At 37.5% G+C, this 72,089-nt stretch overlaps 3 protein-coding genes across 4 annotated transcripts; 1 reads left to right on the plus strand and 2 right to left on the minus strand.

Moving 5' to 3' along the window:
* Nucleotides 1–31,146: 31,146 nt before the first annotated feature.
* On the minus strand, nt 31,147–44,089 carry LOC125236887. The gene is made up of 4 exons (XM_048143805.1): nt 44,013–44,089; nt 33,275–33,450; nt 32,607–32,711; nt 31,147–31,509 (listed from the first exon to the last, which is right to left on the minus strand). Exons 3-4 carry the CDS (start codon nt 32,704–32,706, stop codon nt 31,178–31,180), a joined length of 432 nt encoding a protein of 143 aa, XP_047999762.1. The 5' UTR covers nt 32,707–32,711; nt 33,275–33,450; nt 44,013–44,089; the 3' UTR covers nt 31,147–31,177.
* A 9,949-nt stretch (nt 44,090–54,038) lies between these two features.
* On the minus strand, nt 54,039–60,864 carry LOC125236881 (glutathione S-transferase-like). The gene is made up of 4 exons (XM_048143794.1): nt 60,692–60,864; nt 59,631–59,798; nt 58,149–58,288; nt 54,039–54,259 (listed from the first exon to the last, which is right to left on the minus strand). Exons 1-4 carry the CDS (start codon nt 60,825–60,827, stop codon nt 54,092–54,094), a joined length of 612 nt encoding a protein of 203 aa, XP_047999751.1. The 5' UTR covers nt 60,828–60,864; the 3' UTR covers nt 54,039–54,091.
* On the plus strand, nt 58,295–59,442 carry LOC125236893. Of its 2 annotated transcripts, none has more exons than XM_048143814.1 (2): nt 58,295–58,915; nt 59,095–59,442. In XM_048143814.1, exons 1-2 carry the CDS (start codon nt 58,853–58,855, stop codon nt 59,359–59,361), a joined length of 330 nt encoding a protein of 109 aa, XP_047999771.1. In that variant the 5' UTR covers nt 58,295–58,852; the 3' UTR covers nt 59,362–59,442. The 2 variants fall into 2 exon arrangements, with proteins under 2 accessions (XP_047999771.1, XP_047999776.1); XM_048143819.1 differs by having other exon boundaries at nt 58,295–58,901; nt 59,081–59,442.
* Nucleotides 60,865–72,089: the final 11,225 nt, after the last annotated feature.

A 72,089-nucleotide genomic window follows, 5' to 3' on the forward strand; every position in this document is an offset into this window, starting at 1 on the left:
TATTTCACAAAAAATTCAGCAGTGAATTTTTACCAAATTTATTCTGTGCTATATTTTTTATTTTGTTTATTCCGGGAATATATTATTTAAGAGTCCTCTCACTAACCTAAATTCCACGCGCGTCGCGGCATGATTGGATGACTCGCATTTTTCCCCACTGTCGCTCGGCATGCTCCAATTTTGCCACATTTCCCCTGTTCGATGGGAGGAAAAACATGTGCTGCTGAACTGGCAGAAAATAATAACAATAACTGTTACCTTATTTTTCTGTTTGTGTGATAATTGAATTTATATGAAGTGGGAAACATAATGAAATGTACATACGTGTGTGGCTGGTGGCTCTGTGCGTTGCAAGCCTCGCTTTATGTTAATGATGATCTTAATGAGCGCCGTCCGTCCGTCCGCGGATAATCTCAGTGAGCGTTAGCACTAGGAAGCTGAAATTTGGTTCCAATATGTGCAGGTGTGTCCTCACGTTATGTCGAAAATGTATCGTAGTCGAATTGTCTTGATTAATGGAATTTAAGTGAAAACACATTTTATGATAGACGTGGCCCGACACGCTCTTGGTCGGTTTTTTATATGTATCTTTAGAAGGCTTTGGAATTAATACAAAATTATTAAGTCTATAATCTAAGTTAAGACAAAAATTGTGTCAATACCTCGTCAGAACGTGGCGGCGTAAAACACATGCTTTAAGTTCTAGTTTTATTTGGTTCTAGTCTTACCTTTAAAGTCATATATTTTGATAGTAAGTTCATGAATAGTTCCTCGAACAGTTATATTTTTAACGACGCAATCTGGCCTAGTAAAGCTATGTAAGTCAAGCACTTGGCTTAAAAAAATAAAAGTGGAACTCGCCGGCGGAGCTACTACGCTGGTGTTGAATGTAGCCGATAACTTTAAGGACCCATTAGAGAACAGGATCTGAACAGAGTTCCCGTAGTATACTGTTTTAGTGGGTCTAAGATGGTGGGGTATTTGTTATATAAGGATGCCTAGCCAGGACCTCAACCGCTTGCACTGTTTTGAATGTAGCGCCAATGAGAGATAATTAGTGCTGCATCATAAATTCTTGAAAAAAAATTTTTTTTTTAATATTGTTTCTATTTCTGATTCATTAAAATGTTTCTTGTTGACTCGTATGGTGACGGGTTAGGATTTATACCACCAAATGTCCTCCTGTAAAAGTTTCACAGACCAACCCCTATAGACATCTATTACAAGACGACTCGCTGTGGCCAGCCTTCCTAGTATTTGCACTGATATAAGCGCGGGCGCTCGCCGTGCCCGATCAGTATCGACCAAGTAACAGACCCGAAAGCAGCGCGTGTTTTTCGCACAAAAAAATTGGAAAAGGGTATTTTGATGCCTTAAAGATGTCCACCTGTAGTGTGAAATGGTGTGGAAAGGTAACAAGAAGCTCAAATTTAAAAACAGACGGCATTACATTCCACAAATAAGTCATATTTATAATTTATTCAGAGCCGGCATAGGTCAACTTACATTGGCCACTTACGCGTCAGTAGAGGGACAGTCATACTTCTGTCCCTTTTCATCTGGCGCGACTGCCCGCCGTCCTTGAAACGGCCAATCACAGCGCGCTTAACACATTCCCCGCCCGCTCCTCGCACCCCAAACACTGGTGACTCGTATCGCGAACCAAATATACAAGACTGCCACTCTATAGGAGGTTCTCTGTGAAAAGTTTATTCTGGGATATTGGTTCAGTTGGGCGTTAGAAACCGTAGTTATTTTTCTTTCAACCTCTTAATTTGATAAAGGTGGTACTTAAAGTTTAGCATTTTACATGTCACTGTGCTCTCCTTATTCCTTTTGGGAATACAGGCGTGAGTTTGTATATGTGTTGTTTTCTGCAAAAGCTATTAAAATAATATTATTTATTTTCATGACAAATTATAAATCGGAAGGCGCAAAAAATTTCCTCTATTTTATTTTTAAAGTACCCGCCTAAAGGCAGCTCATGAGCAAACAAGCTCGCAAGGGTTTCCGTCCACCTTTTCATTACGGAACCCTAAAAAAGGGCGCACTTCTGGTGATAATCACGCCCCGGGCCAGCCGATAACCCTTACGCCGCCGGGCGTTCGGAAATCTTATGAGCACGGTTGCTTGGACCCCGGAGAGCGCTCAGGCACGTGAATAAGTTATAAGGGGCAGCGGGAGCGTTAATTGAATCATGTTGTTTTTCCTGTTCTGCGACACGCAATAACATTTCCTGTTTTTAATTAAATGATTTATGAGTTGGGTCCAAATCAGGAAATTTATTTTGAAGCTAAAAGGTAAATTTCAGAGGTTTTACAAGTAATGTCCATTAATACAGGTAACCATCACTTAATTGTGACTGAGTGTCGAAGGATTTTATGAGGCTTATGCATAAAAGATACGTTTTGATTTATGATGAGGACAGGTACAGGTGGATGACACATTTTTATTTTTCATTTTGATGTCATAGCGCGGCACGTCGATGCTGCAACATTAGGTGAGTATTAAAACGGCAGCATGGACTTTTTTGTAACGACTTGGTAGAGAAGAATTAAACAAAGAGAAGTTAAGAGAGTGGAAGAGAAAAGTTAAGTAGATAGTCTACTAGCGCGGCAACTATATTGTTTCTGTATTGGCGCAAACATGTTATAGTCTCCAGTAGGTATAAATATAACTAGCAACAAATAAATAGCAAAAGCGTAAAATTTACCCAAATCCTAAATTCGATCTCACAAAGTCTTCCAAGCAGTTTATCACTTGCGCCGGTATAGGAAGCTAGCGGCTTCGACCGACTCGCCCGGTTTTATAGTCTTCCGAGGAAGTTTATATTCATGGTACCTTTTGAATTTTTTAACGGCGACTCGACCCAGTGCGGTCGTGCGAGGAAGGGGCGATTCTGTAAATTTCAAGATTTCTAAGTTTCTGAAGTGATACTTCGTGCGACTTCCAACTGACAGCGTTAAACGTGTAACGCTCAGTGTTGCCATTTCCAACTGACAGCGTTATACGTTAAACGCTCAGTGAAGCCAACTCAAATTTTGAAAACTATTACGAAGTTTCACGCACTATTTTTTTAAACGGAATTCTGGAACGGAACGGTGGAGCCAAGGAGTGGAATGCCCTGCCTGAGTCGGTGTTTCCGCATGAGTACAATCCAGGTCTCTTTAAAGCAAGAGTAAATAGGTACCTCATAGGTAGGCGTGCTCCATCTTAGACCGCATCAACACTTACCATCAGGTGTGATCGTGGTCAAACGTCTACCCAAACAAAAGTTCTTTCTACTTGTGTACTGTTGAATGGATGGCAAAGTGTGTTGTAGTGTTACTTGGTTGAATTCTCAACTAAGCTTCATATTTCTATACCTATCACAAATTAACCTGAGCTTAGCTCGTTTACAATTACTGTTCTGTATAATTAGTTAATTAAAATAGAAGTAAATTCTGCGATTTTGCTGTAAATAGCATGGCATGTATAAAACTACTTCACTGACCAATTATTGAATAACCCTCACTGTAAATTACTCTAAACAAATTCTGTGAAATGAAGATACATAATGAAAAATGTACTGTATCTATATTTTCAACAAGTTAATCAATTTCATACCATGTTATAATCGACTTTGAATTGTATTCACGCTATGTTACTCAAATGTTTTCTTTACTTACGTCTTTTGATATAAGTCTAAAGCTATAAAACCAAAGAGGCTCCCCTATGTAAACCGTAAACAGTAGGTAACTGTAACAGCCCCTGCCCGGTCTTTTGAATTTTTAACCGGTCGCTCTTTAAGCCATGAGTAAAATGAAAGTCTACTTGATTGCACAAAGAAACGGTCGGTACATTTGCGATGTTTGCGGATACCTGAGTGGCATTATAAATATTATAATACTGGGTGAAGAACTTAGATATTAACTAAAATAAAAAAGATATTGCCATACGACTAAATAAATTATAATACAGTGAATGTCTTTTCCACAAAGGTTTAATTATTCTTTAGATACTTCTACTGGCATTTAGATTACTTTTTTTGACGGTAACTTGGAACTACAAAATACACACATTAAACTCCCAAGACTTTTTATGACAATAATATAAATGAAAGATAATTTAAAGACATATTATATACGTTTCTGTGTAATTTGGTCCTACGAGTATAATAAAATTTATTCAGTATTGAGAGTTTAAACATTAAAAATACTTAAAGACTATAGTATCTAAACAGGCCTTAATGCTTATTTGTACTTATGGTGCATCATCGTCGTATCACAAGTTTGTTGGGGCATTGTCAGAAAAATATATATATATGTAGGTACAATAAAGTAAAATATCTTTCAGAAAATAATTTAATTTAGTTACACGTCACTCCCATAGTGTTTATGAAAACACGGTGTATGATAGTTGGTCAGGGATCGGTAAACGGTAAGGCAATATCCTATCATAACGTAGCCTGCAACGTAAGTTCGTTCACACTAAGAAAATCTGACAATGACCCCAATTACCTAAAAAAACATCTCGTTTCGGCTCCAATAACGTTGTTAGATTCCGACCTAACCTCGCCATGAAACCTGTTTTCTACAAAAGCTAAGCAAGATTTCCTTTTCGTCTGTCCTTTCTGATTTAAGACGTCCCTTTGTTTAGGGCTGAAACAATTGTTCCTGTCCTAATAAAGTAGATTTATCTGAGATAGAGTAGTAAACCTTGACGCTTACAGTGAAGAGGATGAAATTTCTCGTAAGGCAAGCGCTGGGAGGAGGCAAGGATTCCTTAATAAAAAGTTACAAAAATAACCCTTTGTGCGTTTTCACACTATCCGATCCGATATCGGATGTAGGACCGATATCCTATACATTGACGACGCCATCTTTGATTTTTGCCTTTGAAATCCTTCCGACATCCGATATCGGATCGGATAATGTGAAAACGCACTTATGTTAAATGACGATCCTTATTGGGAGAAACTATTCATTTTATTATTTTCAATTCATAATGTAATTTTTGACGATCATGATGAGAAGATAAACATAACTTTGGCATGTAACAAATTTATAGTGTAATTTTTATCATGAAATAAAGAAATCTAATCTAATCTATCTAATCTATGGTGCGAGTCTGTCCGTCTGTCTGTCAGTCGGTAGGATGCTTAGCAAAGACCACCCCCAATTTCGCCACTGATTTTAATCTTATGTTATACATCGTTGTTTGAGTACCCACAACACAAGCCTTCTTGAGCTTACCGTGGGACGCAGTCAATCTGTGCAAGAATGTCCTATAATGTTTATTTATTTATTTATATGGCCGCTTCTTCAAAAATGGGTCCAGGGTGGCTAGCCGAATGGCACAAACGCTCACGAAACGCTCACGAAACGAAGCGCTAGTAGATATCTATCTCTATCGCGCTTGCGTATTGGCGCGACAGAGCCAGCGGCGTATCGCTTTCGTTTGGCGTCGGAGAAATGCCATTCGGCTACGGGGCCAGTTCATTCCGCCTCCAATGGCGGGATCTGCCAGATCCTCCATTTCTTTTGAGCTCCCACTCTGTAGCGATTTAGTCCCAAAACTCATTCGGCATTCGTCAGACGTGACGTGACCGGCCCGGTCCTATACAAGGTGCTCGCGAGGAACCCATATAACTTTAACGGCATATTCTTGGTCACATTTTAAGACTAAAATGTCATATAAACTTTTTCTAGATTTCGTCTAGTTTCAGAGTTATTGCTTATTGCCAATTAAACAAAACATTTCTGTATTGTTACTCAGTAGAATAGGTCTTCTTAACGGCGCTGATGCGTAATTGTGGAGCATAGTCTCACAGTCGTCATTGATAGATGTCAAAATGTGACAAGAAAAACTTCCAAAAAAATTGGTTTTTAGAAAAATAAATTAAGGAACTCATTTTAATTCCCAACTTTATGGATAAAAAATACTTTTTATGTGAAAATACGTCCAAAACAGTAAAAAAAAAAAAAAATTTTTTTTCGCATAAAATTTTAAAATTCATTTAACATTTTTTCTTTCTTTTGGCCTCAGAAACGCGTGGTTCAAGTTATACGGGTTCCTCGCGAGCACCTATGCTTGAGTATGTTAAAAATACAGACTTTGTTCTTTTGGTTCCCCGAAGTTGTTCTTCCGAACTCATTGAAAATATGAAGGCTAGAACTTTCTAGCTAAAATTCTCTAATGCTCCATAAAAGCGAGTTAACAAATTGTTTTACTTAAAACTTCGGGAAAATTTTAATCAATGTCTAAATATACGATACAAGTGCGGAAAAGATAAATTAAAATAGGAGCTATGGGAGTGCTAAATCGATACGGGTCACGAATTATATTATATTGTACCTACAGTAGGCCACTGTAGAACTATGTATGTCACAGTGACGTTATAAATCAGATTGTAAGAAATCTCTTACTGCTTGTCATTTTGACATGGTTGTGGAGTGGCCTAGGGTTCCAAGGGTTGGTTGACTGTTTAGTCAACCAATTGGAACCCTAGGCCTCTGTAGAACTATGTCATAGTGACGTTATAAATTAGATTGTAAGAAATTTCTCTTACTACTTGTCACTTTGACATGGTTGTAGAGTGGTCTGGGGTTCGGTTGGCTACGTCGTTTTGAGTACATCTGGCCCTTTGAAATTTCGACATAGGTACACAGAAAAAGTACCACTTCTCGCACTAGTGGAATAAAGTGACATCATATGTCTTGTATAACATATAATATTCCTAGAGTGCATTGGGATAATTTCGAAAGTCACATAAAAATCACCTGTGTACACAGTTATACAATATAATAATATTCTATTCTATTCATTATTTCCATCATATCAAAATTCCCCTTTCGAAATTACCCCAGCATTTTTGTATTTCGACATTACTCCAATGCACCCTATTTGTGTTCATGTCGGAATTATGTACCTACTGTGAGCGTGATCCAAGCTCGTGACGTAACTCATTAAGCACTCAGCTCGCCCCGAGTGCGCTCGAGATGCCTAATGAGACGAATAAAGGACGTATCAAAATAAGATGAAGTGATCTTCAGGTAGGTTCAGAATCAGGCTCCGTCAGCTAAAATGATTTCACGGACTGATGAATAATGATAACTAAAGAAACACTTTTCGTATAATGGCTTAACCACTTTATGTTACCTTGTAATTATTTAAACTAATCATTCATTTACTTTAATCTCCGTAAACAACAACTAAATAACGATAAACAAATTAATTAATTAATTGAAATTTAATTAATTAATTTTGTCTCCACTGTATTTTTTTCTGTGTAATCTATTAAAAAAAAATGATTTAAACTAATTGCATATATCTGTTTTTGTCAACCTCATGTGGTGTGGTACACTTTTTATATGGTGGTAAGTACAGCACAGAATCTACAGACTTAGTAGTCGTATGCATCTCAAAAAACTGATGTGCGAGAGCGTAGGAACCGCGAGGGATGTGTTTTTCATGAACGAATAGGATTATATAGCATCAAAAGTACGTAGCGTAGCATATCGAACTATACAATCATCAAATAAATTATTTTGAATGAAGATTTAAAATAAGAAAGTCACTCGAGTGTGTTTAGTAAAACGTCCCATTTTATCGCTTAAACACACATGCTTTGCATTATACATTATTTTGCGGTATAGTCACGTGGTCCTTGCGTAGCTATTTGAAATATGACCATATTTATAATGTTAATATCGTTATTTTATATCATGTATGTAAATTACTATTTATAGATGATTTAATCATCCATCTATTAGAATTTACATCAAAAATATTATCACCACCGTATGCTGTAAATGTGTAAAAATATAATGTTACAAAAATTATTTCAAATACAACACTACCTATTTAGTAAATAAGTATCTATTTTTTGACTATTTACTAATCTCTCTGCTAATTTTCTCCGTAATTTGGATTTAGAGTAAACACAAACCGTTATGTTAATGGTTCCCTTCCGTTTTAGGCATCCTGCTTATCACAAATTTTTAAAGCCTTTTATCAAAAGTATGACTGAATTATTCATAAGTTTAAATTATAAAGTATACTTTAAGTTATAGTCAATAAAATAAACCTTATACATCGTGTAACTAAACTCACCAGCAATATCCACGTGCAGTGTCCACAACACAAACACAACAGTACAACAAAGTCACACACTTAGTTATTTTTTTCAACACGAGATTCGAAATTTCGCGGGCAGAGTCAGGCGGGGCTGAATCGTGTCAAGGTTGCTACGAATAGCACTACGCCGTAGACGACCGCTCCGTAGCCCGTCTCCCGTACGAGAGGCGCACGTTGCTACGAGCTACGCGGGGAGATCCGTGGCCAATCGAAGTGAGGCTGCGCTGTCGGGATGTGTACTCTACGTCGATATTTTTAATTTTATTGATATTTTGAATATGAAAAAAAAATACTTAGTATGAAATCATATTAGAAAAGTTATGGTTTTAGCCTACCAGCAAGGGTTACTGAACAGATGTGTAGGTATTCAACATCAATAATTTGAACAATATAAAAAATCATCATAAAAGAGCTAGATTTTCAATGAAGAGATAATTGCTTGTGAGAATCTCCTCCCCAGAGAACATGGTTTCAAAGCTCGTATTTAGTCAAATATAGGTACTTTTTTCGTTTGCATTGTCGTTATCGTTTATGGCAGATGATATAAAGTGTAAAAACATATTCGAAAAACATATTTTTGATGGCTCCACCAGAAATCCATCCAAATATGTTCACTAAACCAAGGATCATCCAGCTCCACAACGAATTGGTGGCCGATATGTACCTAATATTTTCTTTAATCAGAATAATATAACCTTTAAATCGAATCAGTGGCCTTCCAAAGTCAAGCTTTGCATTCGGATATCACCCCAGGAAGAACACTCCGTGGTAGTCAAGAGGGTTTCATCGTATGCCCTAACTAATACAGGCCCATACATTGCTGGCCCAAAAATATTGGGTTAATAACCTTAGGGTAAAATATTACGCACTAAATCATTGTTTTAGTGCGAAAAAGTTACATTTTCGCAACAGTAAAAACGCCTGATCAAATAGTCAGAGCAAAAAATTTTGTCCGTTTTCGAAAAACGGACAACATCTTTTGCTTTCGAATAAAGAATAATAATAACGACCAATTTTTTAGCTATCGTGCCTAAAAAGTATCAAAAGATGTTAACCATTATCGGAATTATGACCATTTTTATTAAATTACAATATAAGTTACTATTGTCCAAATATCACAAACACAATAATGTTTTTAGAATATAAAATACGTAAAACGTAATCAACATACCTTGTCCAAGATAAGACATTGCGGATTTTGAGTTATTATTACTGCTATAACTTGAAACAAGTCTATTTAATAATCGATGCTAATTACCACTGAACGTGACATATGAAATCTTAGACCTTTAACATAATGCAACTACGTAATGACAACTGCAATTCAGTACAAAATACCCATGGGTTGGTAAGAAAGTAATGAGCGAATCATAATCAATATTGTAATTTTTATTTAATTTATTATTTTAATCATTTATCAAAAATATAACGACCTTCGTTATCTACTACTTGTCTCCATCGTTCTGGTAAAGAATGAATAGCATCGGCGAAGAAGTTCTTAGGTTTAGATTCAAAAAACTCAGCTATGTACTGTCGTAGATGGGCTTGATCATCGAACTTTTTTCATTCAAGGCATTGCTTAGCGATCTGAACAATGCGTAATCCGTAGGTGCCAAGTCTGGAGAGTACGGTGGATGAGGTATCACTTTCCAACCTAGCTCCAATAGCTTTACTTTTGCAATGTGTGGGCGAGCATTGTCGTGTAAGAAAAAAACTTTAGCATGCTGTGGACGATTCTGACAGATTTTTTGGTTTAAATTTTCAAGCTGATTACAGTATACTGATGCGGTAACAGTCATTCCACTTGGTAGGAGTTCCCAGTGAATAATACCATGAATATCCCACCAAACGGACAGCATAACTTTTTTCAGATGAGGCTCTGTTTTTGGTGCCTCTATTCCTTTTTCGTTTGGAGCTAGCCACTGACGTTTGCGTGTGTGATTTATATATAAGACCCATTTTTTATCTCCAGTGATAAGATGGTCCAACCAGTTGAATGTGCGGCGAAAAGACAGAAGTTGTATGCAGATATCGGCACGGCGGTTTAGTTGATCTCTATCAAGTTCGTGCGGTATCCAAACACTGTATTTGTAGTTTTTTCCCAACTCGTGTAAATGTGTTTCTATGGTGACATGAGAGCAGCCTAACTCGGTAGCGAGAGTACGACTCGTTAGCCTCGGATCACCTTCAATTAAGGTTTTTAATTTGGCTACATCAATCTTCACCGATCGACCAGACTTAGGTTGATCTGATAATGAAAAGTCGCCACTACGAAACCGCTGGAGCCATCGTTTCACCGTGGCCTCAGACACAACTTCAGGAGCAACACGCTGACATATATTACGCACTGCTTCGGCGGCTGAATGGCCAGACTGAAATTCATATAGTAAGCAATGCCTTACATGCACTTTTAATTCGTCCATTTTCTTCCTTATATTAGCTCGGCGACAGCTAGTGAATGACTGACGAGAAACTGTGCGACTCGCCCTTTATATACTTTCGACCATAGAAGATTCTAGAACTCTCTCAAAAATTTTATGTTAAATTCAATCGATCGCTCATTACTTTCTTACCAACCCAATACATTGACAAACGTTTGTATAATCATGTTTCTGTCCTTACACGAATGATTGTCCTACAAATTAAAATGTGAAACCTTAATAAATTTTGACCAAATAAATCGAATCGTCTTCAAAATATCCTTCTTTGTTGGCTTTGAAGTACAAACGCAAATATTAGAACAAAAAATTAACGATAAGCCGCTGCACCTCCAGTATGACTTTCGTATAGCTTGTAAAATATCCTAATTTTTGTAATCAATAAACGGGTTAGGGTTTTAAGATTGATAACAAACTATAATTTATAGTTTTAAGTTAGGTGAGTTTACGTAAGTAGGCTGAAACGTATTGAACTTATGAATCTGGAAAAAATTACTTCACTCTTTGTTTAAATAACGCGGTGGCTTGAAAAAAATTTCACGACATTTCGCCGCAGTCTGAAAAAAACTAAGCGGTATACCCCACCATTGCACGGCAAAAATACCTTATGACTGGATTATATTGCGACAGTGCTCTTAGTGGAATGCCTTTCAAGCTAGATAAGTTATGTTGTATGCCTGAATTTCTCAGGTACAGTTTGATTTATGTAAATTTTCTCAAAACAAATGAATGATCAGACAGTAAACACGTCTTAGCTTATTATTTTTGGAAACAAAAGTTTAGTACAAAAGTTATAAAATCAGCCCACTCATACTGAGTATATGGAAAACAAAATAGAATGCTATCCAAATTAACGTTAATAACAAATGTCTAAAAATACCTAGTCTGATCTCTAAGTAGAGCCATTTCCCACTCCAAATGAACATAGCCGTACAGAAATGAGATAACAAGCAAAGTTGGGCAATCCGATGCGCGTGTTAGAGCGGGACGACACGATTAGCTCATGTCTCTCTCTACTGAGAGACGGCGAATACCCTAGAGCAGGACAGACTATGAGGGCAAAGTTTCTTCTGTGAATTATTGAAATGAATAATGTTTTATTTACGTAATTGACTTCGCTTGTACGCCTTAGGTATTTTATAATTAATTCACATTTGAAATATACATAAATTTACATTTGAAGAGGCAATTGAAAAAGTTTTGCATTTAAATACAATTTTATTGAGATGTTGATGGACACAACAACCTCATGATTAGATTTAAAAAAAATACAATACATACTTATTTTGTTTTTTAGACTTTCAAAGTTCTTTCACGGTAAAATCTCAGAAAATCAAATCAGAAGCAGAAAGTTGAAAATAAGGTAAATTTTATGAACCTTTTTCTTTTAGTAATCGATATGTTGTCTTAAAAACGTGCCTTGCTTTGTAAAAGCTGATTTTAGGTATGGACGAAGTGAAAACTGATATTCATTCTTTATTCAAAAACAAGGTTTAGTTGGAACCATTTAGACCTAACTGACATATATATTGACGCACGCGTAGTTTTAATTACATATACAAATTTATATTTAAAAAAAATATAGGACACTCTTACACAGATCGACTGAGTCCTACGGTAAGCTTGTGTTGCAGGTACTCAGACAACGATAAATACCTACTTATATACATAGAAAACATCCATGACTCAGGAACAAATATCTGTGCTCATCACACAAATAAATGCCCTTTCTGGGATTCGAACCAGGGACCGCGGCGTAGCACCTCAATCAGATAATATGTAACCTAAGAGCTTTCACAATAAATAGACAACAGAAAGGATCCGTCTGTAACACAATACCACAACTTACAAGTTATATGTAACCGACGCAAACAATATAGAAACAGTAGCGGCCACACTCGGCTCAAATACATCAGAAAACATCTGCGATAGACAGCTGCTAATACGCTAGGGCATCAGAAGATACTCCACTTTTGATAAAAATGGTTCTTATATCTATCACTATTCTCAATGTTGTTCTATCTTTATTTTATGGTATCGTCTTAGATCATCCTATTTGGTTTGTGTTAATTCTATTCGTCTATTATAATCACAAATGACGAATGAGAAACGGGAGACGAAAGCAGGACAGAAAAAGACGACATTAACTTATAAGTAACATGTAACCGATGCAAACAATATACATAGAAACAGTAGCGGCCACACTCGGGTCAAATACATCAGAAAACATCTGCGATAGACAGCTGCTAATACGCTAGGGCTCGAGACAGATTACATAAAGCTTATGGCAGATACTCCACTTTTGATAAAAATGGTTCTTATATCTATCACTATTCTCAATGTTGTTCTATCTTTATTTTATGGTATCGTCTTAGATCATCCTATTTGGTTTGTGTTAATTCGTATTCGTCTCATTATAATCACAAATGACGAATGAGAAACGGGAGACGAAAGCAGGACAGAAAAAGACGACATTAACTTATAAGTAACATGTAACCGATGCAAACAATATACATAGAAACAGTAGCGGCCACACTCGGGTCAAATACATCAGAAAACATCTGCGATAGACAGCTGCTAATACGCTAGGGCTCGAGACAGATTACATAAAGCTTATGGCAGATACTCCACTTTTGATAAAAATGGTTCTTACATCTACCATTATTCTCAATGTTGTTCTATCTTTATTTTATGGTATCGTCTTAGATCATCCTATTTGGTTTGTGTTAATTCGTATTCGTCTCATTATAATCACAAATGACGAATGAGAAACGGGAAACGAAAGCAGGACAGAAAAAGACGACATCAACTTATAAGTAACATGTAACCGATGCAAACAATATACATAGAAACAGTAGCGGCCACACTCGGCTCAAATACATCAGAAAACATCTGCGATAGACAGCTGCTAATACGCTAGGGCACGAGATAGATTACATAAATCTTATGGCAGATACTCCACTTTCATAAAAATGATTTTTACATATCCTTTCATTTGTGGCTTGTCAAAAATGTATATTAAAATTACGACCTTAAAGTAAAACAAAAAAAAATCGATCACATGTCTATAGTCATAGACACCCGATTCTGGTCTTGCCATAGACGAAAAGATATATAGGACTATGTTCAATTTTGTACTATCTTAATTTTATGGTGTCGATGTCGTCTTAAATCATCCCACTCGGCTTGTGTCAAGTTCATTCGTGTCCCGTTATGATCACAGATGACACGACTACACTCGGCTCAAATACATCAGAAAACAGAATTCAACAGAAATCTGAATTTACGTATAACAGTGTTTTCAATATGCTACTAGTATCATCTTATTCCAGGTAATTGCAATGACAACCTAACATGAAACTTGCAACGTGTACTTATAAATTATGTAATACTGTCTCTCACAACCGACACAAATTATAGAACAATACATAGCCATATCTGTCAAAACTGTAAACCTCGCAGGGTACACAGAAATAAAAAGAGGAATTATCTAAGTATATCTTATCGTTAGTTGACCGGTCTTGTGGTTGAATAGCCTTGAGGCATTTCTAGTTCTTTTTTTTAATTGTGTTTTTGTGCACCTAAATCGACATTTCTTTATCGGCCTCTCTATCACTCTAACATATCCACAAGACCGCTGGCGGCAGAACATTGTCTTCTTCTTCTTCTTTAAGAGCTCTGTATCTCTTGTCGGTGGAGTATGCGCCATATTTCCCTATTCTCCGCTTTCCTCTTTAGTTCTTGATACGACCTGACACCCGCCGTCTCCTTGTATCAGGAAAAGTATCAACGTCTCTCAGGTAATCTGTGCCAAGATGGAATTACCGGCGGGCTTGTCGATGCTCAGTTGTTTTTACCAGCCGCGAGTGACGTGCGCACTGGGATGTGCCGACACTGATGTCCGTATTTTGAAGGAGGGTGACAACATTAAGACAACGTAAGTTCGTGTTTTCAAAACATGAGCTGGCTTACACTAAATAAAAGAAAAAGCACTTTAATGTCTCTCATTATGCACCAGTCACATAGTTAACTAATTTTGTATTTGGTCTTCGTTTTAGGTAATCTGTGCCAAGATGGATTTTTTTATTTTTATTTATTTATTCATAGAACAATACAAGATTGTGTTGAATATTTACACCTTAACCTACTATTTAATATAAATTACAATTGAATATATTAGTGGAAACATAAAAATAAAAATAACTTAACCTAATTAAAACATAATTAAAGCAACTTTATATAATAATTAATAATCAATCAGAAATACATTACAATTAATAATCATACTAAATTTGGTAGTCATAAATTCGGATCATACATAAATTCTTCTACTGCGTATAGGCATTGATTTAGCAGGATTTTCTTAAGTTTAATTGTAAATAAATTTGAGTTTAGAACAGATTTTAACTCTGTAGGCAACTTGTTGAAGAGAGTAATGCCCTGATAAGTTTCAGCGTCTTTAACTACTTTCAGTCTTGTGACAATAGAGTGAGGCAGATCTTTCCGCCTAGAAGATAGTCGCATATCTCGTTCTTCTGGTGATTCTATTTGGGAAAGATTTTTAGAATTACCGGCAGGCTTGCATTGACAATGCTCAGTTGTTTTTACCAGCCGCAAGTGACGTGCGGAGTGGGATGTAACACTGACGTCCGTATTTTGAGGGAGGGTGACAACATTTAATGCGTTTTCACATTATCCGATCCGATATCGCCGTCGGAAGGATTTCAATGGAAAAAAACCAAGATTGCGTCTGTAATGTATGGGATATCTGTCCTACATCCCATATCGAATCGTAAAATGTGAAAACGCACTTAGGGTGCTTATTATCCACCACAGATGCGCTACGTGGATGTGTTTGATATCCATTAATCATGTTCAGTGTTCCACAAGGCATAGCGTAAGTGGGAACGTTTTCAACTGAGCTGATTGGTAGATATCAGACGCATCCATAGCAATGTAGCATAGCACATCTTTGGTGGAAAGGCACCCTAAGGTACCTCTCATTTGCATTATCTGAAAGAATGAGCTGGATTGCAAGCCCCTGTTTTGCGTGCGTCAATATATGTTTAGTGTAATTGTCGTGATTATTACGTGTTAAACATTAAAATTAGTGAAATTACCGTGGGCCAGTGTGTTAGTGGTGTGTAAAATGGAGCACGCTCGTCCTCCGCCGGAATTAAATGTCTAGGGCTGCGCGGCGGCGCGCGCCGAGGCATGGAAAAAATGGTGGAAACAATTTGAAGTGTTTCTAAAAGCATCTGGTGTGAGCAAGGAGACGAAGGATGTGCAAGCGAGCCTGCTGGTCAACCTCATCGGGTCGGAAGGATATGAAATATTTTCAACGTTCACGTATCAAAAGGGTGAAAGTGCCGAGGACATCGATTGTGTTAAGCGGAAGTTCGACGATCATTTCGGTACAAAGGTCAACATTACGATGGCGCGATTTAAGTTTTTTACACGCGCCCAGAATGCGGGTGAAACTATCAATCAGTATGTTACGGCGCTAAGAGTACTCAGTCAAGTATGCGAGTTTGATACTTTGGAGGACGGGCTGATACGAGATCGAGTGGTCTGTGGTATTTCTAGTAACGTAGTGAGAGATAGGCTACTCAGGGCCAAAGGCCTGACACTCGCTAAAGCGATACAGATATGTGAAGCACACGAAATGTCTACAGAAGAGGGTCGGCAGATTGAACGGGCGCAGGCTTCGACGTCGTCGGCGATCCAGGTGGACGCGGTCGGGCGCTATCGCGGGGCGCGCGGGCGCCGCGGGCGCGGCCGGCGCGGCGGGCGCGCGGCGGCCGGCCGGGCGCGGGCGCGGGCGCGCGCGGCCAGCGATGCCAGCGCTGCGGAGGCTCGTTCTGCGACCAGGCGGCTAATTGTCCGGCGGCAAATGTGTTGTGCTATGTGTGTGATGCGCGCGGACATTACGCTAGAGTTTGCCCTAAGCGGGCTAAAAGTGATCGTGTGGACTACGTGTCGGTCGCTGAGGATGACTACGACGAAACATCGGAGGATGATGACCTTTATGTGAACGTGTTATATGTTCGTTCCTTGAAAGATAAGTTGAAATTGAATGATAAAGACAACGTTTCGGAATGGATTGAACCGCTATATTTCAATGGTAAGCCGATCAATTTTAAATTAGATTGCGGGGCCGTATTAAATGTAATAAGTGAATTTGATTATATAGCTATGGGTTTGAAAATTGAGGATTTGGGTCCATACCGTAAGCGAGTCTTTTCATTCACGAATACTAGGGTGCCTATAATTGGGGAGTGTGAATTGTGTTTTGATTTGAGGCAAAGTAAATATAAAATAAAATTTGTTGTCACATCCTTGCACGTTCAGAATATTTTAGGCTTAAAAAGTTGTGTCAAATTAGGACTAATTAAACGCATAGATACTGTAGATGTTTTGAATGTGAATGGGTATGAGGACCTGTTTAAAGGATTAGGGAAATTACCGGGAACCCATGAAATAATAGTGGATCCGAATGTACCACCGGTAATTTGCCCTGTACGTAGAATACCATTAGGTATGAAAGATAAATTGCGTGTTGAAATAACTAGAATGGAAAAATTAGGTGTTGTACGAAAAGTAAGCCTACATTTGACCCTACATTCGCTTTCAGTGGTGACACAAATGAAAATCAGGTCATGACAAGTGAGGGGCAAGGCCAAACTTTTGACGACCGGTCTGGCGCAGTCGGTAGTGACCCTGCCTGCTACGCCGCGGTCCCGGGTTCGAATCCCGGTAAGGGTATTTATTTGTGTGATGAGCACTGATATTTGTTCCTGAGTCATGGATGTTTTCTATGTATATAAGTATTTATATATTATATATATCGTTGCCTGAGTACCCACAACACAAGCCTTCTTGAGCTTACCGTGGGCCTCAGTCAATCTGTGTAAGAATGTCCTATAAAAAAAAAACTATTTTATCTAAAACCACTGCATACAACCTTAGGTACGAATACACAATGAGCGAAAAGAACAAAGGACCGTCAAACAGAGAAAGGAATGCATAATCAAATCAACTTGCTTTCACGTTTCGAGACTATTCCTAACCAACATAACTTTGCCGTCATAATTAGACAATATAAACCTTAGGTAGTCATACAAAGAGTTACAACACGTGTTTAATGTTTGTATGTTGGCGTGTATGACGAAACAATGGGTTCGTCGGTTTATGAGGGATATGTTAATGCTAATATTAAGGGCCGGGGGTTACGCTTATCCTCATCATACTATTTTTTAACGACTTATATAAGCCTTTAGATTGAATGTATGAATTGTTATGAAACTTTATGTAACTCTTTATGTATGGAGCAAATAATATAAAAATAAATAAATTTACATAAGGTACAACGGGACAATTACGACTGGGGACAAATGCAACTGATCTATTTTTTCCATGTTTTACAATGTTTGCATTATTAATTAGAGTGCCCACTGGTTAAATATGGCACACGTGTTCAGTGGCACATGTGGAACTCACTTAATAGTGTAATAATGGAAAAAATGGATCAGTTACAATTATCCTATTACTAATTACAAATCATTTATTCAGCAAATAGGCCACAGGGGCACTTTTATACGTCAATCGCGTCGGGATTTGCCCCGCTGTACCTTATACCTACACTCTTACCTGTACTCGAACACCGGCCCATATTGGCTAGACCGGCAATCCAGTTAGTCGCAGATTCGACTCCTGCCGGTGTGAATTTTTAAATTTTTCTACTGATTAATATGTAGTATCGCTCGTAGTCATTTCTGCATGATAAAAAATAAGTTTATGTTGCAATAGAATCAAAGATAAACAGTTGTCTTGATTAGTAAATACTTACATATTGTTTTTTTTTATGGGATAGGAGATAAACGCGCAGACAGGTCGCCTGATGGTAAGGGATCACTGCCGCCCATGGGCACCCGAAACAACAAAAGTGTTGGAGGTGCTTTGCCGGCCTTTAAGATGGATGTACGCTCTTTTCTTGAAGGTTTGAAGGTCGTATCGGTCCGGAAATACCACAGTTTAGCTGTGCGAGGCAGGAAGTTTACACATCATCAGACAAGTAAAACTCAGCAAAACCACCTTTTGATATGCCGAACATACTATTTATTAACGTTACCCCGCGTATCCAGTACACTTACTCTTCAATCTTTTTCCCTCCTGCTCACACCCAGCTAGAATGAAGCCGACAAATTGATATCAAGGCCAAGAATAGAGCCCAAGTCGTCCGTCGAACCTTCTTATCTTACATCGCGAAGCCTGTGAATGTCTTCTCGGGCGATTTCGGCGCTCATTCTCCAGGAAGTTGGTGGATTAAAATCAGTTTACCCTTACCTAAACCGCCCTAAAGGTTTTGCGTGGGACGTACTCGTAAGCCTCTAAGAACGATTTAGCTTTAATATTTCAATACTGAAGCACTAGGTACCTACATTCAGCAATATGGACACTTGGCTTCATTTATTTTCATTGTTTTATTTCCATTTATGATGGAGCTTTAAATATTTACCTTCGTAAATAGCTAAGCGAAGAGGTTTGTTATTGAAATTGTAAGTACTTACTGAGAAAACTTCATTTTTATAACGACTAGTGAAGGTCTTTTTTTATTTTAAGAGGAACTGATTCTAATGATAGCTAATCCATTGATTTAAACGAACACAATTTTCAAACATATTATTAAATTAAAACGAGACTTAATCGCGTAACAATTACGTTTATATATGGCCTGACATTTTTGTAACATAAGGTACGTTCGTGGTCACAAGCAGACTAGCGGGGAGTTGAATCATCTTCTAGCTGTATGAGTTTATCGAACTACCCGCGTTTGATCTTCACCCTTCTTCCGCGTACGTAACCGTCAGTTCGTAACCAGTACACCTAGCACATAATTGGCGTACCTAGTACCTAGCACATAAGAGTAAGTCGCCGTGAGATAGATCATTCGACGGTGGAAAGGAAGAACCCCTTAAGCGACATTTAGTGAATTGTACCAGGGGCGGCTCACTCCGCGATTCCATGGCCGCGCCACAAGTACATGCGGGCGGCCGCGAGTTCGCGGCCTAATCAGGGGTGGCTCGCATTTTCACGGAACGCTTGTTCGCACTTTCTATTGTTACTATACGTCGCGAGTTTTTTTAAAGGTTAAAAGCGATATCCGCGTGTGGAATGGCTAATAACGCTTAGTTAAACAAACATTATGAATAAAATAGGACAATCTTACACAGATTTACTATTGATTATGTCATTTATGGCCCACGGAAACGTTCAATCAGGCTTGTGACGTTGGGATTTAAACTAAAATACTGTATATACCTAGAAAGTACCCAAGACTTGAATATAATACCATAACATTTTATCTGAGTATAATTTTTTTTAATACATAGGCAACCCTAGCGTCCGACGCTGCGCACGTGCGGCTCGTTTCTTTGTAATCATTTTGTAGGTATTTAAAAAGGCGGCATTTCGTGAACTTCAAAGCAGTGGGCCTTCTGTACTTGTACTATTATATATTCTGTGATTGTACAGGAGAGTGTTTCAAAGTTTTCTTTTTGAGAAAAAAAATCATAACTTTTTTCCTATTTGAAATAGGTAAATGAGTTCTTAAGACGATAATCTTATTTTATTTTTCTCTATTTTATGAAATAAACATTTACTCCAAAATCTTACAGGATCCTGAAAATGATGTCGCTTAATTGAAAAGGTCCTCAAAATATTCCCGGAAGAACCATTTAAGCGACATCATCATAGTACTATAAAACTCACTGAAGCCACTTACCTTCTTTAACTTGTCTCTAAGATATTCAATTAAGCAACAGTCGCATGGGCAGTTAGTACGTGCCAATTTGAAGTGGTATACCAGAAATGAAGTGGCACTGAAGCTTTAGTAGTTTCATGTGCTCTGCTTACCCCTTTATGGGATACAGGCGTGATTGTATGTATGTATGTATACCAGAAATTTGAAACTAAATCGACACTTTTTTGTGAATTATAACGCTAGCTTTAATATTTTTAAAATATTTCATATTATTGAAAAATTTAGAATATATTTGCGGTTAAAAAACGCTATATTGTGCGTTTTTTAAGGAGAAAAATAAAATACTTAACGAAATTAACGTGTATTTTTATTTTAATAAAATAAATCTACTTCTAATAAATAACTCTTAATTAAGTATGCACTTTTTTGAGATCACAATCATTTTGAGTTTATAAATTATTAAGAATAAGTAGCTAGCTTACTTATTACATACCTACTGCCGTGTCTTGCGTGGGCGACGGTCGCGCGACGCGCGACCGTCGCCGTCGCGTCTCATGCTTCCATATCGACAAGGTTTGATTTTGTATGCGTCGCATCGCCGTCGCCCACGCAAGCCACGGCGTAATACCTATAGACCAGGAAAAATAGCTTGACCTGGACATAATTCGATAACCGTAATTTTCTTTTTCTGTCGTATAAAGTATCATTAGTGATAGTTAAAATACAAATTATTAATCAAATTAGGGTTCTGATTCAATTTAAAAAAAAATAAAAACGAACTTTGAATATTTTTTGATTTTATAACTAAAGTATTAAATGTAATCCGGAAAAAGTGCTTGTATTATGTTGTGACACCTGCATTTCATATAAAAACATCTAATTTTTATAAATAATTCATACAGAACCATCATTTATAAAGAAGGTTTAGTAAGTTACACATTTTCAGGCGTATTTCACTAGAAAATATTGTTAACCGTAATCCTGCAATTTATTATGAATATAATATTACGTGTGTTGATAAATTATTAAAACTTATACCAATACTTTTGGCGCTTGTTCAAAATCTTAAATATTGATAATTTTAGGAAAGGAAAAATACCTAACTAAATTGAAAGATGGTAAATTTTGCCGTTAATATATTCTTAGTACTATACGAAATCAATTAAACAACAAATATGTAAGATTCATTACTTAATTGATATTTTTCTTACTTGCGCTTTAATATGAACGTTATTACCTGCAGAATAAGGTCGTGCACAGAGTAGGTATAGCTAGTATAGTAGTAGCGGGAACGGGCGGCGAGTCGTCAACACGTGTTTCATATCAAGGGCGCCGCGTTTTCAAAACGCTTCGATAACAAATATTTCACCGTCCAGTATAAGAGAGCTCCCTTATTACAAGTGACAAAAGTCATACAAATCAATTAGTCCGATAGGTCACGTTAAACTGGTCAAGTCGTTAGCTCAATAATAGTACCTATCGAGCTTGACGAGATGCTTGGATCACAACAACGTAATATGTATGAAAGCTTGTGGCGCTTAAGACTGTATTCTTTCGAGTCGTGTGTAACGTATTTTGGCGAGGCAAATTTGAAGCACAGTGCGTGTCTGTCTCACTCACTCTTACGGTAAACCTAATGAACTGTTTCACTTTCAGAGGATTTTTGAAGTAATTTGGGTAATATGACATTGTCGCGGTGAGGTCTTTCCGGTACAAATTTATCGGTGGATCTTTTCGGATTTGTGGATGATGAGCCGATGCGATGTCGCTTCATTTTGAAGTGTCGACTCTCGCGAGGGAGTTCTTAGAGGACCGCGAGGAGCGCGTGTGACTGTTGAGTTTTTGAATGATTTGAAGTTTGTGAATGATTTTATTTTGTGTGTATTTGTGTGGGCATGAGGTGTTTGTGTTGCGAGAGTCAAATCAATAATATGAGTGGTACAAATTTTATTAGGGGGCCTCATGTGTGAGAAACTCAACACTCGAATGCTGCGTAACAATGCGAGCCGAAATCGCCTAATCGGAAGTGTCCGACTTGGTATCGACTAATCTATACACGTTGTAACATGAGAAACCAGAAATCAAAACCTGGTTTCTGGTATCTAGTACCCGGTAACCGGTAACCGGTAACCGATAACCGGTAACCGGTATCCGGTATCCTGTATCCTGTATCCGGTAACCGGTATCCGGTAACCGGTATCCGGTAACCGGTATCCGGTAACCGGTATCCGGTAACCGGTATCCGGTAACCGGTATCCGGTAACCGGTATCCGGTAACCGGTAACCGGTGACGGGTCTCCGGTATTCGGTGACCGGTAACCGGTAACCAGTAACCAATGACCGTTAACCGGTATCCGGTAAACGGTGACCGGTAACCGGTAGACGGTAACCGGTATCCGGTAAACGGTAGACAGTAACCGGTAACCAGCATCCGATATACGGTATCCGATATCCGGTTTCCCGTGTTCGGTTTCCCGTTTCTGGTTTGGTTTTGGTTTTAGTTTTAGTTCTGTTAGTTTAAACAAAAACAAAACTGAAAACGAAAACGGAAACCGAAACGGGAATGGAAACGAAAACCGAAATCGAAACCGAAACCAAGACCAAAACCGAAACCGAAAAAAATATTTAAGTTCCTAGAAGTAAAGAGTGACAGAGATAGCACTATAATCATTTAAGTTCCTGGTAGTAAAGAGTGACAGAGATAGCACTCATGTTAGTCAAACTCGTGGTATGTGCACTTCCCGTACACAGTAAAGAGTGACAGAGATAGCACTATAATCATTTAAGTTCCTGGTAGTAAAGAGTGACAGAGATAGCACTGTAATAATAAAATTTATGTTCCTGGTAGTAAAGAGTGACAGAGATAGCACTATCATAATTAAAGTTCCTGGTAGTAAAGAGTGATAGAGATAGCACTCATGTTAGTCAAACTCGTGGTATGTGCACTTCCCGCACACAGTAAAGAGTGACAGAGATAGCACTATAATAATTTAAGGTCCTGGTAGTAAAGAGTGACAGAGATAGCACTATAACAATTTAAGTTCCTGATAGTAAAGAGTGACAGAGAATAGAGATAGCACTATAATAATTTAAGTTCCTGGTAGTAAAGAGTGACAGAGATAGCATTTTTGTTATTAAAATTTCTGTTAGTAAAGAGTGACAGAGATAGCACTATTGTTATTTAAATTTCTGTTAGTAAAGACGTAAAGAGTGACAGAGATATCACTCACGTTGGTCAAAGACGTGGTTTATGGACTACTATTTGGACCCCCCAATGTCACGCTTTTTTAATCCTTTAACATGGATTGTCACATTTAGTATGACGTAATATATGAATGACGCCTAAAGATTGAGAGAGACAGCAATATTGTTCTTCAAATTCGTGGTAGTGAGAACAGGGTGCGTAGCCGAATGGCACAAACGCTCACGAAACGAAACGCTAGTAGATATCTATCTCTATCGCTCTTGCGTATTGGCGCGACAGAGCCAGACTGCGTTTCGTTTTCGTTTCGCGTCGGAGAAATGGCATTCGGCTACGGGGCCTGAACAGAGACAGCACTATGTATCGCGCGGCCGCCGACTACGCAAGTCGCCGCGTAATTATAATAACCGTTCGGCTCCTTTTTAGATCGTGTACAGTCAACAACACAGCTGGCAAGACAAAGTGCCAAAAATATGTATAGAGTATTTTATTTCCTGTACAAGTGTTGGTACTTGGTACATTAAGGTATGTGTATACATATATTTGGCACTTTATCTTTATTCACAGCTGAGTTGCTGACTGTACCAATAACGATCAACTATGAACTTTTGTGGTTTGTTTTAAATAGTTCTATGCAGATATAGATTAGAATACCTATTCTATCGGTACTTTTTGTATAGGTTATTATAATAACTGGACAAAATAATTATAATCAGTGCCGGCGCACTCCGCGATCACGATTCTTTCGCCGAGCTACAAGGCCTTGATATATAGGATGTATTATTTTATCAGCAACAAAAATATGTGATGATATTGAATTAAGGCAAAACAAGACATATAAACGCTCTCCATTATTTCCTCCCTGGTTTATGAAGCTAGAACAATGATTTTTAACACATACGAAATTCGTACACTGAAATAAAGTGATGATACTATAAATATACTCGACATTCAAAGTCGATAATCTAGTGACGTGAGAAGTTATTGATATAACAGAATTTTGCACAAAATTTTGCAGAATTTTGCCCTTTGATGTTGAAAATGCCGCCACTCTATAAAACAAACAGACCGCACACGAGCAGCCGACATTAAATTCTATTGCACGGCGCGAAGGTCGAAAGCCGCGCCCGCACCTGGGCGTAGGTAGCGAGATCGGGTGCACGTGCGCTTACCTTTGAAATCGCCGACACACAGGTGTCGCCGTTCGCCCTCTCTTTTCATTTATGTTTCTGTTTCAATCGGTTAGCCGTATGCCGGCCGGCAATAAAGGTTGTTTTTTTAACCGACTTCAAAAAAAGTAGGAGGTTCTCAATTCGACTGAATGTTTTTTAGGGTTCCGTAGTCAACTAGGAATCCTTATAGTTTCCCCCTGTCTGTCTGTCTGTCCGTCCGTCCGCGGATAATCTCAGTAACCGTAAGCACTAGAAAGCTGAAATTTGGTACCAATGTATCAATCACGCCAACAAAGTGCAAAAATAAAAAATGGAAAAAAATGTTTTATTAGGGTACCCCCTACATGTAAAGTGGGGCTGATTTTTTTTTCATTCCAACCCCAACGTATGATATATTGTTGGATAGGTATTTAAAAATGAATAAGGGTTTACTAAGATCGTTTTTTGATAATATTAATATTTTCGGAAATAATCGCTCCTAAAGAAAAAAAAAAAGTGCGTCCCCACCCCTCTAACTTTTGAACCATATGTTTAAAAAATATGAAAAAAATCACAAAAGTAGAACTTTATAAAGACTTTCTAGGAAAATTGTTTTGAACTTGATAGGTTCAGTAGTTTTTGAGAAAAATACTGAAAACTACGGAACCCTACACTGAGCGTGGCCCGACACGCTCTTGGCCGGTTTTTGATCATATTAATATTTTCGGAAATAATCGCTCCTAAAGGAAAAAAAGTGCGTCCCCCCCCCTCTATATTTTGAACCTTATGTTTAAAAAAATATGAAAAAAGATCAAAAAAGTAGAACTTTATAAAGACTTTCTAGGAAAATTGTTTTGAGAAAAATACGATAAACTACGGAACCCTACACTGAGCGTGGACCGACACGCTCTTGGTCGGTTTTTTTGTTACTCGATATCTCCGAGAATCGTGGACCGATTTTCAAATTATTTTTTTAATCGAACGGGTATAACCCCGAGATGGTCCTATTGGCACCAAGTCCCAGGCGGCGCGGCGCGCGCCACGCCGCCGCCACGCCGCCTGGGGCGCGTCTTACGTCCTTCCTATACAAAATGTACTGAGGAGACGATTTTTGAATTACACTCAGGTGGCGTGGCGCGGACGTCCGTCCGCGCCCCGAGACACGCGACGCTCTGGTGTGGCCGGTACCTTACGTCCCTAACCTATTAACCGATCCGCCGCGGTGACGCGGCCGGTGCGCGGCGCGCTCTCCCAGGCCCGCGCCCCGCGCGCTCCCCCGCCCGCGACAGCCGCTCTACGACAACTTTGCACCCTTTTAAATTACTGACATTTACAGTTTCTTAAGCGCGACCTTCACAGTATTAATTTTGATAAAATCATGATTATAGTACACAAAAACCTGGTCTTAAGCAAAAAAATCTCAGTTACAATTTATACCTACTGAGAAATTCATGTTTATTTAAGCGTTAAAAATATATGTTTAAGATCGGTGTTAAATGTCTATATATACTTAATACAATGCAAATTGATATATATATCATGGTCACCATTTTTACCTACCTAGATATTCACATTAAATGAAAACGGTAAAAAAAAGTACACAATCAGATTTATTTTCTGTGTAATATCGCTAATAACTGATCGCATCTGAGTGCACCACAAAGTTAATCTAACAAAGTTTTCGGTTAACTATTTTGCTGTTAGCGAAAAGTGGGATAATGTACTTTATCTCATGATTTTTATAAGATATGAATACGATCGTCTTTTTTTTTATCTATGTACATAATTACTATTTGATGCTTAATAATAATACCCAATAAAATATCAAAAAGGACGAGTTATTGAATTATGTCCAGGGTACCTTACTTTTACTCCACTACTAGTCGAATCAGGCAGCGATCGGCGACACAACCGCCGCACTCCGGTGTTTAACCGCCCGCTCCGCTGACTGAAGCGACCCACTGCATTCCATTGTATAAGTAAAGCACCATTCGCGTGAAATTCGCGCCAAAAATTGTTCACTGTACCGACATCAAATAGATTAGAACAACACTTTAACCGTTATCATATCATTTTCAATCTTCACTTAACCGACGTATCGCATTTATAAAGTATACTTTAAGCGACAGGTTCGGCCGCGGTAAGGAGTGTCGCTTAAAGCAATTAAATAACAACGTAATTTTTCGTAACATTCATTTAACCGACAACCGTTTTATTAAGCAGTTTTGAAGAACCACTCAAGTACAGAATTCATGATATATGTGCCCGGAATAATCAATTAAGGGACATTGCATCGGAAACGAACTCTTTTTAAAAATAGTTTATACGACTGTGGTAATATTGGAGTAGGTTTTAAGTGACACAGATAATATTTTATTCAAATTGTGTGTCGCATAAGGGGTGGTTTTTCAAATTCAGACCTCATTCGTGAATTACTTTAAGCGACATATAAGTCATCGGATCGCCGTGAAACCCAATTCTAACGACGCAGAAAAAAACGCTGATTCCAATGATATATATAACTCATTTTCGACCAAAATGTCGCTTAAGTGGTTCTTCCTTTCCACCGTCGATATGTATTCTTCTAATTGTATTAATGACATAAGGACAGGTAGTCTCCCGGCTACATACTCTCGCGCCAATCATGTACTAACCCTGCAGTTAATTGTAGCTAGATGGAATCTCGAATGGAATCTGCTACGCAAGTAAAGTAGCTGATGGATAATGTACATGCTCGTAGATGGAAAAGTACGTCTACGTAGATATAAATGTTCCAGCCACATTAAACGGATAGCGCGAAATTATTCATCGCTGTTTATATATTAAACTTATCCCACGTCATTTCTCACGAGCACATCTGCTACTCAACGCAGATGAGCTCGTGGCTTTAAAAATAACTATAAGCTTTATATCAAGTCAAAATTATATGAATGTTCTGGTAGCCTTGTTTGTGTAGGTTTCATTTATTTTAAACTAGTTTTAGCCCGCAGCTTCGCTCACGTTAGAAAGAGACAAAAAGTAGCCTATGTCACTCTCCATCCCTTCAACTATCTCCACTTAAAAAATCACGTCAATTCGTCGCTCCGTTTTGCCGTGAAAGACGTACCAACAAACAGACGCACACGCTTTCCCATTTATAATGTTATATGGTATATAATATATATAGTATGGAAGAGTAATCTCACTATCAGGAGCTACACAAGTACATATGTAAATCAACATAGCTTTGTGAACAGTATCATAAAACAACAATGTTTTTACAATAACTATGGAGCACAATATTTTGGTACATAAACAAAGCTCACAGCAACTTAAAACTGTATTTTAAACAAATCCAAAATATTTAGACGTAGTTTGAAAGTTTATGATGGTTTAATAAAGTTAATTTAAAGTGTTTGGGAAATATTCAAGGATCTATATTTTACTGGAAACGTTAGTTATCTTCTGGTAATATGCAATTTAAATAATTTGCGTTTTACATAATATGTATTACATATTTAAAGATGCTAACCAAAATTTCTGACTGTTTATATAATAAATCAAAGTTTAATGACCGAGTAATAACCTGTCGATTGTTTCTGCAATCATATATTTCAATTAAGTTACTGATTGGCAATTAGTGAATGCCGAGGCGATACAATAGTCTGCTAATTTACCCCCATAGTAAAGTTCAGAGTGCGTTCAACTTTTACATTAAATGTTCACGTGTGGTGGTGAAGGGATAAGAATTTCACGCCCCCCTTTCTTCCATAGGATAAAACGCTAAAACGCAGCACCACATTTTTTTTTCAATTCCATATTTGCTAGAGCTACTTGCCATTATCCCTTCGGGTGAAGTCACTTCAAGTGCATGTCTCCCTCTTGCATACATAGCTTTCGACCATCACATAATTTTAAATTTAAAAGTGGAAAATGTCTGCCTTGGGTGAGACATCTTGGACGGCATCGATTGCAGACGTTTCTGCTAATCAGAAGTTAAAATTCATCACATAATTATTTTAAAATCGGGACCTAATCGCGTATGACTACATATTAAACTGACCTCCACGACCACGGGGACAACGCCGTCCCTGAAACGTTGGAGGTCAGTTTAATATGTAGTCATACGCGATTAAGTCCCTATTTTAAAATAATTATGTGTAATAATCGTGAAAGTTTAAATCAGTGTTTCGACCATCATCTCATCATTACCTTGCTTTCGTTTTATTTATCTGACACACAGTTCATCCTGCTTTTCCTCGGTTTTCCTCTCCCGTTACTTCTTTCCACATTCATTATATCATCACAATCCTCCTTGCGTAATCCCGGCATTCGCCACTGCTCGTGAGAAACTGGGGTCCGCTTTGACAACGAATCCCAAGATTTGGCGTAGACACTAGTTTTACGAAAGCGACTGCCATCTGACCTTCCGACCCGAAGGGTGGCTATTTAGGCCTTATTGGGAGTAGTCCGGTTTCCTTTTCTCACGATTTTTTCTTCACCGAAAAGCGAGCCGTGCAAATCTAGATAGCTTATACTATTAAACGAGCAATTCTTGTATATTTATTTATTTATTTATATATACCGACGATCTCGGAAACCGCTCTAACGATTTCGCTGAAATTTGTTATGTGGGGGTTTTCGGGGTTGAAAAATCGATCTAGCGTAGCCTTACATCCCGGAAAACGCGAATTTTCGACTTTTCATGAGTTTTTCTTTCGCGTTTGTAAACGTAAAATATGGTCCTTAATTTCGCCGCGCGCGCATCGATTCCACTTAGCTCAGTCGTACGAGGTCGGTCTAATGTACGCAGATAGATCGTAGGTGTCAGAGTTTCGAATCCCGGCCAGAAATTAAGTTTTTGTTTTTTGTCTTTTTGTTTTGATTTTGTATTTATAAGAGTTTTTATTTATCTTAAGATGTGATATATTAAAATAGAACCGAGCGAAGCTCGGTCGCCCAGATATTATACATATTAAAGGAGAAACTGACTGACTCACTGACTGACATATCAACGCACAGCCGAAACCGCTGGTCCTAGAGATTCCAAATTTGGCACGTAGGTTCCTTAGAAGGTGTAGAGGAGCACTAAGAAAGGATTTTTCAAAATTCACCTCCTAAGAGGGTAAATGGGGTCCAAAGTTTGTATGGGAAAACAAGATTAGTTTTTAGTACGTGGGCGAAGCCGCGGAAAAAGCTAGTATCGAATATATCATTATTTCATTAAATATGTCTGTATTAGTATGTATTACTTCAATCTGTACAGTTCCTGTTCTTTACCTCCTTGGCAAAAGGGTTGTGATAATTAAAATTCAGGCGAGGTCGGACTCTGTTCGCGGCATATAAATCAGAGACAAGACAACGTGGCAGTCTCGCCGAATCGATACTGGGATTACGTGCGTAAGCGATTTCTGTCGCTTTAGGCGGATAATAGAATTCTCCAAATTGAATCTAGAATGTACGCTGTTTGAAGATTTTGGAAGAAAAACAATCTGCAAAGTGCCACCCGTTTTTTAGGGTTCCGTAGTCAACTAAATAGGAACCCTGTTTCGCCATATCTGTCCGTCCGTCCGTCCGCGGATAATCTCAGTAACCGTTAGCACTAGAAAGCTGAAATTTGGTACCAATATGCCGACAAAGTAGTAAAATAAAAAGTGGAAAATAATGTTTTATTAGGGTTGTTTTATTAGACTGGTCAGTTGTCAAAAAATTGAGAGGAATGGAAAATTTTTTGATAATGTTCATATTTCCGGGGGAGGCCTTTGCCCAGCAGTGGGACACAATAGGCTCATAATAATAATAATAATAGGGTATGCCCCCCCGTTAAATGGTGACCGGTTTTATCTAAATACTAGCTTTTACCCGCGGCTTCGCCCGCGTACACTTAAAGTGACTACACTGAGCGTGGACCGACACGCTCTTGGCCGGTTTTTATCATGTGAGTGGGCTTAAAATGCGATTAAATAGGGCAACTAAACTGAACATAAAAACTTTACAGGTCATTTTCCTGTGACCTGTAAAATGTGGCATGACCTGCATGTGATATCGGCAATATCTATGGGATATATTCTAGATCAGTCCTTAAATGGTGACCGGTTTTATCTAAATAATATGTAGGTATGTATTTATTTGAAATGAAAATGATTGCAGATCATAAGAGAAAAAATATTGCTGAGGTAATTATTTTTGATACTTTTACCACGTGAATGATGTATATAGTCAACAAAATATATTTTTGCGAACGAGAAATCTTATTCGACAACTTTTTCTTATTCTTCAAAAACTCCGCGGAATGTAAATCAGTGGCAACATCATGCTCAGAATTGCCAAAGTATTTAGCGTACATGTCTGAAAACCCCTTGTAGGTAGACCTCCACAGCGTCTCAAAAAAAATTCCTGCTAGAAAAGTCACAAATCGCGAAACACTTTTCCCATACAATTTGTATGAAAAAAAAATTTTTTTGGGATATATGTATAATTAATTAATACAACATATTTTTAGTATGCATTTAATAATTCAAACTGCTCAATGATGGGGACGAGTAACCTTCTTACTTTTATTAGACAACTTTTTCTTATTCTTCAAAAACTCCGCGGAATGTTCATCACTGGCAACATCGTGCTCAGAATTGCCGAAGTATTTCGCGTACATGTCCGAGAACTCCTTGTACACCTCCGCAGCGTCTTGCTTGTCTGGAGCGTCGTGGGACGAGTACTTGTGGCCGCAGTAGCAGGTGTGGTCCTTGCCGCAGAAAGCGCCCTTGCCCATGCCGATGCATTTCTTTATGCACTGCCTGGCTACGTCGAGATCAGGGCAGAAGTGGGCGATTTGGTGACGCCGTTCGGGGGCAATTTGTACTGAAATTTAATGATTTCGTGAACTGTAGTAAGAACTTTTCAATGGCTATACAGGGTGCTCGGTAATTAATGGACAACCTTTTATCCACCAAGAGGGCACCTTATACTGGTCCAGAAAACCGACATTAAGGTTTAGTAAAAGTCGCCTGGTTTTCGAGATTTTCACACTTTTTAATATTTCAATGGATATTAATGGACAATCTTTTAACCACCAAGAGGGCACCTTATAGTGGTCCAGAAAACCGACATTAAGGTTTAATAAAAGTCGCCTGGTTTTCGTAATTTTTAAACTATTTAAAATTTTAGGTAGTATTAAAATTTTAAAAAGTGTGAAAATCTCGAAAACCAGGCGACAGGCCTTTTAACCACCAAGAGGGCACCTTATACTGGTCAAAAAAAGGTTTAGTAAAAGTCGCCTGGTTTTTCGAGATTTTCACAATTTTTAAAATTTTAATACTAGCTAAAATTTTAAAGTGTGAAAATCTCGAAAACCAGGCGACTTTTACTAAACCTAAAAGTCGATTTTCTGGACAAGTATAAGGTGCCCTCTTGGTGGTTAAAAGGTTGTCCATTAATTACCGGGCACCCGGTATAGTTCTATGTAGCTTTAATGTGACAAATAAAACTATAGACATAGTGACGTCAATCGTCTACTACTGAACACCTTCCCAATACTAGACATTTTATACTAAAGTGGCTAAAATAAGAATTTAATTAATTTACACAATTCTAGTAATACTACAGTTCTATGTTGTTTACATACGTATACAGACATGTAATCACGCCTGTATCCCATAAAGGGGGTAGGCAGAGCACATGAACTACTAAGTTTCAGTGCCACTTGGCAAAAAGGGGTTGAAAGAAAGCCAAATTGTGACATTGCAGTGACAGGTATGTTGTTTAACAATACAAAATGATTAATTTGCTTGGATTGTTTAAATATAGGTAAAATTAAACTAGTTTAATACTACTTACCTATTATTTATAGTACTTACCTAGAAGTATTTTTAGTTACAAGGCGACTACTAATTGGAAAGTAGGTGATAGAGTATAATATAGGTAACTTATTTGTAGACATTGAAAAAACGATATTGTACCTGGTATAACTTCCTTGTCGTCGCTTTTTTGGACTATTTGCGGAGATATATTTATTTGAACTTCGTTTTTCGGAGCAACTGGTTCTTTCGGTGCTATCATCAAATCTGTTGAGAGATAAAAGTGCCTAGTACCTACTTTAGAAAAGAGTTTAGGGCTACTATGTCTCCTGGCAGGGTAGTGTAATTCAACTCAGTGTAACCTGCCGACGATGGGTTTGTAGGTAGTTAGAAAAACTTAACAATTTTAGACTTGAAGAGACGCCACACTTGATTGTCACCTCGGCTAGACCGGCTGTGCTTGCATACTGACGCCACTTTCCATTACGCTGGCTAGACGCTGACGCTCAAAGCTAGTGCGGGGTCTCTCGCTAGTGCGGGGTCTCTCTTAGTTGCTAATTCCTTCTAACTGTAGTATAGACACGTATACGTATAAGTATAGATAGATATACTTGACGCGGAGAACGATGATCCATATGATAGTTAAATTTGCAGGGAGAAACTGACAATATATGTGTTTATCAAACCATTTATAAGTAGACATTTATTTTTTTTTAGTTTTTTTTTTAATTTAAGTTAAGTAATTTTTAAAGCAAATGGGGGACCTATCACAAGGATCATCATTTCTCTTGTTATATAATGTATACTTGGTATCAGTTCTTACTTCTTACCTACACTTGCCACCACATTTGTTGAGCTTAAATCGTCTATGACACTCTGGTGGCAGTAACACTCCCCCTCATGGCACAGTACGGGCACCCCACGACAGTTCTCTTTGCAGTACTGTAGGCCTAGTTTGGTGGAGCAGTTAGAGTTGCGGAGAAAGCTCAAAAGTAGTCCATGTCAACTGAAAACACATTTTATAAAAAAAAATTTACTCAGCTGTAATATCTTTGTATGTAGGCACTTACTTATAAGGTAGTACTTAGTGGTTACATAAAGAGATTGTGGAATAATTTAGGTATTGTTTAGAGTAACATTTTATAGTAATAATGTTATAAATATGGTTAAACCGCGATTTGTAACAATGTATTTAGGTAAGAATTTATGTATTTTTATTTGAACTTAGCCTGCCCAAATAGGAATTATCTGTGACGTTTTTCATTAAAAGGTTTTTACCATACTAACTTTAATGAAATTGCTCGTATATTTATACGAATAACCCGTCAGTGCATCCGTTATTATGTTGAACTACAATAAAGCAATAATTACCACACATCTTGCTTATTTATTTAACGCTTAGCAATTAAGGGTTGAAATAAAACGAAATTGTGACATTTCAGTGACAAGTTGCCAGCCGAGGCGAGAGCATACGCTACGCCACAATTTAATTCGAAAAAAACATTAAGCAGTATTTTTTTATTAATCCCCGACGCAAAAACGACGAGGTGTTATAATTTTGACGTGCCTGTCTGTGGCATCGTAGCTCCGACCGATTTAGATTTAGTTTATTTTTTGTTTGAAAGCTGAATTAGTCTGGCTTATACCATGTTTCATGGCTGTCGGTCTATTATGTAAGGGCGTTTTTCAAAATATTAATTTTTTAGTTATTCATGTATTTTTAGTAGTTACTCATGTTGAAATTTACGGCCTAGTTCCGAAAATTTATAATTCTAGATCTAATTTCATTTAGTACTAGCTTTTACCCGCGGCTTCGCCCGCGTAATAAAAGTATTCCTTAAGATTTTCATTTGGATCCGTAGGGACCGTAGGTTTCTCTGTAGGTATATTTATCTGCGATTATTTCGATTGCACATAATACTTTTGCTTGCAATGATTGTAGAAATATTACACATCGACCACAGCGTAGGTAATTCTATATACGCTGGGGAAACCTTTATAAACATCCCACATAGCCCGTATTTCGACACTATGATCGGTGGGTAAAAAGTACTTTTTTCTATTATCCCTTACAATTTTTTACATTTTGCTTATACTTATCGCAAACGTAATCTTCAAGCAAGCAAACAACGATCATCTTAGAGCACATTGATTGTAAGAGACCGCCGACCGATTATCCGTATCCCGCTAACGATACCCATATTATCCGTATCCGTATCCGTATCCGTATCGCTATCGCTAACGCTATCGCTATCGCTATCGCTATCGCTATCGCTATCGCTATCCCTATCGCTATCCCTATCGCTATCCCTATCGCTATCCCTATCGCATTCCCTATCGCTATCCCTATCGCTATCCCTATCCCTATCCCTATCCCTTATCAAGATGTTTAATGATATAACACTTTAAGTTCTCGCGCTTTGTACACATATTTAAAGTCACATACAGGTCGAACGCGATTAATTAACATTATTTTTACCTTTTTTCCCAACGTTTTGGCCAGGTTGCACTGGCCGTGGTCGCGGAAGACTGACGTCCCAGCCAAATGTCACCGGAGATGTAAACAACACAAAACTACCCGATATTAATTTATATAAATGTTCGGGGTAGACAAATAAATATAATCTACCCGTTTTTAGTTAATGTTTATTTCCTACCATGTTTATTTTAAAGGTAAAAATAATGTTAATTAATCGCGTTCGACCTATATGTGACTTTAAATATATGTTTAATGATTTCTTATCAAGTGCTAAAATATAAAGTTTCATGGTTTTATCATTTAAAGTTAAGAAATCCCATACAAACTTTCAACCTCTTTTTCAACTCCTTCATTCCTTTTTTTCGAAATAAAAAGTTGCCTATGTTCTGTCTCAGGGTCTAAAGATTGTCTGTTCCAAATTTCATCAAAATCGGTTGCGTGGTTTAAGCGGGAAAGCGTAACAGACAGACAGACAGACAGACAGACAGACAGACAGACAGAGTTACTTTCGCATTTATAATATTAATAAGTAAGTATGGATTTTTTGCAAGAGAAATTTTAAACTTTTATAAAGCCAGGCGAACATAGGTATCCTAGGCGAAGAGACAGGGTTTTTCGGTACTAAAAGAGGGAATGCACTACAGCTGCACTAACAACAAAGGTCCGTAGGGGAATTCGCTGCCGAAACCGCGGCGGCCGACCGCGACGTGTGGGTCCCGGGGATTTAATGCATGGCCCTCGGTAGAGATGGGCGGCGGGAAAATACCCGGGGTAGATATCGGGTATTTACCGGGTATTTACCCAATCTACCCGATATTTACCTTTTCTACCCTAATGGGTGGGTATAAATAAATATTGTAATAAAATGGGTCATAAATTGAATTTAATCGTGAAAAAATGTTTTCTTGGTATTGTATAATATATTTATATTTTATTAATATAGTTCTATAAACATATATCGAAGTATTTGTATTGAATAAGGAATTTGTTAAATATCATTGACATGCTTGTGTGTTTGTTACCTCCTCCTCCTAAACGGCTGAACCGATGGGGATGAAATTTTGTGTGCTTATTATAGTTCCTCTCAAGTAACAATTTCTGGTCCTATAGTGGTCGAGGACACCAAATTAAATCACACTAAATGGTCCTATAAATAGTCTATATTGGTACTGTAGAGCCGATTTGGCGCAATTATGCAGCCATTTAGTGATATAATAGGCCTATAGCAGTATCATCCGTGACGTTTAAGGTCTATAATGGTGATGTAATGATGACTATTGTGCTAATTTGTTGACATAGAGGACACAGTAACGCTATTATAGTATCAATGTATGCTATAGTAGCATTTGAGATTCCGTTATACAGGTTATTTTGTTCTATAATAGCAGTTGCCGTCCCTTTTAATGCGAAATTTCTAAAATAATTTAATGTGTGTAATATTTAACAAAAACTGTTCTAAACGAGGAACTTAACGAAAAGTGGCGTGTGAACTTGTGAAGTTTAGTGTCAATTAACATAATTTGGATTTCGTATACTTCCATCATTACTGCAAAACGGTATGCGATGGAAATTTTACCGTTAAAAGAATATTGTAGAACGGGGGTGGCGGGGCGCGAAGTGAAGAGAAAGCCGAGCGGTACTAGCAACAAGTTTAATACAACTAAGGACCTATAGTCTAGAATTTAGGAACACTACCTGGACCTAGGTGACCTAACCAGGGTAGGTGCACTAGGGAACAGGTAAGGTTTATTAGTAGGCTTGTGTCGTTCACGAACTATGAACTGTTAGGAATAAAATCCCATCAATGACCGAAATGAACTGAATCTTTCCGTGGTCTGAGAATCGGTCTTTGCTCATTTAGTTCAGTATAGGATCGGCGAGCGCGAGCGATTTGGATCGAGAACGAATGTGTGACTGCGCCGACCGAGAGCGAGAGCTACTTAGCAGAGCAACAAAAAAAGTCAAGTTTTCATATTAAACTTCGGTTACTTACAACCTTTCGGCCCGGAATGTTACTATCTGTGGACTATTCGTATCATTTTGACACTATTCGGTCCCATTCGTTCTGATCTTTCCGACCGCAGTGGTCGCTGGTCTGGCTGAACTAAATGAGCAAAAGACCTAAAAGAGCGAACTAGTTCGTGGGAGCGATTGAACGAGATCGGAGCGCTCCGATCAACGAACGAAACGGCACAAGCCTATTTATTAGCTCTCAGACACCTAAGCGCTTAAACACGGTTAAGGCACCAGGCGTGCATCGAACTATTCCCTGCCGCGAAAGTTCAACGATTCCCGGCCGAGGCCGGAGGGTCATGTTTCTACGTTGACCAAACGTTAGCGTGTTCTATTTTTTCCACTGGCGCCATCTAGCAGTGACACTGGAACTAATCATCCATAGTGCAGTTGTTGAATGTATTGCGGTGATGGCGTTACAACTCTCCCCCTATGTCCACGCAGGCGTCCCGACAAGTAGGACATAAATCAGTAGAGTCTGTGTGTAGGCTGGAACATGATCTGCCACACAGTCTGGTTACTGCAGGCGTAGCTTTCTTGGGAAGCGTTGTTACAGTAGCATCTTATACATTTAACCTAAAGAGAATCAGTCTTCAATGAAGGTAGAGGCGGTCATCCTATTTCCTTCTCAACAGCCGTCCTACGCTGTGACGTCAAGCGATGAGAATGTTGTCGATGGGAACAGTGCATCATCGAGACCCTCCAAATCACATTCTGCATCGTAATCCTGTAGCGAGACTCTTGCGTCTTCATAGAGAGCTTCCAGGATGGGAGAGTAATTCGCCGGGTACTCCGGTCGAGGCCTAGGTTTTTTCTTAGGAGGAGAAGGAGCGTCAATCTTAATCAGTGGTCCGTATGAGCGGCACGTGTTGCTCCCTTCCGGTAGAGATGGTGACTGAAGAAGCTCAGGAGTCATGACAGCCAGGGTGGTCTTACTGTCGTAATTGACAATTGACGAAACTTTCCGGGTAAAGTTCAAATACCTGAGTAGGATCATCAAGGAAGTTCCAAGTGCTCTGTGCTAAGCTGATATCAATGCGTGCATCTTGAATGAATCCCACCCCTAGTAAAGTTTTGTTCCGACGTGACTCGGGGAAAACTAGGAGAGTTGTGACAACCGTGCGATCATTGATTTTGACAGGCACCTGGGTAACCAATACCATCTGGCGCTTTGACTCGCCGTCAGCGAGCGTTATTCCGACCTCATACTCCTTGAACGGGAATCCTCTCTTCTTCAGCTCACAGTACAGTGAATACGACGCAACGCTAGACTTCGCACAGGTGTCCAGGAACACTGCACCGGTTATTCCAGCAATTTCAACAAATATAACCGGACGATCCCTGGCGTCGATAACAGCATCTACCGAACAAAACCCGATGTCCGGCTGAGGTTTCTGGCTCTTGTTTGCGTGACACGTTGGGCAGTTGGTCCTCACAACTCCAGGGGCCCCGCAGCCATAACATTTAAACCTCGGAGCAGAAAGTGACGGAGCTTGAGTCACTGCCGCTGAAGTAGAGGTTTCAGTACCGTTACCCTCTTTCAATTCGTTGGCTCGTTGGAGCTTCCTGCAGTTTTCAACTGAGTGCCCAAAATTACGGCAGTACCTACATTTAGTCTTCTTTATGTCAGGTTTCGTGGTGGTTGCGATGTCAACTGGTGGCTCTACTACAGTCTGGACAGCGCCGGCGTCCTTTTCCTTTAGTACGAGCTCGGCCGCTTTCGCTGCCTTGGATAAGTCCTTGAAATCTTTTATGTCTGCGCGCGGAACCTTATCTCGTATGTCTAAGCGCAGCAAGCCGTATATTAGGTCAAGTTGCTGTGTCTCACTGTGACCTGGACTAGGGAGCTGGGAAAACAGCATCCTCTTACGTCTAACAAAATCATCAGTAGTCGTTCCCTTAGCTTGCTTTTCCTGCGTTATATCCAAATATATTTGGTAGGGCTCGCGAGCAGGCGCAAAGTACTCTCGCAGACGAGTTTCAAAATCAGACCACGTAGTTACCTCATTTTTCACTCCTAACCACCAAACTCCAGCTTCACCTTTGAGTAGAAGAGGTAATTCGCTCAAAGCTGTCACGTCGCCTAGGTCTGCGGAGCGTTTGAAAATATTTATTGCAGAGAGAAACGCTTCCACAACCTCGGCATTCTTTTCACCACTATATGCATACTTGCAATAGATGAACGACCCCCTGTTTGGTTGTGGTGCAACAGGCATCCTCTCTAATAGTTGCGCAAATTGCTCGGGCGATAGCATCTTGGGGGGTGTTCTCTTGAAACTTGTAACACGACCGGCACGAGTAACCACAAAAGTTGGACTCTTCAATTTCGCAGATCCGCCTCTTCCGCTCATTAAATAAGTCGTCTTGCGTAGCGTAGCTTGTGATGCGACGGTAACAACACGAAGGTCGTAGCACGCCAATGACGTCACAGGCTCCGTAGCACGATGTCGTAGCAAATCCCGTAGCACCACGATGACGTCACGCAGACTAGCCTCACGGAGGGCGCCACTGTAGAACGGGGGTGGCGGGGCGCGAAGTGAAGAGAAAGCCGAGCGGTACTAGCAACAAGTTTAATACAACTAAGGACCTATAGTCTAGAATTTAGGAACACTACCTGGACCTAGGTGACCTAACCAGGGTAGGTGCACTAGGGAACAGGTAAGGTTTATTAGCTCTCAGACACCTAAGCGCTTAAACACGGTTAAGGCACCAGGCGTGCATCGAACTATTCCCTGCCGCGAAAGTTCAACGATTCCCGGCCGAGGCCGGAGGGTCATGTTTCTACGTTGACCAAACGTTAGCGTGTTCTATTTTTTCCACTGGCGCCATCTAGCAGTGACACTGGAACTAATCATCCATAGTGCAGTTGTTGAATGTATTGCGGTGATGGCGTTACAATATTAGTTTAATGGTGTATTTTAAATGCGCCTTCGATTTATACCATGTTTTGAATAAAATAAATAAATATAATTTAATACAATAAAATTATTGGCACCATAGTTTCTACTATGGATCCAAGAAGTAAAACATACGCTTTTATAGTTCGACTATATCACTTATCATACGCATTCACTGCCATAAGCCCGCCATCGTGGATTCAATTAGGGTTGCATGAGAATTTAACTATGATCCAGTTTAACTTATAAGTTCTTTATATAGAAAACAATACTTGTTTTCAATGTTTTACTATAGAAAGATCTTTTAAACAGTATTAATAAATGTTGTTTTCTTTTTAGTATGACAAATCTAAACTACAATTGGTCGCTATGTGTATTTTTAAAGTTAATTTCTAGAAAAACACTGTACGGAACCAGATACCGCATCTTTGGCCTGATTTCATAATTACGATGTATAAACACCATAAAGCAGCCTTTTAAGGTCAAAATTGTCATTTAAAAGTAATCGTTTTCTACTCTTATATATCTGATTTGGTTTATAAAACATATAGTAAACTCAGCTATAACGCTATTGTGTTTTAAAAGAGATACCGAAATCATTATTCAACAGGTCTGTGATATTTAAAGAGTCATTGTGGCGTATACGGCGATGAGATATAAAAGGCATTAGAAAACGACTATTACCTTTTCAAAGCTATATAAACGTATCCTGAAAACTTCATTATAAAAATAGCTCTATAATGGTATTCATATCACTACTATACAGTGTTAAATACTATAGCAGTGTTTTCCAAAGCCACTATATCCCAAAATAGTGGTATAGTTAGGTTTTAAATCTGTTAAAACACAACTACTAAAAATACTATAAGCGGCTTGTTGGTAACCTTAATAGCGCAAATTGATTGCATAACAGTGATTTCTAACACAATTATACAGTAATATTGTTCTATAATAGTCATATTTGATCCTGTTATAGACCAGGCCTATAGCGGCTCTATAAAATGGTGATATAAACGTTTACATCACTTCCTAATAACACCTTTTAGCTGTATAACGCAACAACTATAGCGGCTTGTCGGGAACCTTAGTAGCGCAAATTGATTGCATAGCAGTGATTCCTAACACTATTATACAATAATATAGACCTATAGTAGTCATATTTGATCCTGTTATAGACCAGGCCTATAGCGGCTCTATAAAATGGTGATATAAACGTTTACATCACTTCCAAATAACACCTTTTAGCGGTACAAGCTTATAGACCTAAAAGGTGTGACTGGAGGCTTTTATACGACAGGCGGTCACGCCGAAAACCTTTATACGACATCTATAGTAGCTTTTAGCGTCGAAAACCAAAATTATAGTACTAAAATGTTACTTGCTGTTTGTTTGGTAAAGCCTACTATCTAGCCGAAGTCACATAGAAGGCATTATTACAGTCCGAATTCAAAGCAAGTGTTAATTAAAATCACACATTTAACTAAGTACAAACTAAATTATAAGTATCCCATAAATAAAAATAAAAAAAAGGAACTAACCGGTCAAGTGACTTATTGCACCCTTTCAATACGGATGCAACTACCTGGCGTTTTGCAAAGCTGTGACCTCATTGGCTAATGAATTTGAATTTGTCTGTCCACCGTGTTTAAGTTAAGTAAGTTATTTGAATACTTAGTGGGCCTAAAACATCTGGGGAATACAACTTTTTAATTGAATGTGGTAAATTACACATGATATATGGAATATTTGGAATCTCTGTTAACATTTTAATATTAGTTAGTCAAATATATATATTTATTTTAGTAGAAAAATATATTTCAGTCATGTAAATTAAGAATAATCTTTAATTTCATAGATTATTTTTTATACCCGCTCATTTGGGTAGATACGGGTAAATACCGGGTAGATTGGGTAGATATGGGTATTTTCCCGGTATTTACCCGTCAGCGCCCATCTCTAGCCCTCGGTGTTGCAGCCAAATTACACGCCTTTATCGTATATACTTAACCCATTCGCTGACACTAAGTCGACAGCCGAACTACTGCCACAGAAAGAGTGAATGGACATATCCGTATATCCGTATTTTCAATTTTTCAGTGACAGTATGTCGACAGGCGGAGCACTGTCAGCGAAAGGGTTATAATACCCTGCTAGCAAAATGCATAAAAATGCTTATTTAAAAAATAATATTTTGAAGTTGAATTTATATTTTGAATAAACATATAAACACCTAGATGAGATTTATTTTTTTAACCGCCGCATCCAAATCTCATGGAAGGTGGTTTGGTGGTCAATTCGTCTGTTTTTTTTATAATGTTTATTCCACGATATCTCCGTCTTTACTGGACCGATTTTGAAAAAAAAAATATTAATCGAAGGTATATGCATACAGATTGGTCCCATTTTTATCAGAACCCAGTTCTGATGATGGGATCCTGGAGAAATCGAGGGAACTCCTCAAATCTGAAAGGCATACACATTGATTTTTGTGTTTTTAAAGGAACGTGCATTTACGTACGGAACAGTGACATTTGGTGCAGTGGAACTACTGATGATGGTCAGAACGGAACTCTTCAAATCTGAACGGCACACTTATAGTGACGTTGGTATTTTTATAAGAACAGCATGCACTTACGTCCAGAACAGTGACATTTGGTGCAGTGGAACTTCTGACGATGATCAGAACGGAACTCCTCAAATCTGAACGGCCCACTTTTAGTGACTTTCGTATTTTTATAATATGCTGTTATTAAGTTGCTGCATTTAAGTTCAGAATAGTGACATTTATTTATTAGGAGATTTGTTCTTACATATTGAGTTTTCAAGTCAAATTCTGTCAAGTTCGATTTCTTATATGTACCTAATCGGATATCGGATTCATGAGGAATTGAGGAAACTCCCCAAACTTTAACGGTATACGTATATTCATTAAATTTGTGTTTCCATCAAATAATCAAAGACATATTAAAAGCAGTTTTAAAAATTACCTACACATTTCTACATAATCCAAATTTCGCAAGTACCTTTCACCAGACCACAAAAGCGGCGGTTTGTTTTTTCTTAAAAATTATTAACATAATATATCATACAGTCTATACTGCCATATCAGAATTTTATTTTCCTTAAGCCCCTTAACCTGCTAAGAGTGACGTGTAGGCATGTAGTATGTACCCGTATGTCATACTATACTGATATTTTTGCGATAAAAAATATTTTTCGAGTAGTAACAAATCATTCTATCCATCCATGACAGTCATTATAAAAAACCTCATTACAATTACTAACATACTCGTAGTTTAAAAATAAAAACCTTGCATCTCTCAAAAAAATTATCATAACATAAATAATATGTACATTGAATGTACATACTCGTAGTTTAAAAATAAAGTTCTTGCATTGCTTAAAAAAATATCATAAAATATATATGTACATTCAATGTACGAGCACTTCAAACAGTCGATGCAGACATTGCATGCTATGCATAAAATATGAAATGCATGCTATCCCGGATAATCATTACAATGTGCATAGACAATCCTCATCCTCTTGAGAACTCAGTACATATTAGAAAAGTTTTATTTCCTCTTCGATGTAGGTTGATTCTTGGTTTTATTTTTCATTTAACTGGTATTATATTTCCTAAATCAAAAGTATGATGTTGCGTAAAAGCGTTTAGTCACCCTGTTGCACTTTTCTTTTTCAATTGTCTTTAAAATAATAATTATTATTATTACATAATGGCATTGTCGTAAGCGCTGGTAGCCTAGCGGTAAATACGTGCGACTTTCGTTCCGGAGGTCGCGGATTCGAAACCCGGCTCGCGCCAATGAGTTTTCGGAATCTATGTGCGAAATGTCATTTGATATTTGCCAGTCGCTTTTCGGTGAAGGAAAACATCGTGAGGAAACCGGACTCATTCCAATAAGGTCTAGTTTACCCTTCGGGTTGGAAGGTCAGATGGCAGTCGCTTTCGTAAAAACTAGTGCCTACGCCAAATCTTGGGATTAGTTGTTAAAGCGCGGGATAACGCAAGGAGGATGATGATGACACATGGCACTGTCGTATGGCATTCATTAAAAAATAGGCAATTATTTCCACATTTAATTGTCAATATTCAGGCTTAGCCAATCAGCTGCGTCGGGTGTGAGATAAATAACTATAATTATTATATTAACATACTTGCTTTAGTCCCATGTGCTCGTATATAATAAAGACAGCAGAATAACAAAACACAACTTATTTTCGAAGACGTTTTTATTAAGATGGTTGACAGTGGATCACTCAATTTTTCGGAGGCCATATCTCAGGAAAGGTTTGACATATTTACATTTTGTTTGGACTCTTATATACATCATTTATTTAAGATTTATTGTGTTTTGGTTTAAAAGCTATATTATGAGACATGTATGGTCACTAACGCTTTAAAAAAAAAATGGAATTTGATCCACTGTGAACAGGGGTGTGAACAATGGATATACCAGTGGTCCACAGTGGACCAAAGAGAATCATATCAGAAAGATAAGGGGAAAAAGAATGAAACAGAACTTGTATTAATTTTTATTAAAATATTCAATACTAAATATCAAAACCTAGTAACATAGGTGTACTGATCATCTAACTAAAAGATCCAATTTGTAAGAATTTCCACTTTCGGCCATACAAGCTTAGTAAACAGCCATACAATAAAACAAAAATAAATATTTCTTGTTATCTAACTTAAACTTTATAATGTAAGAAAATTAGACCAATAATTATTATGCGCATATAAATAATTAACTACTCAAAATGCTTTTATGGAATCAATATTTCTGAAATGAACATTTCTGACCATACAACATAAGTAAGAGCCACATAAAAATAGTCTTCCAAGATTTTTTTATGGCAGCCTATGCTTTTTCCACTCGTTCGTTTGGTATTCCTCCTTCATTTCTACAGGTGTGACCCTTTTTCGAGGCAGTCTGTAACATAGGAATGTGTACTAAATCTGACCCACTGTGTACTTGACCCATATGACCCAATGTCAACCTACACGCCAAAAAAATTAAATAATTAAAAACAAATACAAAAAAAATATTTATAGCGGAAAATGTTAAAACACACAATAGCTTTTTAATCAAGGTAGTAATAAAAAGGATAACAAGACATTCAATGGCATATAATTCGAAATTATACGATAAATTCCAACTTACGTAAATATGCTACCCGCGGAGTGATATCACGTTCACACCTGCACACAACGTTCTGTTCGCGCGGTCCCCTGGGCACTGAGCTAGTAGGTACGTGTTGGCCAGAGGTATCCACGGCGCGTAATAAATTAATAATAGTGTATTTGAATTCGTCGTAGTGTGCGTGACCTATTGTGCACCAGCGACCCACTGTCAACCACCTTACCCTTATCCCTTTTACGTCGTTACCAATACCAAAAAAATTAGTCCTAAAAAACCCCCGAGCAATCATAAGGACAGGCACAGCTTGACGACACTTTTCTTAAATAAAAAAAACTTCAAAATCGATTCATCCGTTCAGGAGCTACGATGCCACAGACAGACACACACACAGACAGACAAACAGACAGACAGACAGACCCGTCAATGCATTAGAAAGAGGCAACACAATTCCTGTCAACTTAGGTTTTGTATAAAGTAGTTTAACTAAAATTGCATCGGTACTCTGTTTCAGCGCCTGGCGCATATTAATCCCAAATCAATTGAATATTTCATTCCAACACAAGTTCAAATGAAGTCGCAATCATAACTGTCCCAATCGGAGGACGCTTCAAAACTGACGTCAAACAATGCCAAGTCAAGTCCAATTACAGCCGAGTCTAAACGAGTCCCAAGTGGGTAAAACTTCATTTCCTTACTTTATAGAAAGTGGAGTATTTCTTCTGTAGATTGGTGTGGTAATAAGCGGTTAGCGAGTAAGCTTTGGGGTCTTAAGACCGTCATTAAACGAAGTTTTACTGGGACACAATTGGAAGGACAGTAATGCACCTTTTGTAACTTAGTCGACTAGTTCGGTTGTTCAACTTTCAAACAGCACAATTTCCTTTTTCGAGGTTCACAAATATGCATATATACCTACGTGAGCTATGTACAATTATAAGGGAAAATAAATTTAAGAAAATTGTCTGAACCATAGATTTGAAACTGAAATCCTGAAACTAAATATACCTATACATAGGTATATTTACATGTAACTAATAAAAACTTGATCTCTAGCCTATAATATTCATCAATGAACAACATGTTAAAAACAACATAATGTTAAGAAGTAGAAAACTTTGACAAGCGATGGATTTAGCAAATCGTGTGACATGCGGAGACGGAATTTAATTTATGTACCTAATACCAATTCCGACAAAAAATATTCCACGAACTTTGAGAAATACATTCCTTATAGCATAGTTAAATTCACATATGGATTGCTATTATCGTATTTAGAGTACCTAATATTGGACGTCTCTTAACATTTTTCTGAAAGACCGTTCACGCGAACAAATATTGTCGGCTATATAATAGCCAATCGCTAAACAAGTTCAAACTAAATTGGGTCAGTACACTTTCTTTCGTCAACCTTACTTATAAAGATCTCTGTCAGTAAACACGCTCGCTTCCTCAAATTACGCCAATATCAAAACCAACGACGTTCTTAATGAACTCGCCTTGTAAACTGTTCAAGAAGTTTCCCAACTAGTTCACGGAGTTCGGCATTAACATTCTTCGAATATTTTTCCGAATGGCCAGGGTTCGAGTTCCGGGAAGTTTGCATCTTTAAAACTTTTTTATAGTTGTCACAAGCGCTTTAGCGTTAATGCCGGGGTAAGTTAAAATTTCATGTTTTTTTCCGGCAGATCAGTAATATTTGTAAAGAAACTTTTTTTGGCAACGGAGTTTTCTATTTGGACGAATGATCTCTTTTTTATTTTCGCGAAATATTATGTTTAACTTACTAATGAACATTGTCGACAGTCTCACATTTTAGTTTTATAATCTATTTATTTTAAGTTTTGAATCTTATATAATCGTGTCAACCAACCATTTCTCCTCGTTATTCTCTCCCATCAGCCAGGAGATATTAGTAGTACTGATGTAGTGCGAGAAGGTTTGCCTTCGTAATTGTTACGGAAACGTACGAACGTGTCATGCTATTTCAGTCAGTCTCAGTACAAGATGTACTGACATTGACTGAACTAGCATGACAAATAAGAAAATAGAATATCCTATAATATTTATTTATTATATAGTTTGCTAAATGTAGCTGGAAAAAATGCTATAACTTGTAACCCTTATTATATTAAAGCCTTAATATAAGTTTAAAACATGAAAACAATATCATCATGAAACTAAAATTTAATAATTGCAGTTTAATCCGATTATGCGAGATTAGTGTGCGCGGTAGCGATAAACGTATGCGGAATGAAATCTGGACAAAGTTTTGATATCGTACAGAGTAAGTAAATAAATAAACTAAAATAATGTATAAATGCCAGATTAAAGTTTACATATCTGTCATTTAAACTGGTAAGTTTCATGAGTATTGGATTCCTTTTCTCGAAATGATGGTCAATCGAGAAGGACGACCTAGCGAAACAGTTTGTAATTTCTACATACCAATTTTCTGTGACCGAATGCAAAGCCCGAGGAAAGTTTTGTAGGAAGGGTTAGAAGCTAACAGTCAATTTATAATATTTTTGAGTCCTTTTTCTTTACAAAAACTACCGCAACAAAGCGTGGTTCAAGAAAACATTACAGCATTGGCAAGTTTTCTGGGAGAGATTTGATTAAAAGAAATGTCGGCCCCCTAAGGCACAAAATCTTACAGAGAGCTCGAGACAGCATTCGAATGGGGCAGCGAAAGTGATAAAAATTATCTTGAAGACATGAGTATCGATACACATTCTAAAAAAGTTAGGCCTATAGTCTTCAAAAATAAAATAAAAAACTTTGAAAATGCTGCTACGCCGTTAAGTCAAAAAAATGTAAAAAACAGCTGTTTTTGCATTTCTGGGTTTATGAATGACTAATAATATGTCGAGTAAATGGAATTTCACGACAAGAAAACTATTATTTTGAGAACACTAATAATCCTACGGACAAGAATGTAAAAAATGTCGAGCACACGAAGCTTCTTTAAAAAGTTATCACATGGAAGATGAATTTGGACCTTAAAAAATGCTAACATTGGTTTTGTCGACACCGATGGACATAAAGTATCACAAGTTCTGTTAGAAGCCTCACATTGGCGAAAACTAACTCTTTTATTTATCGATATTCAATACATAATTAAAATCACGAAAGATATCAAAAATAAACTATGTTATATTAATTTTATAAGACATTGAATTTTGTCCAGATTTCATTCCGCATACGTTATACAGTGCAGCACTAAAATATCAATTCATCAAAATTCCAAAATTATTACCTCCTCCTCCCTCGTCATGTCATAATTATACTATTGTAATCATACAGTGACATTACGCTAGCAGCGTAGAGCCAAGGTCTACTGTAGAATCACGACAAATTTACTTATATTGTCTAATTTTTTTGTCTACATTTCATTTTATTTGATTCAACTAAGAGCTAGTAGTAAACAAATAAGAGAGAATATATGTGAGTGTGTATAGTAAAACGTCCCACTTTGTCGGTTACCATTAAGGCGAGATTTACTTGTATCTTTATATGAATGAACTGATAAAGCGGTTTTATAGCAAACGACAAAGTGGGACGTTTTCCCGTGAGTGTGTACATATAATTATTAAATTTATACGAGTAGGAATATAAATATATGTACTTATTGTATACATAATTAAAGTATTAAATTTATACGACTGCATTGCAGCTGCACCATTGTTACTAATTGGATCTTATGCGCATACCGTCATGCGGTAACAACTGTGAAAAATGTTTATTCTTTCGTTTTATTACTGCGCCAAAATTTGAGATATTCTTACCAATGTGAAAACATTAAAAGAATGTACCTACCTAAGCCTCCGCCACAGTTCCAAGATATTTTGATAGCGTATTAGCGGCCGAAATCGATAGCGGTGCGCCGGACGAAAGCTGGCGTTCCGCTCGCAATCCGCGCGCATTCCGCTCGCAATCCGCGCTCGTTAGTTCCCGCCAACGCCAGCGTTCGTCCGGCGCACGGCGCACCGCTATCATTGCGCTTCGCTGACGCTCCGCTAAGGCTCCACCTACGCTCTCAAAACGCGCATGTGTGGCCGAACTTTTAAGGTGCACCGGGCTAATCTGAACAAATAGAAATAATTTCCATATTTGACACTATTAACTAGATTGTAATTTGTGCCCACTGAATACACATGCCATATGTGATAAGTGGACAAAATATGCATATAGGGTCCAAGCACGCCTTCATTTGATACACCACTGGGCAGTGCTGCGCTTCGTAATGGGTAAATACTCATAAGCATGGTGGCAGGGAATCTCATGATTCTCATGAACTGCATTGATGGTAGCTTTTTGTATCCATTGGTATACGTAAGACAAATGAAAACACCCTAGAAGCAAATGAGTTCTTCAACTAACCTAACCACAAAATTAAAATTTTGAAAAAACCCCCGACTGCGACATAGTAGACCGATTTTCATGAAACATGGCTAAGAACACTCCCGACTAACTCAGCTTTCAGACAAAAAAACTAAATCTAAATCGGTTCATCCGTTCGGGAGCTACGATGCTACAGACAGACACACACACAGACAGACAAACAGACAGACAGACAGACACGTCAAACTTATAATACCCCATCGTTTTTGCGTCGGGGGTTAAAAACGAGTTCAACCAATTTTGGTTAATTTTCAAAGTGCGGTGGATGTTGAATTACATTATTTGTACCAGAGCAATTCACGTTAAGTTTGTACCTTTGGATCACTCTCCGATTTTGATAAAATTTGGTAGGCTGATAGAGTCCATGATGCTGAACAAGATCCACTAGGTTTCCCAAAATGTCCTATGTAGTTTGTATAAAACCTTCCTTTTTTGTTATCAGATTTCTATAAATTTTCGGTAACAAAAAAGGAAAGTTCATACAATCAACCTAGGACATTTTGGGAAACCTAGTGGATCTTGTTCAGGACTTGGACTCTATCAGCCTACCAATTTTTATCAAAATCGGAGACGTGATCCAAATGTACAAACTTAACGGGAATTGCTCACCAAATAAATTGATATATTAATTTTCTCCCGGAACAGAAATGTTATCTAAGCAAGTTAATGTTCGACTAATATTTTTTGCCTTTTCCTCCATATTCATGCCAAGTTGAGATAACATTTTAGCGCATAAAGCAGACCCTTGGTCGAGTTGGCGCACCTGTTGATAATCTCGCTAGGGGGTTGAAATATTGCATCCCTTACGCAGACATTTCTTTTTATTATTAATAAGATTCTTTGTTAAGGTCCAGCTACACTTCTGTTCAATCGCGTGAGAATATAATATTTAATACTAAATAGTTAACATGTAAGTCTATATCCTTTAAATTAAAAGAAAATGGCAAAAAAAAATCCTTTTATTAATTAAAATGTATCGTACTTTCGCTTGTAACGCTAAATATTATAAAACTTGCAAAAAACTGTTGTATTTAAATAGTCCGGTATTACTTTACGGACTACTTGATTGCAAGTTTTTTTTACCTATCAGTGATAAAAATTTAAGTGTTAATCTATCTCTAAAATAAACTTACTTTTGATCATTAGACATATTCATATTTTAACTTGCACCATTAATAAAGAAACTTGCAAATAATTCGTATCTAGGCTACTAGACTCATATCGAATTTTGCACAAGAAATGATTGTTTTCTGTAGTATTTGAGATAAGAAACCAATGTTTATTGATTTTGGATATTAAAAGTATATGATGACTATGTATTTTCGATTAAAAATGTGTGTAATATTTTTTTTAACTATGGATACCGAAAACGCTGTCAGCCATATAGTGGCGTCATAGAACCTAATTTAACTTTATATCGAGTCAATCACTGACATAATGAACTTTATGCCTCCTACTTAAATGTCAGAAAATTTTGTGTTCAATTCGATTTACGTCATGCACAGACAATCTATAAATTAACATGGCTGATGTTGTTTTCGCCTGATTAAGCGAAAGTATACTTCAAAAATGTTTTTGCGGTTTTCAAGTCGTAATAAAATATGGTAACTCATATATTTTTTCGGTTAATTGGACAGTAATTAATAATATAAGATAGACATTAAAAACCGGCCAAGAGCGTGTCGGGCCACGCTCAGTGTAGGGTTCCGTAGTTTTCCGTATTTATCTCAAAAACTACTGAACCTATCAAGTTCAAAACAATTTTCCTAGAAAGTCTTTATAAAGTTCTACTTTTGTGATTTTTTTCATATTTTTTAAACATAATTATGGTTCAAAAGTTAGAGGGGGGGAACGCACTTTTTTTTCCTTTAGGAGCGATTATTTCCGAAAATATTAATGTTATCAAAAAACGATCTTAGTAAACCCTTATTCATTTTTAAATATCTATCCAATTATATATATCACACATTGGGGTTAGAATGAAAAAAAATCAGCCCCCACTTTACATGTAGGGGGAGTACCCTAATAATTTTTTTTTTCCATTTTTAGGGTTCCGTAGTCAACTAGGAACCCTTATAGTTTCGCCATGTCTGTCTGTCCGTCCGTCCGTTCGTCCGTCCGTCCGTCCGCGGATAATCTCAGTAACCGTAAGCACTAGAAAGCTGAAATTTGGTACCAATATGTATATCAATCACGCCAACAAAGTGCAAAAATAAAAAATGAAAAAAATGTTTTATTAGGGTACCCCCCCTACATGTAAAGTGGGGGCTGATATTTTTTTTCATTCCAACCCCAACGTGTGATATATTGTTGGATAGGCATTTAAAAATGAATAAGGGTTTACTAAGACCGTTTTTTTATAATATTAATATTTTCGGAAATAATCGCTCCTAAAGGAAAAAAAACTGCGTCCTCCCCCCTCTAACTTTTGAACCATATGTTTAAAAAATATGAAAAAAATCATAATAGTAGAACTTTATAAAAACTTTCTAGGAAAATTGTTTTGAACTTGATAGGTTCAGTAGTTTTTGAGAAAAATACGAAAAACTACGGAACCCTACACTGAGCGTGGCCCGACACGCTCTTGGCCGGTTTTTATTTTTGCATTTTGTTGGCGTGATTGATATACATATTGGTACCAAATTTCAGCTTTCTAGTGCTAACGGTTACTGAGATTATCCGCGGACGGACGGACGGACGGACAGACAGACAGACATGGCGAAACTATAAGGGTTCCTAGTTGATTACGGAACCCTAAAAAGGGTCAAGTAACTGGCTCCTTCCAGTAACCGGCCACCGTCTACTAAATGAATTCTGTATATAGGTAAAGATAATTTATTTTTAGTATAAAACGGCCAGTTACTGGCAATTTACCCTGCATGGAATTACCAACCCGTACATAACGGTAAGCTAATACAACCGCTTCTACATGAAGTCATGACTACGGCTTTGAAGACTAGCCAAAGCAAATTAAACTATAACTACACCAACAATTCCCAAGTTTCCAACTCAACCTTACAGTTGTTCTTCGGGCGACTTGAGCAACATTCTGCTTAAGCGAGGTAAATAGGGGAGCACAAATCCATCAAAATGCTTAGTTAGATCTTTCAAAGTGTGAAGTTTGCGTAAACGGCTCAACGGGATGTAAAGGCACATTAATGTTACTTCCATACGTTCACGTCACGCGTTCTCGAGGTAAAAGATTCTAACACACAGACAGACAAACTGCAAAGTGATCATATCCTAAGGATTCCGATTTACTTCTCATAAAGAGTATCTGACGACGTATGATAAAATAAACAACATTAGGAAGCAGTTAAGGTTGCGATTCACTTGTTCAGTCATTCAATTTCTTTTTTGAATAAATCAATAAGTAACAATAAGAGCAGTTTTTTAAGAGAATTTAACTGTGACCTGCATGAAATAACATTCGCTTAAAGTTGACGAATATCAATTAAAGCAGGTTGTATAACACCTCCGATATTTATATTGTAACATAGGTAGTTTGTTTAAACTGGAAGTGAGTTTTCTCCTTAACAAGATTGCTTATTAAGCCAGCAACGTCTCTCCGGTAACATAGTTTCATGAGCAGGAAGCGCTTAAGCTGACACTAACTGGATAGTCTATTAAACTACCTTGTACGTATAAAAAATGCATGTAAAATGAGATTTCAATTGCAACATACATTTCCTGTTCGGCTTCTAATTATTTCGAGCTGTACTGCTGTCAGTGTTACGTAGCTTGTACATTTATAATGTGACTAGTCGAAGTTTAAAAATAAACAAATAAACCAATTTTTACAGTACACTAAAATAAATATCACTAATAACATAAGTGACGAAGTCCACTTGTGATCGGACCGGGAATCGAACCCGGGTCTTCAGCTTACACGGATAACGTCCTTACCATTAGACCCCTCGTCCAGTCAAATTACATATTCATAAAATTATTTGATTATTTCCTTGGAATAGTAGGTATTTTACAAATATATAATTGAGGACAATATTTAGATAATTAGTAGGCAGACGAAAAAGTTTCTCCGCTGAATTTACTCTCTATTTAGCTACAAAAATTAATTTCATGCTGCTATCGTAGTCCATGAAGACACAAATCAAATCATCGCGCAAATCATCATAACTATTTAGTTGATTTTTTTTACAATGTTTACGGTTTCCTAGTAGCTTGTATTACTTGACTCCGGGCCTTGCGCATCATAATTATGGTCTGCACAAGGCTGTTCACACTGGAATATTATGCTTGAAAATGCCATTTTAAACTGCCTAAAGTTGAATTCATACTATTTATTGTAATTGTTGACATGTAAAAGTGCCCCTGTGGCCTACTTGCTGAATAAATGTTTTTGATTTTGCCACATAACAATTCTATCACCGTCCATGATGATCAAAATCAAAAACCCACACGCAAAGGAACCAATTTATTTTTCAATATGATCTATTTGTTCAGATATTTTTACAATATGTACGGTTTCCTAGTGGCCAGGTACCTATTCCTTGACACCAGGAAGCGCGCGAATGGTCTGCACGAGTGCGTTCACGCTGAGTTATTGCTTCTGGATTTCAGTGCCGAGAAACATGTTGGTGTCTCCACGTTGCGGATGAAATGAATAACCAACGCGCAAAGGAACTAATAATTTATTTTAGTCATAATGTTTTAGTTGTTAGGGTGTGTTTACAATGTGTACGGTTTCCTAGTGGCCAGGTATTCCTTGACACCAGGCAGCGCGCGAATGGTCTGCACAAGAGCGTTCACGCTGGGGTATTGCTTCTCGATCTCAATGCCGAGGAACAGGTTGGCGCTCTCCACGATGCCCACTAGGATGAAGTCGGCCCAGCTCAGCTGGAAAATAATATAGTCGTTAGGTTTGTGCTATCAAAAATTCTAGTAAGGTACAGCGGGGCAGACCTCGACTGGGGAGCAAATGTAACTGGTCCATTTTTTCCATGTTTTACAATGTTTGCATTATTAAATAGAGTGTCCACCGGTTATATATGGTAGGCGTGTTCAGTGGATACATGTAGAACTCAACATCATAGTGTAATAATGGAAAAAAAGGATTAGTTACAATTGCCCCCAAGTCGAAATCTGCCCCGCTGTACCTTATAGATAATGACTGTCTGTAACATGTGCAGATATAGTGCTATCGATCGACCTCCGTTTTGACAATTCGACCTTTATTTGATCAAATGATCATGTACCTACTCACTTGATATGACAAAAAATTTACAAACATAAATATTAGCGCCATCTATAGTCCTCCACCGACGGTTAAAACAAAAGAAAAACTTATTTGAACGAGAATAAATTATTTTTTAATGGTTCCGAGATACGTTTTTTTCATACCGGTTAAATACTTAGCTATGAAAATTTTATTGCACAAACTAAAATTAAGACTTTGAGACGAAAAACTACAACTTATAACTATACGCTACTCCTAACTCTCAAAAATCGTACCTTTAAATATTTGATCTCAAACGATGTGATTAAAACACATAAAGCTAAAAAAAGTTTTGTATGATTCACGGTTACTTCCATCAGACTTTGTATTGATGATCCGGATATTAGACAAAAATAATTTGAATCAAAAAGCTTATCACGGTAAGCATGGCGTCAGTATAAATCAAACGATAAATCGAATTGTGAAAATGAAGAAAAATGAGAACCACGTGTACATGGAGAGTACTTTTCCATTTTTATACAAGGCGCTATATTATTTCGTGCGCTCTCATCTAAAGTGTATTATTGAGTTTATTATGCTCATATCACAAGATTCTTAAGCACTTCAATCCTTCAATAAAATACTGACAGTAACATTGATCGGTGTGCAAATCATATTTTTTTGAGTGACGGCATTGAACTTTATATTTAATATACTTATAGGTTGATATCGTAAGAATATATGGTTATAAGAGTCAGACTGCTTTGTTCTCAAAATCTTTTTATTGTAAGTTACTTATTTTTGAATCACTGGAAGCTTGAATACCTATGTATTTTTAGTCAAAATATGAAAAATCGAGATGCGAGAAAGGAGAAAACTTAAATACCTAGGTACAAAAATATTGTTTTTAATATATTTTACCTATAAGGCCCACTTGCACGAACCACTTAACTCTGGGTTAGTGGGCTGTCAACTGTCAAATTCTATACAAAATGGTGGGTTAACCCCTGGGTTAATCTTCCATTTTCGTTGGTGCAAGTGGCCCTAAGTATATTTATTTTCCATGAAACTCAAACAACTGATCTTAAGAAAGTTTTTCTCTAAGATTTTGCAAGCTATGTGAACGAAGTGGTGTGTGTGTGGATTGAGTGAGCACCTTCCGAAAATAAAAAAAAATATGCTGATCATTTAGTAAAAGTTCTAAAACAATTGTAAAACGAATCTCTGAATTTGTAAAAAGATAAATCAAAAGATACAGCCATTAACATGTGCTCACTCAGTTCTCACAAACTACCAACGAAAACAGTGAATATATTCATTTAACATATAATATTTATATACTAACATTTAGTAAAAAATAGGCCAACCTACCTCTATAAATATTAGATCACCTAGTTACGTATTTAATTTTTTACAAATAGTTTCTTATGCTCACTCAATCCTCACACTTTTGAAAAGCCGAATTTTGATGAAAAACATAAGATTTAGACCGCTATTACATGTGTATAGTTTAGTAAAAGTGAAATGGGAATTTGTAAAATACAAAACGAACCACTAACGTGTCAGGTTTTTTTATAATAAATTTTTGTAAGTGCTCACTCAGTCCACACGTTTTGAGAAAGTTAAAAATGTAAATATCTTACGATTTGTAGCACCTAAGACACTCGAAATCATTTAGTAAAAATTTTTACTAAATATCCACCATCTAATATTTTAAATTCGTTGTCTGGTTTTAAAGATATTCAGACATAACTTTTCTCATACAAATGTATCAAGTAGGGTGACCACACTATGTCGGCTCCTGATTTTCCCCACCTTCCCATTGTCATATTGAGATTGGGGAGTTTCGTTCAATTTTGATAATAGTTTATATTAAACTAATACCATATTAATTCTCCATCTGCAAACTGTTTTTAGGTTATGTTCTTGGCCTAGTGAAGATGTGCATTGTGTAATTTTTATCGACGTCAGGATAATAACCATATCGACATTCATGCATTAAAAAGGACATTAATGATAATTGGTAAGAAACAAAGAATATAATACTTCACTAGTAAGAAACCAGAACCTGGTAATCTAATCGTGCTAACAGATGAGCGTACCGGATTTGTAAGTGGGAGCGAGAAAATAATAACTATTTCTCGCTCCCATTTACAAGCTAGCAAGCATCCATATGGATGACCTTGGTGCGGTACGGTGCTCGTACGGTCATGTGTTAGCAGCTTTACAGCGTGCGTAGCCGAATGGCATTACTCCGACGCCAAACGAAAACGAAACGTCGTGCCATTTAGTCTGGCTCTGTCGCGCCAGTACGCACGAGCGATATAGATGTCGATATGGTTATTATCCTGACGTCGATAAAAATTACACAATACACATCATCACTAGGCCAAGAACATAACCTAAAAACAGTTTGCAGATGGAGAATTAATATGGTATTAGTTTAATATTATCAAAATTGAACGAACGAAACTCCCCAATCTCAATATGACAATGGGAAGGTGGGGAAAATCAGGAGCCGACATAGTGTGGTCACCCTACTTGATACATTTGTATGAGAAAAGTTATGTCTGAATACCTTTAAAACCAGACAACGAATATAAAATATTAGATGGTGGATATTTAGTAAAAATTTTTACTAAATGTTGAAGTACTTTCGAGTGTCTTATGTGCTACAAATCGTAAGATATTTACATTTTTAACTTTCTCAAAACGTGTGGACTGAGTGAGCACTTACAAAAATTTATTATAAAAAAACCTGACACGTTAGTGGTTCGTTTTGTATTTTACAAATTCCCATTTCACTTTTACTAAACTATACACATATAATAGCGGTCTAAATCTTATGTTTTTCATCAAAATTCGGCTTTTCAAAAGTGTGAGGATTGAGTGAGCATAAGAAACTATTTGTAAAAAATTAAATACGTCACTAGGTGATCTAATATTTATAGAGGTAGGTTGGCCTATTTTTTACTAAATGTTAGTATATAAATATTATATGTTAAATGAATATATTCACTGTTTTCGTTGGTAGTTTGTGAGAACTGAGTGAGCACATGTTAATGGCTGTATCTTTTGATTTATCTTTTTACAAATTCAGAGATTCGTTTTACAATTGTTTTAGAACTTTTACTAAATGATCAGCATATTTTTTTTTATTTTCGGAAGGTGCTCACTCAATCCACACACACACAACGAAGTGTTGACTAACTTTTGACTGTTTTTATTTAAATAAGAAAGAATATTTAAGGTACAGAGGGACAAAATGTTTTACATTTTTTGAATTTTATTATTAAATAGAGTGTCCACTGGTCATATTATATGGCACGAGTTTACAGTGGATTTATAGGGAGATCAAGTTGATAGTATAAAACATGGAAAAAAATCGAGTACAGTTAAAAATGGTACCACTTTGTCGGCGTGATTTATACACATATTGGTACCAAATTTCAGCTTTCTAGTAATAACGATCACTGAGATTATCCACGGACGGACGGACGGACGGACAGATAGACATGGCAAAATTATAAGGGTTCCTAGTTGACTACGGAACCCTAAAAATGGGCTTACCTTGCCATTGAAGAAGCCCTTGTTGGCTTTCAGTTCCTTTTCGAAGCGGGAAAAGAAGAAATCGACAGATTCGTTGATGATTTCTCTCTTGATGGCCTCCTTCCGAGTAGCATCATTCTCCTTTATGAAGGTGACGATCTCTGTAAACCGAAATAGAATATTATAAGAATAAAACGCTCGCTTGGTGATAAACGGAGTTAACTCAAAATTCTCAAAAAATCGGTTTTGTATTAACAGCCTGTCACCGAGAGCACTATACGATTTCTTTCTTAAACCGGCTTAAACCGTGCGTGAAAAAGAGATAGCACACAATGCCCCGTTTTACTTTTACAAACAGGGTATATTTCGGTTCATGCTAAAGTAGCCAACTTTAGTCTTGTTCCAATTCAATTGCGAAGAAGACGTTGCTTTCGTGTTTCATTTCAAGATAAATCTTTGTTTTGAGCCCGATGACCAAATGCAGCCAGCTCCCAGGGTTCTGTGGGCAGGCGCTTAAACGGCCTTATAATAATGGGCATCCGCCGGGAACTATTCCAGGATCCTGTTGCTCTACTATTACAGAGGCGACATCTTCCTTTGATGAACTTACTGCTTCAAAATATTTTAGCGTCAAGTACATGATTCCAGGGATCAGAGGTCAACAACTCAACACGAACTAGCTTGTCATAAAGGAGCATTTACCGGTGACTGCTTAATACCTAATAATGTTGCTCTCTTGGTGCAGATATGACAAAAATATTTCTGTCGAGACACTTACTGCTCCAGAAGTCATGGATGTTGAAGATGATGGCGTCCAGTATGGCCTATTCCCAGGGGTCGGTGGGCAGCAATTTTAGCTGGCTGGCCATGTGGGCGATCGCCATCGACTGATTCAGGCCTCAGAATTCTGTTGGTCTCGTGGTACAGAGATGACAAAGTGCATGGTGAGACACTTACTGCTCCAGAAGTCGTGGATGTTGAAGACGATGGCGTCCAGTTTGGCCTGTTCCCAGGGGCCGGTGGGCAGCAGTTTGAGCTGGCTGGCCACATATCGAGCGATCGCCAGCGACTGATTCAGGCCTCATGCTTCTGTTGGTCTCGTGGTACAGAGACAACAATGTTCCTGGTGAGACACTTACTGCTCCAAAAGTCATGGACATTGAAGACGATGGCGTCCAGTTTGGCCTGTTGCCAGGGGTCGGTGGGCAGGAGCATGAACTGGCTGGCCACGTAGCGGGCGATCGCCAGCGACTGGTTCAGGCCTCAGGATTCTGTTGGTCTCGTGGTACAGAGATGACAAAGTCCATGGTGAGACACTTACTGCTCCAGAAGTCGTAGATGTTGAAGACGATGGCGTCCAGTACGGCCTGTTCCCAGGGGTCGGTGGGCAGGAGCTTGAACTGGCTGGCCACGTAGCGGGCGATCACCAGCGACTGGTTCAGGCCTCAGGATTCTGTTGGTCTCGTGGTACAGAGATGACAAAGTCTATGGTGAGACACTTACTGCTCCAGAAGTCGTAGATGTTGAAGACGATGGCGTCCAGTACGGCCTGTTCCCAGGGGTCGGTGGGCAGGAGCTTAAGCTGGCTGGCCACGTAGCGGGCGATCGCCAACGACTGGTTCAGGGTCCTGTTGCCCTCCTGGTAGAGAGGCAACTGGCCGTATGGGAGTGCTGGAAAACAATACAGATAAAATAAATTTGTTTTCGAACAAAATTTTTAGCCTCTTTGCATAGGTTTTGAGTTTTAATATAAGTTTGCAAAACACATTAAAATAAATAATGGTTTCAATTAAATCATAGCATTATTTTTGTCTTAATGGATATTGTGTATATAATATATTGAAAGGTTTAAAATAAAGAAAAACAACAATTTAGAATTAGATTCAAAATAAAGTTCAATTCTTACACAGATTCACCGAGTTCTACGGTAAGCTCAAGAAGGTACCTACATGTATTGTGGGTAGACAAGGATAAAGTTGATAATCTTTCAGATCATATTATATTTTATATAAATAATCAACCTTATAGCAGAATGGATTTACCTACTTTTGAAGTTAAGCGACACAATTATGTCACAATATCAATAGAAACAAAAATAATGTTATGATTCTATAATCATAACATTATTTTTGTTTCTATAAATAATAATGTCAATACCTCTATAGGTATTGACATTATTATTTATTTTAATACTTATAAGCTTATATTAAGACTCAAAAGGTATAGGTACTTAAATACTCGTACTACCCGCTAGGCCATACAGGTCGTCAATAATTATAATCATGTTGTATAGTTAACAAATAAAGGCTTATTTAGACGGTGCGTGAACTCGCATGCGATTTATGACACAATTCAGCCAGTCTATCAAATGTCGTGCGCATTGTTATGTTTTATGAAACTCGCATATGATAATTGTCTCTGAGTCCTTAAGTAGTGACAGTCATTTATTTATATACAATCTAAACTATACGGCGTTTCCGTCGACATGAGCAAAACTATTTCATGTCAGTTTATAATCAAAACAGACGAGTAACTTTTTATTTAATATACAAAAAAACACTTACAGTCTTTCACGTGCTTGATGGGCCAGTCCGAAAGCTCATACCTGATGTCCTCAAACCTCTGTCCTCCATAATGGAGGATATACCTCACAGACTCGGCCAGGCCGTTCAAGTTGAAGTAGTGAAGTTTCTTGGACATCTTGATGCACTCTACCCCTGAGAATGACGGGCATAAACTGGTCGCCGCGTTTTATAATAACCATGGCTTTGATAACGGGTCGCTGTTGACGAAATGATAAAAGTTCAACCAAACAGAGATAAGAAGTATTATGGCTATTAATATGAATATTATTGTACCTAAATGACATGGCAAATTTCATGGTCAAACTCGTGTGTGGCTATCCCATGGTTATCAGGTGACGAGAGAGGAATATAGTGCGGATGGGAACTATAGGAAACAATTGACTGAAAGACGTGATGGTAACTATCCGGCAGCTGCAGTTACTTCTAACAATAATGACCCAAATAAAAAAGTTTTTGCGTAGGTATTTACTCATATTGAAGTTCAAATCAGGCCATTTGTCATTTTTGTATTATTTATAAATTTCTACTTTCTGGACTATTTAGGAAGAAATGCCGTTTCATGCAACAAGGTTCACGGTGTATTTTTGGTCATCCATTATGTAAGTATAATATCGATGGCGAAGTGCCATGAACTCCTAAGTACGAAAACCTAAGTAGTTGGGAGTTCATGGTACTTCACCGTCGATATTATTTTGTTTGAGTGTATCATCGCGAAATTTTGCGGGAAATTGGTAGATCTTAAGACCCTTTCCAATATCTAAGTCCGACATTTTAAATATTTAAGTACAGAAAAAGCCATACGATAAATGCACAGATCCTGCTAAACCTAACCTAAATACTCAAATACAAAAGCGTATAAGTTGTGCAAGAGTAATAATTTGTTAGTTTTGAATGTCGTGATATTAAATCATGGTGGCGGTCACGGTCACGGTTGGGATTTGATAACAAAATGTCAGAGTTAGGTAAGCGCCGCTGTATTGTAATATGAGGATATCATAATTTTAAATCATAATAAATGATACATTTTTTAATACATTTCGATATAAAACAACATGATTAGGCCGCATGCCGAGTGGTTATAACATAATATGTATTTTTTTATTTAATTGGGCCATCAACAGTTAAATGTTAAAATACAACGCAGAAAGCCAATAAAAGATGTCCACAACAATACAATTAATTCTTGATACTAGGTGGAAGGAAAATGAATACAATAATACACCTACCTAACCATAATTATCAAGAAAAGTTAAAAGTAAAAACTAACAACTAGCACGCGTAAAACGGTGAGATTGTATTGAATGTCTGAGTGTCATGTCATGTGTGTATATGTGTGAGTGATGTGTGTATGTTATATCAATCAATTTATTTATTTCAGACAAATAAATCCATAATTTTCTTAGTAAATGCATTAACATTATCAACATTACAAACTTATCACTATGGTTAGTAACATAGTACATAAATTAAATTAAAAACAACATGATTAAAAAACATTTCATAACATTAATTTTAATTATATAGTGTAAAGTTGTATACCCTGTCAATCCTCAACGAACCCAGTGCAATGTAGACCGTTCCAGTGCCTCGACAACGGACGTATCCAACTTTACAGCAAATATCTTCAGGATACCATTCCCACTATCACTTATCCGCCTATATATATATATACACCTACTATGACTATGACTACGGTAGTATACCTACTATGGAAAAAGTGATCAAAGCAAGCGAGTGTGCTATATAGCTTCAGCTAGCGTGGCTAACATGTCACGACGACTGTTTCCATTCCATAACTATTATACCTAGCCAAATTCCCGATTGCTTACGCTTCGTAAGCATATCGTAGCTAGCTTCTCCCTATAGCTCTTTTGTAGCGCGCTGGCGCGAGAGAGCCAAACTGTGTTTCGTTCGCCACGTAGTCGTAGCATCAACTGTTTTATTGTCAGTTTGGCTAAGACGATTCACCTTAACCATCGTAACAGCAATTTGAATGAGTGATAGGTATGAGGAGATTAAATGACAGTTGCATCAATAACCAATAATACAAAAATAACTTGATAACGCCAAGGTTAAATTTAACGAGCGTAGTTGAGTGAAATGTTTTTTTCCATATCAATAAGTTTTAATAAGTAAACTTGTTGTTGACATCTTGGCAGGGCGTATGCGATCAATTGCTGAAATACCTTAGCTTTTAATGAAACGTCTATAATTCAAAATTCAGTCATAGAACTTTAAATAGATGAAAAATATAATATTTTTCAAGCACAAACAAAAATATAATATATTTTTGGCGCAAATACAAACGATACATATATATGTCGTTTGTGTGTGTATCTATTGCCGTAGGCGGACATTTGGGTCCCCCCGATTGGCGTAAGTTGTTAACAATAGTTATTTGTTATACAAGGGAGCAAAGTTGTAAACACACGAGAAGTAAAATACATTTGCACCCGAGTGTAACACAAAACTTTTCCCCTCACTATAGCGAGGAAACTAGAACGCAAAAAATACGTTTATCACTGCTTCCAGTAGTTCCACAGGTGATAAATCATCTTTATTACTAGATTCACCTACTTTTATCAATTTTAAAGCAGTTAATTTGACTTTATTCAAGGTCAAATTACTTTACCCACTAGTGGATAAAATGCGTTTTTACCTGCTGGTATTAAATAAAGGACGTGTTTCCGAGCTAGTGAGGGGAAAAAATATTTTTAAAAAAAAAAACCGCCGCCTTTAGGGTTCTGGTGAAAGCTACTTGCGAATGTTGGATTATGTAGAAATGTGTAGGTATTTTTTTTAAACTGCCTTTAATGCTTTAATTATTTGATGGCAACACAAATGAATATACGTATACCATTAAGGTTTGAGGAGTTTCCTCAATTCCTCATGAATCTGATTATAAGAAATCGAAGCTTGACAAAATTTGACTCTTAACAAACAACGAATCTCATAACAAACAAATGTCTCTGTTCTGAACTTAAATGCATGCTGTTCTTGTAAAAATACCATAGTCACTATAAGTGTACCGTTCAGATTTGAAGAGTTCGGTTCTGACCATCATCAGCAGTTCCACTGCACCAAATGTCACTGTTCTGGAGGTAAGTGCATGCTGTTCTTATAAAAATACCAAAGTCACTATAAGCGTGCCGTTCAGATTTGAGGAGTTCCGTTCTGACCATCATCAGCAGTTCCACTGCACCAAATGTCACTGTTCTGTACGTAAATGCATGCTGTTCCATTAAAACACAAAAATCACCACATGTATGCCCTTCAGATTTGAGGAGTTCCCTCGATTTCTCCAGGATCCCATCATCAGAACTGGGTTCTGAGAAAAATGGGACCAATCTGTATGCATATACATTAAATCAAAAAAAAATTTCAAAATCGGTCCAGTAACGACGGAGATATCGTGGAACAAACATTAAAAAAAAATAGTTAATTTGTTATACAAGGGGGCAAAGTTGTATTTTAACGCCGAGTGTGGAATTGAAAAACGAGCAAGTGAAAGGCTTCTATACCACGAGCGAAGCGAGTGGTTCGAGAATAGAATCCTGAACTTGCGAGTTTTTTAACACACGAGAAGTAAAATACATTTGCACCCGAGTGTAACACAAAACTTTTCCCCTCACTATAGCGAGGAAACTACAACGCAAAAAATGCGTTTATCACTGCTTCCAGTAGTTCCACAGGTGGTAAATCATCTTTATTACTAGATTCACCTACTTTTATCAATTTTAAAGCAGTTAATTTAACTTTATTCAAGGTCAAATTACTTTACCCACTAGTGGATAAAATGCGTTTTTACCCGCTGGTATTAAAGGACAAAACACGTGTTTCCGAGCTAGTGAGGGGAAAAAAAAATATACAGACGACTTGAAAACCACCTTCCTTGAGAGATTTGAGGCGGCGGTTACGAATCGTAACAAAACTGACAGTGAGTTAATTTTTGTTAACGACTTACGCTAATTGGGGGTTCCAAAATCTGAAAATGCCCAGACACTTCCAATAAGAGTTTTGAATGATTTAGTTTCACTGGACTTTTATGGACCGTGATGACGGGGGACCTGTTATTAGGTTATTACCTTATTGGTTTTTGTCCAGCTCCGATATTTCAGTTACATGCATCATGATCACGGGAAAAAAGTTAATCGCGGTATCCCGTTCAATACAAGTCCAATGTGTAAAGAACATCTCCGGTCATTTAGACCAGTATTGTAACTCCAACATAATACATACACCATCTTTTTTTTTGTTTTCCGTTAAATTCGACACGCAGTTAGGTTCATCATGTTAAATTCGATTTTTTTTCCTTTCCATACACTGATTGACTTGCACGTTATCTATTCGCGGATTAGCAAAGGAAAGTACTAGTTTACGATTAACATGGATTTCCGCAAAGTAACGCCTGATTCCATCGATTATTAAAATCATTGTCAAGTGTTTGATGGCACATGTTAAAACAAATCACATTAGGAAGTGTACACACGTGTTCAGTAGGTAATTAAATTAATTTTTCAAATAATTCCATAATTGTAAGACGCTAGTTTCTTAGAGAAATTGATTGTATTTGAACTAAATAATCATCCCTTAAAGTTAACGGAATTCAATAAAAACGAGGTGTATATGACTGAAGAATACAATACAATAGATAATATGTATTATACAGTCATAATCATCATCATCATTTCATCCATTAACCGCCCACTGCTGAGCGTGTACGCCACTTATCAGTCATGTATGTATTATGTACTCATATTCCAAAATGAGCAAGCAACAATAGTGTAATGACGCCCAGTTTTCTTGGAAGCCCTGAGTAATAAAGTGTTTCCTTAGGCGCAACAAACTGCCTCGTAAATTACCTACTAGGGTTTTCTCTCTTTGCCACCCCTATTGCTATTATGGTAGCGCGGGAGTGTTAGCGGATGGTGGTACAATACAATAAAATACAATACAAATACTCTTTATTGCACACCTCAATACACGAAACAACATAGCAAGTATAAACAACAACTTAAGAGGTAAAACAAGAGGCGGTCTTATCGCTAAAGAGCGATCTCTTCCAGACAACCTAGGTAGTGGAGAATAATAAATTTAACCTTGTAAGTAGGTGTACTAAATGTAGACTTAGAGGAAATCTAGCACAAACTATACTACGCAAAACAATATACTACACACATAAAAATGAAATACATAAACATACATACATTGGTACATTTTATCGTCCCTGCTTCACTGTTGTATGCTGTATGCAGTATTCTGTGCACACATAAACTCATATTGTCTGTTATGTAGCTGCTGGTGCAGAGGTCATTGGTGTGCTTGAGGTTAGCAGGAATAGGTAAGGGATCCAGAGGGATTTAGCCCTCTTATGACATAGAAATGAGCAACCTCCTACAAACCTTTCTGTAATATTATTTCCCTATTGCGAATAGAAACATTATGAACTGTTTGTCCGATTTGAAAAACTTAAATAAATTATTTTATTTTTCATTGTAGGTACCTATACTATTCTTTACTGTTAAATATCGTATGTCATTATCAAAAGTTACGACTTTGTCTATTTTGAATGCCATGAGTTGTGTTGAGAAGCATGGCTACATTCCACTGAAGCAAGAAAAAGACTACAAGCTAATTTCTTGCTAGCAGTGAAATAAGACCTACCCTTTTTATTTCGTAATTGGTTATTGGTACTCGTAAAATGGGCAGTCAAACTTATAGGTAAACTAAAATGTAAATGAAGTTTATATAGGTATTTTTATGATAGTTTATTGAATCTTTACAAATGAATTATTACAATTATTGTGTTTACTTTTGAATAGTCCCAACAATAAAGAACCTGAACTTGAAAAAAAAAATTGTCAATCTTTATAAGAAAAAAAAAGCGGGTATATTGAGAAATAGTTGATCGTTGTTTACGAATTACTTTTATGTATCAAACGATATACGTTGTCATTACTGTTACGAGTTTTTATTGATATTGTTACGTGATATTATGGATTCGCAAGATTCGGGACCAAAACCATGTTCATCAAAATGTTCGCCTCCGACAAAAAGGAGAAAAAGATCTATTAGTGAAACTGAAAAAGATATGGTTCATCGAGTTTTCGTTTATATTTATAATGAGATGGTTAACAGGTTGCAGGACGAACAAAATATCCCAGAGGACAATTATGTCAATAAAAACGAGTGTGTCATGAAAACATCCGAAATTCTCGGTATTTCGAGAAGTTCCGTTTTTAAAGTTTTGAAGGAAAACAAAGAACAAGATCAGTTTACTTCGCCTCTGAAACCCGGTCCAAAATTAACGTTCAAAGACAAGGTGGACGAATTTACTTTTGCGGCAATACGTCGAAAAGTGCATATGTTTTTTGAAAAAAATGAGGCTCCGACTGTTTCAAAGGTAAATTGTATTGCGATTTTCGATTATTTCCGTTAAGTTTGTTGTACATGTAATATAAGTAGTCTGTGTAATGTTTATGAATAAAACAATAGTTTAAAGACACTTCATGTATTAAGAGTTTTGAATTATTCACGGTTATTTTCATTAGACTTAATACGTAGTGACACTGTGAGTGTAGTATGTTTGGACAGACCATCGAGTGTGAATGCGACCAGTGGTAACGCTGAAAGTGAACGCAGCCGACGCGCGCGAAGGAGGGTAGATCGCGCGCTGTCTATGCAACTTTAACATCCACCCGCCTTCGTCAGTTTTCCGTGATCATGATGCATGCAACTGCGTCGAAATATCGGGAGCTCGACAAAAATCAAAAAGGTAATCACGGTCTATATCCCGGTCAATATAACTTCATGTATTATTATAAAAACAGTATTCACATTTAGTACTGACTGTGATCACAGTCAGTCGCGCTCTGTATAGATTATTTAGAAGTTCCTCAGTTCATTCCAAACATGAATAACAAAATCATCTGTACTAAAACAAATGCACTCACTGTCACTGACAGTTTATTGACACTACATTAAAAAGTATTGGAACATTCATAATAGCCTGTACTTGCGTTTCGTTACACGCATTTGGCAACAATCAAACACTATTAGGCCCCCCACAGACGGGAGACAGAACTGTTTTGTCTCCCTCGCTCGGTCTATGGGCTAGTATGAAGGTGCGCACACGAGGCGACGCAACTTTTCATACAAATACGAAAGTCGCCGAGCAACTGTTGCCTCCGTGTGCGCGGAGCCTTACAGTCTGACAACCCAAGTAGTCCGACAGAAGAATATTTTTTTTAATTTATATGACTCCCGTTTTTCGCTCTGAAATATAATTTAAAAAAAATTCCACCATGTTGTTAGACTATAACTAAATTTTTATTTTATAACATACTTACATTACATATTATCTACTTTGTCATTTTTAGGTTCTTGAAGTTGTGAACGATGATGAAGAGTTACCTAATTTTTCATTAAGTAATATGAGAAGAATTCTTATACATCTCAATTTTAAATATTTAAAAAAATCAAGACGGAGCACACTGATTGATAGGGATGATATTATCGCATGGCGTCGAAAGTATTTGCAACAAATCAAAGATTTTCGACGCGGTGGTGTTCACATCTATTACCAGGACGAAACTTGGTTAAATGAGGGGCAAAACACTAAGGCCTGGGTAGACCTGAATATACAAATACCTCGGCAGGCATTTTTAAGGGCCTAACCACGGGTCTCAAAGCTCCAACTGGAAAAGGCTGCTGCTTAATCATATCTCATATGGGTAGTGACGAAGGATTTGTGAACGATGGATTGCTGATGTTTGTATCCAAGTCAGGTAAGGAAGACTATCATCAGGATATGAATGGCGATTGTTTCGAGGAATGGTTTAGAGGTATCCTGCCAAAGTTGAAACCGTCGTCCGTTATTGTTATGGATATACCCCTTACCACTCGAGGAAAAAAGATACATTTCCCACTATGAATTGGAATAAACAGAAAATAGTGGAATGGATGGTAAATAAAAATTTGAGCTTTCCTGCAACTGCAACTAAATTGGACATGATTACAATTGCATCACCCCTGAAAAATGAGTCAGAACAATTTGTAATCGATGAAATGGACGGCACGTGAAAAAGGACACCGAATTTTGCGGCTACCGCCGTACCATTGCGAGCTCAACCCTATTGAGCTTATATAGGCACAGGCAAAAGGATATGTGGCTAGGAATAATAAAACGTTCAAAATGGAGGAGGTGAAAAATTTATTTATCCGGGGACTGGAAACCATTACAGCCGAAAGATGGAAAGATTGTGTAAATCACATAATAAAAAACGAGGACAAAATGTTACAACTCGACCATTTAGTGGACAATGTCTCGGATCGTTTTATTATAAATGTGACTGATGATGATGATGATGAAGATGACGAAATAACGGAGCCTGGGAATGAATAATATTTTATAATAAAGACTAGTTATCGTCGGAAAACATTTTTTTTTTTTTACCTACTGGTTCTGATAGCTTTTTATGCTATAAAACTAGTGGGTAAAAGCATTTTATCCATCCACTACCTCGAAAACCGAACAAACCAAAATGTTTACCTTTTATTTAAAAGTAACATACATATTTTTGATTTAAACTAGTCTGTTATTTGTACTTTATAACTTGCCGATATATTGTTATCGACATATACCCTTCACTATTTTATTTTACTGTTCCTGGTAACATTTCATCTGTCAGTCATTTGTCAGTTTAGTCCGCAGGTTTGTGAATTGGACTTTAGATCTAAAATTGCTGCAACACATCCATATCCATAGCCAAATAGATACCAACTAAAAGAAGGTAGCCTTTAGTTAGAATATAAATCACGAGCCGCTTTATGGCGCTATTTGACAAGAAGATTTTTAAAATTTTCGAATCTAGGTAAGAGTTCAAAGTTTCAAACGAATTGCAAGGAGTAGGTACGTAATATCAGTACCAGCATGGGTCTTCTTTTACAATATTTCTCAACAACTGAACGGACACTTAATTTAAAAGAGAAGATTGGAAGTCTAATGACGAGGACTTTGCCAAGCAGTGGAACACTTTGTAGATTTAGTGAAATGTAAACCTTCAAATTTCAGCTAGAAGAAAAATCACAAGCGAAGATGTCGCTCGCAGAAGGGCTGTACAAGTCTCCCAGCCACCGCAGTCCGAGTGGAACGGCACTAAAAGGTCCCGTTTGTGCGCCGCACTCCGTGTAACTAACGCGCTGTGTAATGTACCCCGCATGTATTGACCCTAGCCGCTTTATGACACTATTTGAGTGGAGATACTCTTGTAAGATTCTTAAGGTTACAATAAGGCGTTCATACAATATTCCTTTTTCCGAGGTGGAATAATAATATGACATTTATACAATTACGTGTATTGGGGGGTACCCTAATATAATTTTTTTTTCTACTCCCGTGTTGTTATTCGTCATTTACCGTGTCGTGCATAGATCGTTAAAACCCTACATAAAAGATGCCCGCCCCCGCTCGGCGCCCCGCGCACCCACGCATACGATATAGCTCTTAAAGCATTGTTAGGAAGCCTTTAAGGGATATAGCGGGCCGATAGGGCCCGGCCGGGGGCGGGCGGCGGCGCGGGGGAGTGCGAGCGACAGGGTGAGTGCAGAAACATTGCAGAGGACAAGTCAAAATACTTATAGGAAACAGTGCGAATTTCACGAAAGTTATTCTAGAAAACTATTCAAAAGTAAGTGCATGGTCGTAGAAAAAGTATTGTATGCAACGGTGTTTAACTGAGTCAAAAAATACTCGTGGCGGCTTAATAACAATTTTCGGCTTCGCCTCAAATTGTTACCCACGCCACTCGTCTTTTTTGACCTCCTTTAAACGCCTGTTGCATAAAATACTATTCTACTCCCGTGTTGTTATTCGTCATTTACAGTGTCGTGCATAGATCGTTAAAACCCTACATAAAAGATGCCCGCCCCCGCCCGGCGCCCCGCGCAACCACGCATACGATATAGCTCTTAAAGCATTGTTAGGAAGCCTTTAAGGGATATAGCGTGGGTGCGCGGGGCGCCGGGGGCTGGCGGCGGCGGCGGCGCGGGGGAGTGAGAGCGACAGGGTGAGGCAGGAACAGAGGGGAAGCCGACGCGTCAAAATACAGGAAATAGTACGAATTTCACGAAAGTTATTCTAGAAAACTATTAAAAAGTAAGTGCATGGTCGTAGAAAAAGTATTGTATGCAACGGTGTTTAACTGAGTCAAAAAATACTCGTGGCGTATTTATTAACAATTTTCGGCTTCGCCTCAAATTGTTACTCACGCCACGCGTCTTTTTTGACCTCACCTAAACGCCAGTTGCATAAAATACTATTTTCCACTGTTTATTTTTGCACTTTGTTGGCGTGATTGATATACATATTGGCACCACATTTCAGCTTTCTAGTGCTCACAGTCACGGAGATTCTCCGCAGACGGACTGACAGATATGGTGAAACAATAAGGGTTCCTAGTTGACTACGGAACCCTTAAAATGGCTCAATTTTATTGTCATAAGACAATAGAATTAATACACTCCAGACTAAATAACTACGGGCCATGATTATGTACAATTTATTGCAATACATCCATTCCAGCTTATTCTTATTATGTTTTTTTTGCTGTTATATTGTAAAGGTACCCACGTGTGGTGACGAGTTAAGAATTTCACAACCCCTTTTCTTCCCGTGGGTGTCGTAGAAGTCGACTGTGGGATATGGGTTAAATTGTGGCGTAGGCGAGAGGCTGGTGTGTGTGTGGATTGAGTGAGCACCTTCCGAAAAAAAAAAATATGCTGATCATTTAGTAAAAGTTCTAAAACAATTGTAAAACGAATCTCTGAATTTGTAAAAAGATAAATCAAAAGATACAGCCATTAACATGTGCTCACTCAGTTCTCACAAACTACCAACGAAAACAGTGAATATATTCATTTAACATATAATATTTATATACTAACATTTAGTAAAAAATAGGCCAACCTACCTCTATAAATATTAGATCACCTAGTGACGTATTCAATTTTTTACAAACAGTTTCTTATGCTCACTCAATCCACACACTTTTGAAAAGCCGAATTTTGATGAAAAACATAATATTTAGACCGCTATTATATGTGTATAGTTTAGTAAAAGTGAAATGGGAATTTGTAAAATACAAAACGAACCACTAACGTGTCAGGTTTTTTTATAATAAATTTTTGTAAGTGCTCACTCAGTCCACACGTTTTGAGAAAGTTAAAAATGTAAATATCTTACGATTTGTAGCACCTAAGACACTCGAAAGTACTTCAACATTTAGTAAAAATTTTTACTAAATATCCACCATCTAATATTTTATATTCGTTGTCTGGTTTTAAAGATAATCAGACATAACTTTTCTCATACAAATGT

The sequence above is a fragment of the Leguminivora glycinivorella genome, chromosome 2, assembly GCF_023078275.1.
Source record: "Leguminivora glycinivorella isolate SPB_JAAS2020 chromosome 2, LegGlyc_1.1, whole genome shotgun sequence".
NCBI lineage: Eukaryota > Metazoa > Arthropoda > Insecta > Lepidoptera > Tortricidae > Leguminivora > Leguminivora glycinivorella.

What these genes read in the sequence shown, in the direction of transcription:
- LOC125236887 (XM_048143805.1), bottom strand. Translation starts at nt 32,706, where the DNA reads ATGATAGCACCGAAAGAACCAGTTGCTCCGAAAAACGAAGTTCAAATA. An exon ending in CGACAAGGAAGTTATACCAG is followed by an intron (nt 31,510 to 32,606) that starts GTACAATATCGT and finishes ATTAAATTTCAG; the next exon opens with TACAAATTGCCCCCGAACGG.
- LOC125236893 (XM_048143814.1), top strand. Translation starts at nt 58,853, where the DNA reads ATGTTGCTCTCTTGGTGCAGATATGACAAAAATATTTCTGTCGAGACA. An exon ending in AGACACTTACTGCTCCAGAA is followed by an intron (nt 58,916 to 59,094) that starts GTCATGGATGTT and finishes ACTGCTCCAGAA; the next exon opens with GTCGTGGATGTTGAAGACGA.
- LOC125236881 (XM_048143794.1), bottom strand. Translation starts at nt 60,827, where the DNA reads ATGTCCAAGAAACTTCACTACTTCAACTTGAACGGCCTGGCCGAGTCT. An exon ending in CATCTACGACTTCTGGAGCA is followed by an intron (nt 58,289 to 59,630) that starts GTAAGTGTCTCA and finishes TTCGGTTTACAG; the next exon opens with AGATCGTCACCTTCATAAAG. An exon ending in AGGGCTTCTTCAATGGCAAG is followed by an intron (nt 54,260 to 58,148) that starts GTAAGCCCATTT and finishes ATTATTTTCCAG; the next exon opens with CTGAGCTGGGCCGACTTCAT.